Genomic DNA, 70,974 nt, shown 5'->3' on the forward strand with positions numbered 1-70,974 from the left:
TCGAGTTTGAACAAACTAACGAATTATTTAATTGCTTAGATGAGGTATTGCCTTTAATTTTGTTTGAGTCTTTTATTTTCTTTTTCAAAAAAATAAAAAATTTAAAAGTTTTCAAAAACTTTTTCCTTTCTTTATTAATCTTTATCTTTTGTTTGAGTCTTTTGTTCTTGTCCTTGTTAGAGTTCAAACTTTCTTGAGTTTTTTCCAAAAATTTTCAAAAATAGTGTCTTTTGTTTGAGTCTAGTGTCAAATCTTAAGTTTGGTGTCCTTTATGTGTTCTTTGTTTCTTCAAAATTTTCAAATTGTTCTTTGTATTCTTTCTTGGTATTCAAGTTGCTCTTGTTTCTTTTCTTGTTTTGATCTTTAAAAGTTTTAAGTTTAGTGTCTTTTGGTGTTTTTCTTTTTAAGTTTTTGAAAACCTTGTGTTTTAGATCTAAAAATTTTAAGTTTGATGTGATTTAGTTGTTTTTCTCTTTCTTCATTAATTCAAAAAAATAAAAAATATCTTTTCTATCTTTTTACTTTAATTTTCGAAAATTGCAACAAAAATTTCAAATTTTAATTTCAAAATCATTATCTTAGTTTTAAGTTTCAAATTCAAATCTTTTCAAAAAAATCAAATCTTTTTTCAAATTACTATCTTATCTTTTTATCTTTCTTTAAAATTCAAAAATCTTATCTTATCTTATTTCAATTTCAAACTTTAAAATTCAATTTCAAAATCAAATCTTTTTCAAAAATCAAAATCACATCTTATCTCTTTTAAATCTTTTTCAAATCTTTTTAAATTCTTATCTTATCTTTTATAATTTCAATTTTTAAAAAGCAAATCTTTTTCAAATATTTTCAATTTTTATATTATCTTTTCTAATTTTAAATTTTAAATTCAAATATTTTTTAATCTTCTATCTTATCTTAATTTCAAATCTTTCTTAATTAGTTACTTGTTTTCTTTTTCCTCTTTTTCAAAACTTCCTAACTAATTCTTCTCTCTCCTCTTTTTCGAAATTCATCATTCAATTTTCAAATATTTTTAATTAATTAAGCTTCTATTTTCAAATTTCATTAATAAATAAAAATAAAAATAAAAATATCTTAATTCTAGCTTCCTTTCTCTTCTTAATTTTCGAATTCTTCTTCTCTTTTATTTGAATTCTTTCTCTCTTCTTTTATTTTCATTCTTCTTTTCTTTTCTTCTTCACATCTAATTGGAAGTCATATACACTCAAGCATAGAAGCTTTCTTTCTTTCTTTCTTTGCTTTCTTTTCTTGTTTATGAGCAGGAACAGAGATAAAGAACCTCTCTTTAATCTTGATCCTGAACCTGAGAGGACTCTAAGGAGGTGTTTACAATAAGCTAAAGCACAACACTCCAGAAGAAACCTCACAAGGATTTTTGAACAAGAAGCTGAAAGCATGGCAGTCGTGCGTAACAATGAAGGAGATGCATGAAAGGTTCTTGGTAACTACACCATACCAACTTCTGATTTCTTTGAAAGAAGTATCTCCATACCTGCAATTAGAGCGAGCAACTTTGAGCTTAAGCCTCAATTAGTATTTCTAGTGCAACAGAATTGCAAATTCCATGGACTTTCACTAGAAGATCCACATCAGTTTCTAGCTGAATTCTTGTAAATCTGTGACACTGTTAAGACCAATGGAGTAGATCTTGAGGTCTACAGACTTATGCTCTTTCTCTTTGCGATTAGAGACAGAGCTAGGATATGGTTGGACTCTCATCCTAAGGAAAGCCTAGACTCTTGGAAAAAATTGGTCAATGCTTTCTTGGCCAAGTTCTTTCCACCTCAGAAGATGAGCAAAATTAGAATGGAAGTTCAAACCTTCTAATAAAAAAAGGGTGAATCCCTCTATGAAGTTTGGGAAAGATACAAGCAACTAATCAGGAGATGTTCTTCTGACATGCTCTCAGAATGGTTTATCATAGGCATCTTCTATGATGGTCTCTCTGAGATGTCCAAAATACCATTTGGACAGCTCTGCAGGCGGATCACTCCACTTGAAGAAAACACCTGCAGAAACAAGGAAACTCATTGAGATGGTTGTAAACAACCAATTCATGTATACTTCTAAGAGAAACCATGTTAATAATGGGGTAGCTCAGAAGAAAAGAGTTTTTGAAGTAGACACTCTGACTGCTATATTGTCTCAGAACAAGATCTTGACCCAATAGGTCAATATGATCTCTCAGCATTTGACTGGAATGCAAGCTGCAAATGGCAACACTCAAGAAGCTTCCTCTGAAGGAGAAGCTTATGATCCTGACCAACCCATGATGGAGGAAGTGAATTACATGGGAGAACCCTATGGAAACACCTATAATTCTTCATGGAAGAACCATCCTAACCTTTCATGGAATGATCAACAGAAGCCTCAGCAAGGCTTCAATAATAATCAAGGTGTAAGAAACCAGAATAGGTTCAACAACAAGCCACCATTCCCATCTTCTCTGGAACATATGGGGACTCCTAGGCAGAGCCTTTCTGATTTAGTCACTATAGTCTCCAACCTTTCTAAGACCACTCATAGTTTCATAACTGAAATAAGGTCCTCCATCAGAAATTTGAAGGTACAAGTTGGTCAACTGAGCAAGAGAATCCATGAAACTCCTTCTAACACTCTTCCTAGTAACACTGAAGTAAACCCAGGAGAAGAGTGCAAGGCTATCACTACTGAAGCAGAGACCGAATCTGAAGGGAGTAATTTTCCGCTGATCGCCAATGAAGAGCTCCCTAATGGGCATTCAACGCCCAATGCTACACCTTTAATGGCATTGAACGCCAGTAAGGAGATCCCTCCAGGGTGTTCAATGCCCAAACTGGCACTAGAGCTGGCATTGAACGCCAATAAGGAGGACCTTACTGGGAGTTGAGTTCAACGCCCAAATTGGCAGAGAAGCTGGTGTTGAACGCCAGTGAAGATGTCCCCCACTGAGCGCTCAACGCCTAAAAAGCCACAAAAATGGAGTTGAACGCTAGTAAGGGTATCCCTACTGAGTATTCAACAACCACTGATGAAGTCCCTATAGAAAAATTAAAGGAGGCCAAGGCTCATGTAGAGACCATAGAGGTATGCTTGCAAGCACTCTTGCAATTCATGAGTTCTGATGAATACTTATCCTCTGATGAGGATGAAGAAACTAGGGAAGAGCAAGTTGCTCAGTACCTAGGAGCTCTCATGAAGCTAAATGCCAAGTTATTTGGAGTAAAGACATTGGAGGAAGAACCTCCAGTGCTTACCAAAGAACTCAATGCTTTGTTCAGCAGAAGCTGCCTCAGAAGCTTTCAGACCCCAGACGCTTCCTAATTCCTTGCACCATAGGAACCATGACCTTTGAGAAGGTTCTGTGTGACCTAGGGTCAAGTATAAACCTCATGCCACTCTCTGCGATGGAAAAATTGGGAATCTTTGAGGTACAAGTGGCGAACTAATTTCTATCGGTAAAGAAATTTACAAGAATATAATCGCGTTGTAAGTATAGTTTCTAAACCAATAGAGAATCCTTTCGTGCAAAAGTTTGGTTGTCACAAGTACAAACCCCTAATAAATAATAACCGAAGTATTTAAACCTCGGGTTGTCTCTCAAGAAATTGCAGGGAAGTGTTCTTATTATTGGTTATGAGTTGTGTAAATTGGGGTTTTGGGGATGAGAAATAAGAAGAGTCAATTATAGAGAAAATATAATAATAACAATAAAAACTCTTAGCAATGTATGAGAATTAGAAGTCCTATCCTAGTTATCCTTATCAATTGTGATGAGAATTGGCTTTTGCTCCCACTTGGTCAACCTCTAACTATGAAGGTATGTTAAGTGGATAAATCAATTTGATTCCTCAGGTCCTAGTCAATTCCTAAGAAAAAACTAGAGTTATTGGAATTCAAATTAATCAGCAAAGATAACAATTATCAATCACAATGAGTTTGATAACTCAAGTGTCTCCAATTAATCAATTCATTAATTAAAGCCAAGAATATAAAAATCTAAGTAAAAATCATAAATCTGAAATACATCAAATTGCATTAACAAAAGAAATCAAATCTAACATGGAAATTCATAAATTAAATTGGGAAAATAAATAAATGGAACATTGAACTTGGAAATTGAGAAGAAGAAATCCTAATCCTAAAAGAAATTCTAAATCCTAAAACCTAAGAGAGAGGAAAGAGCCTCTCTCTCTCTAAAAACTACATCTAAACCTAAAATTGTTGTTGAATGAATGTTGTCTAATGTTGTCTTGAGTATCTACATGTTCCCTGGCTTTAATCTGTGTTTCTGGAACAAAAACTGGGTCAAAACACAGCTCAAAATTGCCCTAAGTGATTTCTGTTAATTCTGCAGATCGCGCATGTCACGAGTACGCTTTGGTCACGCGTATGCGTCGTTTGACGATTTTTCTCTCCACGCGTGCGCGCCAGACACGCGCTCGTGTCATTTGCACGAAATCCAATCCACGCGTATACGTCAGGCATGTGTACGCGTCGCTGTGATTTTCTCTATTTCGTGCGCACGCGTGAGCCATGCGTGCGCATGGAAGCTCACTAGTCGTCTCCTTGGTTTCTTCTGTTCCTTCCATTTTTGCAAGCTTCCTCTCCATTCTCTAAGCCATTCCTGCCCTATAAAGTCTGAAAACACTTAACAAACGTATCACGGTATTGAATGGTATAAGGGAGAATTTAAAATACACAATTTAAAGGCTTAGGAAGCAGGTTTTCAATCATAGCATAAAACTAGGAAGGAATTGTAAAATCATGCAAATCATATGAATAAGTGGGAAAGAATTTGATAAATCACTCAATTAAACACAATATAAACCATAAAATAGTAGTTTATCAACATCCCCACACTTAAACATTAGCATGTCCTCATGCTTAACTTAAGGAGATAAAATAAATGAGTAGGGAAAAGCAATACTCATGCAATGCAACCTATGAATGTGAATGCAACTATATGCTAAGACGTTTCTATCTACTTGGTTAAAAGCAAACAAGTTCTCCAAGAAAAATATAAACCAAATTCCACTAATTCAAATCGTACAATAAAAAGCAAGTAAACTTGTAAGAAGATAGCTCATGAAAGCAGGGAACATAGAATCAAGTACTGAATTCCTACTGGTAGTGTATATCACTCTAACTCTCAAGTGTTTAAGGTCAATCACTCTACTCTTCCCTAGTCATGATTTCTAAACCTTGTTCTTCATCTAACCAATCAACAAATATTTATCATACAAATGCAAACATTATGAGGTCTTTTCAAGGTTGTAATGGGGCTGAGGTAAAGGTAATGATGCATGTATGGCCAAGTGAGCTATAATATGAAGCTTTGGCTAACCTAAGCTCTTACCTAACACACACACACACTCTATGTAATTCTAAAATCATACTTAGCTACCCATAATTTCCACTTTTGTATCACATACGCATGTACCAAAATTTTGATATGTCTTTACTTTTATCACATATGCATTGATCTTTTATTAAAGCTTAACATTGGGGTAATTTTGTCTCGTTGTTTATTTACTTATTTATTGAATATTTTTAGAATTTTTTTAAATCTGAAAAATAAACATAACTTATCAATGCACATAGACTTTTAATTTTTTTGGTTTTACATGAGTAGGTTTTCAAATTCCCAATATTCAAAATTAGAAACATGATACATTCTCTTATTGACCCATGTTCCCACGGTTTTCCCGCACTTAGTTAATGCACAATCTCTATCTTAAGCTAGCCAAAGATTCAATTTGGGATAATTAATTTGTTTTTCTGCTTAAGGCTAGTGATGTGGTAAAATATTAAACAAATGGGGATAAAAGGCTCAAAGTGGCTAACAAAGGTAAATGAAAGGGTAGGCTTTTTGGGAATAAGTGAGCTAATAATCAAATGATGGCCTCAATCATATGCAAGCATGTAAATACACTAAACAATGGACATATAGAATGGAACAAAATCTAGATTGCAATTATAGAGAAGGAAACACACAAGAATAAAATTCATGGTTAAATAATGTAACCATATAATTAAGCTCAAAGTCTCACAGGTTTTGTGTTCTTAACTCAAAAACCATGTTCCAATTTACAGTCTTCAACAAGTTTAACACAAAAGTTTTAATTTAAATTAGTGAAAATTTTCAAAAATAGGGTCTTAAAAAGAAACTTATTATTTTTCAACCAAGTAGTACATAAATGCAAACAATCAACTACACATGCAATCTATTATGCAATGCAATAATGAACTAACAACAAAAACTAAACATTGGTGTTGAGATAGGAAATAACTAACCTATGAAGATCGGTATCGACCTCCCCACACTTAACGATTGCACCGTCCTCGATGCATGCTAAGATGTGCAAGTGGACGGGCTGCTACAACTGATGCTTTTCTCCAAAGAATGTGCAGATGGACTTGTCTCCCATCCCAATGAGAAGCTTTTCCTTTCCTTTCTTTGGTGGCCATCCTGAAAGAAGAGGAAAAGAGGAAAAGTAACCTAGAAATAAAGATAAGAAAATAAATACAGTATGGGTGGGTTAATGCCAAATAATAAGGGTCTCAATTACATGATAGCTACAACATGCAAGTGAGAAAATAATAGAAGCAAATGACATATCAATAGTGCAAAAAGTGCAAAAATAGGGGAGAGAGTTTGGGTAATGCAAGGTAGTATGAGTGCATATCAATGCAAATGGAATGCAAGTATCATAAAAGAATAGCATTGACTTATGAATAATAATATCCAATCAGAATAAAACAAGTCATGAAGTACCAGAATAATTCAAGAAAAGATGCAACAGTTGAATAAGAGAATTTTAACACCAATGGAAAAATAATAAATTTAGTAAAGAAAATAAAAATATGCACAAAATTAAAATGCAATGAATGAAAGTATGCAAACAAATTAAGTAAAATAGAATGAAAGTGAAGAAGGATGAGAAGTTAAAGAGATGAAGAGGAAGAAAGTAAGAAAAGAGGAAGAAAGAAGAAAGAAGGAAGAAGAAAGAAATAAGAAGGGAGAAGAAAAGATTAGGATTAGGGAAGAAAAAATAAGATTTCTGGCGCTGATCTAGATAAGCTGTGCGGTGGTTGGAGCTATTTTCAAGTGACGCGGATGCGTCGGTCACGCGAACACATGACTTGATTTATGCTAGTGGCGTGAGAGCAGCCTCGCGTTCGCGCAACTCTCTGTCTCAAACGCATATTGCCAAAATTTAGGGTGACGCGCAAGCGTGCATGGCCTATCTTTTAAAATGACGCGAACGCGTGGGGCACGCGTTCGCGTGGTAGGGCTTGTGCTTCTAGCATGGTTCCAACTCCACTCCATCACAACTTGCTACCATACACCCATTTACGTCAATTTCGCGGGGTCACGCATGCGCGTGGGTGACGCGCACGCGTGGAAGGCTGGATTCGTAAAGGATGCAGATGCATCAGGGACGCATTCGCGTGGCGTGTTTGTGCCTGAGGCACGCCTCCAGCCACGCTCCCACATGACTTTCTGTTCAATTCTCTTTTATCACTAATTCTCCTTTGACGCGGACGCGTCAGCGACGCTGGCGCATCGCGTGCTTCCTCTCTTTTTCTTATGCAGAATGCAAATGCAAATGCAAGTGAATATAAGAAATTATGAATGAACACTAAGAAAAAAATAGAATAAAATAAAACTAAGAATAAAACAAAACAAAATAAATGTAAGACTGAAAAAGAACGAGTATATCATGATGGGTTGTCTCCCACCTAGCACTTTTAGTTAAAGTCCTTAAGTTGGACATTTGGTGAGCTCCCTATCATGGTGGCTTATGCTTGAACTCATCTAGGAATCTCCACCAATGTTTGTAATTCTAATGGCCTCTGGGATCCCAAACTAGGCGCAAAGAGCCTTCAAGCAGGTTAAAGCAAGTGACAAGACCCCAAGAGTGTTGATTGCTAGACTGAATTCCGGGGTCCCAAACCTTGCTTTTGCACCCGTCTTCTTGTTGACCATCTTTGTTCCAACCGGGTGGTACGCAATTGAAATTCTCACTGAGACATCCAAACAGCTTCCTAGACCCATTCAATTGAGATTTTTACTAACTTTTGTACTTCAATTTGGAGCACGTAACCATATTGGACCTTGCATGATAACTCTTACCACTAACCATCTCCCGCTTGCTCTTATAGCCACAAAGAGCTCTATGCTGACCATCTGTCTCAAGTAAAGCATATTCAAGTGAGCTAATTAAGCTTAGAGATGAGAGATTTACCCACTTGAATGAAGGGATGGATGGTGATGGCTTTGGGGGAGAGGCCTCCAACAACTTTGGCAAGGTGATTTCCAGCTCCATTCCCTTGGGCTATTCTTTGACAACTTCCACCTCTTTGCAAGCTTCTTCAATATCAACCTCTTTCTCTTGGTAGCTTTCTTCCAATTCGATATCTTCTTCATTGTTCACCAAGAGCATGGGAAGTTGTGCTTCTTCTTCTTTAATCCCCATATCAAGTCCAATGGAAGAGGATTCAAATGTAGATAAGAATTCATCAATGATTGAATCCATCTCTTGATCATCCCCTTCAAAGTCTTCAACCATGATATGCCTTGGAGGTTGTACACCCTCCTGAACATCAAATTCAAACTCCTTAGAAGGGGGCTCTGTGACTTGAGGTTCCCATGGACATTCTTCATCTCCTAAGTCTTCGACCACTTCTTCCTCTTCAATGATTTCGGCTTCCTCCACTTGTTCCAGTACAAAGTCATGCTCCTTACTGTCCACCGAAGTTTCTAGTATCTCCTTCATGCTACGTTCTTCATTATATTGTCCACATGAAGCCATGGGGGTTTCTTGAGTATCCGAACATCGGGAAGGTAATCGATTGATCGCTTGCTCCAGTTGGTGAAGGGTTGCATGAAATTTTTCCACTGTTTCCTTGAGACAATCCTTTGATTCTTGTTGTGCTCAGCTATCATAAGTAGGATCATAGTGTTCTTGGATTGATGGATATGGACATGGTGTATATTGAGGTGGTGGTTCTAAGTATGGCTCATAAGGTGGTTGGTATGGTGGATGTGAGTTAGGGTCATATGGAGGTGGTTGGTTGTAGGGGGCTTGTGAGTATAGTGGTTCAAAGATATGTTGGGGAGGCAGTTCACAAGCATATGGTGGGCCTTGTTGGTAACTACAAAGGGGTCTACTATATTCATCATCTGGGTACGCTCCCTAGAATGGCTCTTGACCATAGTAATTGGGTGGGTGTTGGTTGTCACAAAAGGGTCTACCATAACTATTGTCTTGGTATGCATTGTAGGATGGTCGTTGTCCATGGTACTTTGGAAGGTGTTGTTGCCAAAAGGGTTGATCAGATCCTTGTAGCTTCTTCCATCTCTGATTGTTTTAACCTTGATACATGTTCCTGTTATAATTTTCATTCCTCACAGCAACATTGGAACCAAACTCAAAGCGATAGGGGTGAGAACTCATAGTAGCTAATAAAAATTAAAAAAAATAAAAACAAATAAACAAGTAAAAGAAAATATTTACAATAACCAATAATAAGGCACACATTTGCAATTCCCCGGCAACGGCGCTATTTTGACGAGCGGATTTCTATCGGTAAAGAAATTCACAAGAATATAATCGCGTTGTAAGTATAGTTTCTAAACCAACAGAGAATCCTTTCGTACAAAAGTTTGGTTGTCACAAGTAACAAAACCCAATAAAATTTATAACCGAAGTATTCAAACCTCGGGTCGTCTTCTCAAAGAATTGCAGGAAAGTATGATTTATTATTGGTTATGAAAAACAATATCTTTGGGTTTTTGAAAGGTTGAACAGGGAAAGTAAATTGCAGGAAAAATAAATTAATAACTAGAAAAACACTTGACAAGATATGAAAACTGGACGTCCTATCCTAGTTATCCTTATCAATTATGATGAGAATTGGATTTTGCTCCCACCTTATTAACCTCTAACTATGAAGGTAAGTTAAGTGGATGAATCAATTTGATTCCTCAAATCCTAGTCAATTCCTAAGAAAAAACTAGAGTTATTGGAATTCAAATTAATCAACAAAGATAACAATTATCAATCACAATGAGTTTGATAACTCAAGTGTCTCCAATTAATCAATTCATCAATTAAAGCCAATAATATAAAAAGATAAGTAAAAATCATAAATCTGAAATACCTCAAATTGCATTAATAAAAGAAATCAAATCTAACATGGAAATTCATAAATTAAATTGGAAAAATAAATAAAAGGAACATTGAACCTGGAAATTGAAAAGAAGAAATCCCAATCCTAAAAGAAATCCTAAATCCTAAAACCTAAGAGAGAGGAGAGAGCCTCTCTCTCTAAAAACTACATCTAAACCTAAAATTGTTGTTGAATGAATGTTGTCTAATGTTGTCCTGAGTCTCTGCATGTTTCCTGGCTTTAATATGTGTTTCTGGGCCAAAAACTGGGTCAAAACACGGCCCGAAATCGCCCCCAGCGATTTCTATTAATTCTGCAGATCGCGCATGTCACGCGTACGCGTCGTATGACGATTTTCTTCTCCACGTGTGTGCTCCAGGCACATGCTTGCGTCGTTTCCACGAAATCCAATCCACGCGTACGCGTCGCTGTGATTTTCTCTATTTCGCGTGCACGCGTGAGCCATGCGTGCACGTCGAAGCTCGCTGGTCATCTCCTTGGTTTCTTGTGTTCCTTCTATTTTTGCAAGCTTCCTCTCCATTCTCTAAGCCATTCCTACCCTATAAAGTCTGAAAACACTTATCACACGTATCACGACATTGAATGGTATAAGGAAGAATTTAAAATACACAATTTAAAGGCTTAGGAAGCAGGTTTTCAATCATAGCATAAAACTAGGAAGGAATTGTAAAATCATTCAAATCATATGAATAAGTGGGCAAGAATTTGATAAAAATCACTCAATTAAACACAAGATAAACCATAAAATAGTGGTTTATCAACAAGTTGCAAATATCTCACTGGAGATGGCAGACAAATCAATGAAAAAAGCATATGGCTTAGTAGAGGATGTCTTAGTAAAGGTTGAAGATCTTTACATCCCTGCAAACTTCATAATCTTAGATACTAGGGAAGATGAGGATGAATCCATCATCCTTGGAAGACCTTTCCTAGCTACTACCAATGCTATCATTGATGTAGCAAAGGAAGAATTAATTTTACAACTAGGAGAGGAGCACATCTTGTTCAAGATGCCTCACCCCAACTCTCCCTCTAAGTAAAAAGAGATAACTGTGTAACACTTAGTGTTCCAACCATCTCTCTCAGTGCAGAGCTTTACTAAGCCCCCAGGCACCAATTCTAAGTTTGGTGTTGGGCAGCCATCGCCAAGCACTGAGAACAAAGGTACTAAGAAGAAAGTATGTAAAGGTTAGAGAGACAAAAAGATCCCCACTGAAGGCCTCTCACCTGGCATGAGAGTTGTCTTCACCAAAAAATCAGCCATACCATACACAGTGAGTCGTGTCTTATCTCTAGAGCATTTGGAGCTCATTTATGAAAAGACAGAAAAAAAGTTCACTGTAAGGGGAGAAATTCTGAGCCCATATCATTCTTCGTAGGGAGCTAACCGTCAAGCTAGTGACATTAAAAGAGCGCTTGTTGGGAGGTAACCCAACCATAGTTATTATTTATGCCTTTCTTTAACTTTTTTTTCTTAATTATCTTCTTTAGGTTCATGATCATGTGTATTAGTCAGAACAGAAACAGAAACGTTCAAAAGTGAAAACAGAATACCCTGGAGAATATGTCTTGCTGGCGTTGAACACCAGACAAAAAGGCAAGAGTGGGCATTCAACACCCACAAAGGGTAACATTACAACATGCCAGCCCTGGAGCAGAGGCTGGGCGTTCAACGCCCAACAGAGACAGAAGACTTGGCGTTGAACGCCAGGAAGAAGGTCCCTCCTGGGAGTTCAACGCCCTGAGTGGAGCAGCAAGTTTGGAGCATGAGCTGGGTGTTCAACGCCCAAAAGGAGGGCAAAGAATTTGAATACCCTAGCCTCTCAGGACCAGTAGGTCCAACAGCATCTTCACTTATCCCACCTTCTTCTCTCTTCTTTTCACACTTCCCTACATACTCTTCCCTATAAACCCTCAACCAATCACATCCATATCTCTTTCCCAAAATCATCATAACTCCCACCAACCCCCACCCACTAAAATTCAAATTTTCCCACCCCTATTCCCCCCCATTCATTCGAAACGCTAACCATACCCTCCCTATGAATAACCCCTTCATTCCACTTATCCCACACACTACTCATACACCTTTAGCCCTCACTTGGCCGAATTGCTCTTCTCACTCCATCTCCATCTATTTTTTTCTTTTTCTACTCCTTTCTTCTCTTTTGTTTATTTTTGTTCGAGGACGAACAAAGTTTAAGTTTGTTGTTGGAAAAGCCTTATTTTTTTATTCCCATTCCCCCTTATGGTACCTAAGGTCAGAAAACCCTTTAGAAAGAGGAAAGGAAAGGTCGTAGCCGCCACCTCCGCATCTTGGGAGATAGAGAGATTCATCACCAAAACCCACCAAGACCACTTCTATGAAGTGGTGACAAAGAAAAAAGTGATCCCTGAGGTCCCTTTTAAGCTTAAGAAGAATGAGTATTAGGAGATCCGACATGAAATCCGAAGAAGAGGTTGGAAAGTCCTAACCAATCCCATCCAAGAGGTTGGGATCTTAATGGTGCAAGAGTTCTATGCTAATGCATGGGTCACGAAAAATCATGACATTAGTGTGAACCCTCATCCTAAGAATTGGAGCACCATGGTCCGAGGGAGAATCTTGGACTTTAGTCCAGAAAGTGTGAGGTTGGCGTTCAACTTGCCTTTGATGCAAGGAGACCCACATCCTTACACAAAAAGAGTCAATTTTGATCAAAGGCTGGATCAAGTGCTCTCAGACATCTGTGTGGAAAGAGCAGAGTGGAAAAGGGATTCCCAAGGCAAGCCTATCCAACTAAGAAGGCCTGACCTCAAGCCCATAACTAGAGGATGGTTGGAATTTATCCAACACTTTATCAACCCCATTAGCAACCGGTCCAAGGTGACCATAGATCGAGCCATCATGATCCATTGTATCATGCTCGGAGAGGAGGTGGAAGTACATAAGGTGATACCTCAAGAGTTGTACAAAGTGGCGGACAAGCCCTCCACCCAAGCAAGGTTAGCTTTCCCTCATCTTATCTATCACCTATATGATTCAGTTGGGATTGACATCGAGAGTGACATTCTAATTGAGGAGGACAAGTCCATCACTAAAAGAAGGATGGAGCATACTAGAGAGTCGGCACATGAACCACAACATGAGCATGTAGAGCCACCTCAACATGAGATCCCTGAGATGCCTCAAGGGATATATTTTTCTCCTCAAGCTATTGGGATCAATGGCATACTTTTGTTGGAGAATTAAGCTCTAACATGAATCAGATGAGGATGGAGCATCAAGAGCATTCCACCATCCTCAATGAAATTAGAAAATATCAAAGAGCTATAAGGAAAGAACAACAGAGACAAGGGCGTGACATTGAAGACATCAAGCGCTCTATTGGATTCTCTAAAGGAAGTGGTAATCGCCATCATTAAAGTGGTCCCGTTCCATCACCCCCTTCTCTTATGTTATTTTTCTGTTTTCCATTATGTTTTATTGTCTGTTCTCTTGTTCTTATTGCATGATCTTTTCTATCTATGTCTTAAAGTTATAAAATGTTCCATATATCTCTCACCTTTCTTAAAAGAAAATTTTTTTTGAAAAAGAAAATTAAGATGCATGAATTTCAAGTTTTACCTTAAGAATAGTTCAATTATCTTGAAGTGGTGGCATTGCTTTTATTTTCTAAATGTATGAATGAACAATGCATATTTAAAATTGAAATTAAGAATGTTGGCTCTTGAAAGAATGATGAAAAAGGAGAAGTATTATTGGTGATCTGAAAAATCAAAAGAAATTGATTCTTGAAGCAAGAAAAAGCAGCAAAAAGCAAGATGCAATAAAAAGAAAAAATTGCATGCGAAAAAAAGAAGAAGAAATAAAATGCAGAAAAAGCCAATAGCTCTTTAAACTAAAAGGCAAGAGCAAAAAAAGCCAATAACCCTTTAAACCAAAAGACAAGGGTAAAATGATCCAAGGCTTTGAGCATCAATGGTTAGGAGGGCCTAAAAGAAACAAAAATCTTGGCCTAAACGGCTCAACTAAGCTGTCCCTAACTATATGCTTGTGGTGTGAAGGTGTCAAGTAAAAAAGCTTGAGACTGAGCAGTTAAAGTCGTGATCCAAAGCAAAAAAAAAAGAGTGTGCTTAAGAACTTTGGACAACTCTATCTGGGGATTTTAGCAAAGTTTAATCACAATCCGAAAGGGTTCACCCAGTTAAGTGTCTGTGGCATTTATGTATCTGGTGGTAGTATTGGAAAATAAAGTGCTTAGAGCCATGGCCAAAACTCTAAAAGCTGTGTTCAAGAATAAAAAAGAACTAAACTAGGAGAGTCAATAATATCATCTGAATTCTAAGTTCATAAAGAGTCCAACACTTTTGAGTTTCAATGGACAGTGAGATGCAAAAACTATTCAAAAGCAAAAAGCTACTAAGTACCGCTCATCTAATTAAAACCGAGCTTCGTTGAAAACTCTAAGATTTATTGTATCTTACTCTTCTTTTTATCTTACCTTGTTTTAAGTTGCTTGAGGATAAGCAATAGTTTAAGTTTGGTGTTGTGATGAGCGGATATTTTATACACTTTTTGACATCATTTTCATATAGTTTTTAGCATGTTTTATTTAAGTTTTATTATATTTTCATAGCTTTTAGTGTAAAATTCATATTTTTGTATTCTAATATGAGTTTGTGTGTTTTTACTTTTTATGCAATTTCAGGTATTTTCTGGTGAAATTGAGGAGCTAGAGCAAAAGTTTGATTCAGAGACAGAAAAAGCACCGCAAATGCTGTCAGGATCTGATCTCCGTGCACTCGAAGGAGCATTTCTAGAGCTACACAAGCTCAAAAGACGCGCTCTCAAGAGCTATGAAAAGCTAACATTCAGGCCTTTTCAGAAATATATAATAGTTCATACTTTGCTTCAGAATTGAAGGCTCAAAACTGGCGTTCAACGCCAGCCATCTACCCCAATCTTGGCGTCCAATGCCCACAGAGAGGTGGCCAGCGTTCAACGCCCAAAAAGGGAGCCCCTAGCCAGCGTTCAACGCCCCTAGGGAGTCCTAGCATGTGGGAGACACTCAAGCTCAGCCCAAACACTCTCCAAGTGGGCCCCGGAAGTGGATTTTCACACTACAAGGCTAAGCCTATCATACTTTTGTAATCCTTAGTCATTAGGTTAGTATATATAGGAGAATATCACCCTTGTTTAGGATCTTCCACCACTTTACACATTTTTACATTGTTCTATGTACAGTATGAGCCACTAAACCTCCTAGGTTAAGGTTAGATGCTCTGCTGAGTTTTATGGATTAATAAAAGTATCATTGTTCTATTTCAATTCGTGTTTAATTCTCTCCTAAGATGTATCTTCGTTCTTCAACCTTATGAATGTATTGAACCGTCAAAAGTTATCTCTATTCTACATGGGTTCAGCAAGTGTCTTTCATCGGATATCAATGAACCACTAGCTTGATTATACATCTCTTAGACGGCTAATCCACGACTTCGTTGGGGACTTTTCGAGACATCAGTTCAGCCGAGGTTAAGGGAGATTAGAGTCTTTGTGGTAAAGGCTAGAACCAAGGCGCAGCATTCTCTGATCCGGAAGATTCGACCTTGTCTGTGGCGTTTTGAGTAGAATCACCAAGGGAATAAACTGCAGGAGCTTCACCCTCATTCAGACTGGATGCGCACTAAACCTGGTGTTCAGCCTAGGGGAAGATTGGCGGCCGCTCAAACCGGTGTTGATCACATACAGCCTGCTATAGAAGAAATCATTCACAGTTGGAGCAGAGAATAAGAAAGTATTAATCAAGAAGTACAAAGCATCTTTGAAGCCTTAACCATCTTCTTATCATTAGATTCACAACTCACTGAGTAACGTTATCTTTATTTTACTTTTATGCACTTAAACAACTAAACAACTTCTTTATCCGCCTAACTAAGATTTACAAAATAACCACTGTTTGATCCAAGCCGACAATTCTCGTGGGATCGACCCTGACTCACCTCAGTATTACTTGGACGGCTCAGTGTACTTGTTAGTTCAGTTGTATGGAGTGTGGGAATCCATGTACCATGCCTCTCTTTACCTGCATCATTGAGTGCTTATCCACCAACCCTGTTTGCTTTTCCTATTATCTATAGATGCTAGCCTACATTCCAACTCGCTTATTCTTTTGTCCATCATCCTATTATTAGTGAAGGGTCATTCGAAAATTACAATTTAGAATAGACCTCCTTTGTTGGTAGCTGAACTTGTTTGTGTTTGTTGGACGCTTTGGTTTGAAATTAAGCTATTTTGTCAAATAAATAACTCAACGGTTCAATTAGTAAGTCAACGGTTGAACCATTAATTCAATAATTCAATTCTTTAACCGAAATAATTGTCGATTCGATTTTAATAACTATAACTGTAACGTTTGAAAAAGACATACTTAAAAACCCTAATAAACGAAAATGTGCACTTAGAGTTCTGCACAGCATAAAAAAAAAAAATAAATTCTACGACCTATAAAAAGTTACTCAAAAGTCAAAATTTTAAAATTACACATCACTAAATAAAAATCATATCCCTCTAAATAAGCTAAAATCAGATGTATATACTCCCAAATCTCTAGTCATCAAATGCTATAAATATTGATTAAAATCTCAAACTAAAATCTTAAACTTAAAAATTTTAATAACTCATACGAGGATTACTTAGAAAAAACAGGTGAAGGACTAGGAGAGAGGGAAAAGAAAACACTTTTTATAAAAGACTAAAATGATTTTTTTTTGTTTTTTTGTTTTTTTTTTTTTATTTGTTGTCTTTAATCAATAGCTGTCCATTTGTACAGGTTTTCGTTACCATCTTTCAGTTCCACGTTCGCTCTTTCTCTCTCTCTCTCTCGCCCCTTTTTCGTTTGTTGTTTCCTATGGTGGTTACTCGCTTTCAAGATTGAACCTTTTTGGGCCCTTTGGACCGTGATCTCTGCCAACAGTTACAGTTACAGTACCCCTGGTTTTTTGTTCTTCTTCTCTTTCTACAGCGCTGGTTAAAGATGACCGTGGAGGACCAAATTGACCGGTTCCCCGTGGGTATGCGTGTTCTCGCTGTGGATGATGACCCAACTTGCCTCAAAGTCTTGGAGAATCTCCTTCGCAAATGCCAATACCAAGGTTCCTTACTTTTGTTCTCTTCTGATTCAGCCAAAACTTCAATTATTGTACTCAAAACAATTTCTTCTGCTTCTTCTTTTTATATCTATATATAATTTTGTGATTAACTCGTTAAATTCGCGGTTAAGTTTGTATTTTAGTAGCTTTTTTGTCTGTGGGCATAAATAATATGTTTAAGTTTTGTGTCTTCATCTTGCAATTCAAGATTTTTTGTTTCCTTGCAAGGTGTACTTGTTCTCAATTTTCCCTAAGTTGAAGACTTTAATCTATATTTGAATTGTTTTTATGATTTTATTGGGTTGTTACATTATCTTAGAAGTATTAATGTACCTTGTCGTTGATCTAGTTTGATGGTTTAGGAGTCATTTGGCTTTTAAGAACCTCATATCTTATTTTTGTGGTTGTTGTTGTTGTAGTTACTACAACTAATCAAGCAATTGAGGCGCTGAGAATGTTGAGGGAAAACAGGAACAAGTTTGACCTCGTCATTAGCGATGTGAATATGCCTGACATGGATGGATTTAAGCTCCTTGAGTTGGTGGGGCTTGAAATGGACTTACCTGTGATCAGTAAGCACATTCACCGTTTTGTATTGACTGGAATTTTGCGTCTGCTTAATTTGCAGTTGTTAGTTAATAACGGATCCAGATTGTTGCAATGACACTTTTCTTGTTTAGTTTGTTTTCCTTTAGTTCCTCCCAAAACTGAGGATTAGCTTGAGAAAAGAATTTGTCCGTTTCCCCCATAATTATTGCCAGTGGTCTCGAGTTTGAGTTATTGGTGTGGTGGTGACCAGTATTTGGAGAGTCATGCTTGCTGTGAGATCTCTAATGTTAGAACAGTGTCCTGAGATTGATGGATTCAATCAGTTGGTTGATTTGAACATTTTTCCCCCTTGTTTTTTGTAGTGTTGTCTGGACACAGTGACACAAAGCTGGTGATGAAGGGTGTTACACATGGTGCAGTTGACTATTTGCTGAAACCTGTTCGGATTGAAGAGCTGAAGAACATTTGGCAACATGTTGTCCGAAGGAAGAACTTTGATCCCAGGGATCAGAATAAGGGTTCCAATGACAAAAGGGGTCCCAATGCTGCTGGGGAAGGTAATCAAAGTATTATATCAGAAGACGGCAGTGACCAGAATAAAAATCTTGGCAAAAAACGAAAGGACCAGACTGAAGAAGAGGAAGATGATGGTGAAGACAATGGAGAGGATAATGATGATCCTTCATCACAAAAGAAGCCTCGTGTTGTTTGGTCTGTCGAGCTTCATAGAAAATTTGTTGCAGCAGTTAATCAACTTGGCCTTGATAGTGAGTTTCTTACAAATATAACTTCCCCATTTTCTTTGAATTCAGAATAATTCAATTTGCACAATATGGTGTTCTTGATTCCTAATCCAAGGTTTCTTTCTGTTGTTACAGAGGCTGTCCCTAAGAAAATACTTGATCTGATGAATGTTGAAGGACTTACTAGGGAAAATGTGGCAAGCCATCTGCAGGTAAAAATTCTTGTTTTGTAGTTAATAGTTGTGCTATATAGTTGTCAACAACTAGTTAAATGAAAATAGTTTAGATCTTATGATTATTTAATTAAAGTTGTAGTTAACAAAATGAAAGTTTGCATAATGAATTAACAACTCTGGGAGAGTCTATTTCAACATAAGTTTATAAATGCTTAACATCTAATCTAATTGAATAATCTGCCAAGTATAAGATTGTAGATATATCTTTTAATTATTTACTATCTTAATAAACAGGATCTTTTCTATGCAAAAGAATGGCTTGAAACTAATTAGCCTTTTTAAACTTTAAATACACATATTCAAGTTCCACTACTGCTCATGAGTTGTTTTCTGGATCAACATTTGAGGTTTTTCGATTATTATTTGTCTATTATGGATTAGCAACACTGCACTTCCACTAGTTTGTTAAATTTCTTGGAAATAGTTCTTAGTTTTCCAGGAGAAAATATTATTTGTGATGTTGTGATGATTGTACATAAACTCCCTGTCATTTTTTTTATTTGCAGAAATATAGGCTCTACCTGAAAAAGGCAACCCAGCAAGCTAGCATGGTTGCTGCATTGGGTAATACCGAATCATACCTGAGGATCGGTTCAATAGATGCATATGCAGAGTTTTGCACCTCTTCTGGTCCAGGAAAGATTCCAAACCCTGCATTGCAATCATATGCCTCGAGTGGTATTTTTGGCAGGCTGAATTCCCCAGCTAACTTGAGCATGAGAGGCATTAGTGCTTCCACTCTAATTCAGCCTCCTGTTCAGCCTCAAAACCTGAACAGCACCTTGAGCCCTCTGGGTAACATTCAGGCATCAATATTTCCGGCAAATCAAACCTCAAGTTTATTGCAAGGAATTCCAACATCAATTGAGCTTAATCAGTCTAAGCAAAACAACTGTACAACAGGTATAACACAAGTAAATCAAGTTAGTTGTAGTGGATTTACTGCTGCCTCTGGCTTCCGTGACCGTAGGCTTACAGTTGGTACAGCAAGCAATGCTCTACCTTCAGCCGCCTGTAATTCACCACAAACACATAATTCAGGAGCATTTAGAAATCAGCCTCCTGTTAGACCGGCTTCTTTAGGCACGGATTCCTTTGATGCTGGAATTTGTGGGCCTTCTAATATGTTGGATTATAATCGGTGTAACAAAAACTGGCAGAATGCAGAACAGTTGTCTAAACTTCCTGCCAATCCCTTGCCACTGTGTGAGCCGTTCAATAATGATCCACTCCCTCCCACTGGCATAAATGTTGCCAACACAAGTACTCGTATTGGTAACAGTCCTGTTGATTATTCATCCAGAGTCGCGATTTCTGTTCCTTTGGAGGATACAAGAAATGAGCTGCAGCGCCAAGAAGGCTTAATTGAAAATATTGTACAGCCTTCAAGTTATACAACACCATCACAAAGGTGGGAAGAACATAAACTTGAATACAGCCAAAACATGAGCCGTCCCTTCAACTCTGTAAACTCTCATGTTTCTTCAAGTCGAGTAACAAGTTCTTTGGGGCATAATTTAAACCAAACAAATGCAGCTTGCAGCAACAGTGTTGATGCCTCATTTGTTGGCCAACTGAGTGGAGCTCCCCCATCAATCATCCAGTGCACTAATGTTGACACAAGATTGAAGTCAAATGATGCCTACATGTTGGAGCTAATGAAGTCCCGAGATGGATTTATTCAGAATAATTTTGGCACCTTGGATGACATAATGGTCCCAATGGTCAAAAGGGTATGATTAGATCTTCAAAAAAGAAAAAAAAAACTATTTACTCCCTTCTTTTAGTTGCTTTAAATGTTTATTCACCGTAGTGTTGATTGTTGCATTCTATCAACATGTATATGTGGTTTGTGTAGCCTTGGCTTTCCTGAACCTGTTTTTCTGTTATTTTGGTGAAAATCATCAACCTTTTTTTGTTATTAAAATTTTTTCTGTATGAAACTCAAGTTCTAAATATTTTTAACTTACCATGATTTCCTAAGCGTTGATATAACATGATGAAGTTATATAAGTGCAATTTGCTGTTATATTTTGGTGTTGTCGTTTCTTTGTATTTTTTATTAACATATGACTGTTTCATTTGAAATAGAATGTGAATGTAATGGCCACATCACATTCACCATGGTACTTTACTGGCAAAAGGTATGAGATTTGAGCATTTTGGAACACTTCTCATCTTCCCTAGTTTGTATCTGAAACAAAGAAATTCAAAATATGCAACTACTTTTCTTTATGAAGGTTCCTGATGTTTGTGTTGGAATAAATTAATGATTCAAATCTCATAAGTTTTGTATGCAAAATTGCAAATAATGTCAAGTCAGTAAACAGTACCTGATAAGAATTGAAGCCATCACATGGAATGTTACCAAATATAGACGCTGATTCTTCGGTTATGATTATCTTATAATTTGGTCATAGTTTGATATGGATTATTTGCTTTTACTTTTGTCTTTTATATGATTAATCCCCATATACCACAGTAGAGTGGTTTGTACGAACTTAATGTACAAGGTAGAACGAGTACACAGCATTTTTTCCCCTTAATTTTGGCGTGCAATAAAAGGTAATTTGGCATGATGGTTACTTGAAAGATAGTTTCTGATGCAGGAACAAAATGAACCGACATTTATAGATGGAGAAATGGGATTTGAGGCTTACCCCGTTGGATCATGTATCTGATTTCTTCTGGTTCAGCAAGAATCCCCGAGGAGCATTAAAATCGTGAGACACTTTACTAGTTTACTGTCCGTGGAGCCAGTTTCTTGTGTAGTTTCTATATGATTAATATTCTCCTCTTTCTTAGGTAACTTGTTTCTCTATGGACATAATTGTTAGGCATCTGATTCGTTCCCTCTTGTAGTTTACTACCCACATTGAAAGATTTCTGCTGCTTTCTTAGATTGAGGAATTGTAATATGAATGTGTTCCTTGTTAGTTGTTTACTTGTGCCCCTCCCACAAAGTAAAAATGTTATTGAGCAGGGAAATTTAATGGAATTATGTTTGCACATACTTTATACAAAAATGTTATTAAGCACCGACTGATTCTCTCCAAACTTTATGATGAATACGCTAACTATGGATATGATGCTATGATGCTGGAAATAAACTGATTTATATCCCCTTTAATTCAAATTAGCAAAGCAATATCTCCTTGTATAATATGAATTTTAGGCATTTATAATCTCGATGTGAATGAGTCAAATTGTTTATTCTTCGGTCTATCAGTGAATTATCTCTTTTGAGATTGTCAAAGATATTGCACTAAAAATATTTGTTATTGTTTCGACTCATATTCCCACTCTACCAGCTCTAAATGAATAAAATATATGCATTAAGATACCAAGATTTTTTTACTATTTCACATATTAAGGGATTTTACGTGGAAAAGAGAATGTTATATACTAATAGACTCGGATGCATAACCATAACTATGGTTTCAATATACAAGATTTTGTAGCACTTATCAACAAGACTCTATATTGGGATAAATGCGGATTGAATTGGATATGATCAAAATCTCGATTTGATTCACACTAATCATCGGATCGGATCCAATATCCGTGTTTTTTAAGCTTGAATCTGATCCATACATTGCGCATCGGATCAGATCAGATTTTGGATATATCCGTAAGATATAAAAATATTTTAAAACATTTATTTTTATTAAAAATATCAATAAAATTCCCTTTTTTCACTCTTTTAAACATGTTTACTCTTAAAATATTATTAAACATATTTTTCTTAAATAAAAAATTAAAATAATACAACATATATGATCATTATTAGTTGAAATAAAGCATAAAAAGTATATTTACTTATTTGTTTGTTTATTTTTTGCGGATCTGCAGGTATGCAAATTGAATATGCAGATACCTACTTGAAATCCACAATCCAATCCTATTAGTGTGCAGATCAAATCAGATCCGATAATCTTGTGGATTGGATCAATATCCACAATTTTTTGATCGAATTCGGATAAACACCGCAAATACGCGGATCCGATCCGATCCATGAACACCCCTCTATATTTATGATCTTAGTTAAGATTGGTTCAGAATTATGGAATCCTTTTCTACTAGATAGGAAGGGCTATTTTAAAAAATGTACTTTTAATTAATTGCTCCAAAGATTCTATATCTATTTTTATGAAAAAAAATCTTGTAATGAAGACGATTGTACAAATGGCACTTCAAACTTGGAACGGATATGAAGGAATTAACGATACTTTATTTTTTGAGTTGTTCTACTAGATCAGTCGCTCAAGTCTTTGGTATGTATTTGGAGCTTATGAAAATAATGGGATCACTTCTTATAGACTCATTGAGAATGATTATGATCTAGCTCATTACCTATTAGAAGTAAAAGATGGTGGGAACTTCATGGACAGAAAAATATTGTTGTTAGTTTGATAATGATCGAATGACATTATTTTTTCGGTCTAAACCAAGGAATTCCTTAAATAGGAGGAAGGGGAGGGAGATATTTAATAAAGTAATAAGTAAAATAAAATAATAAAGACAAAGGCTGATAGTGTAACATCCTTACTATTAGAATGTCATACTTCCGGCTGCGTCACTTTGATAGCGAGGATATTATGACGACTTCTATATACTTAATAGCAAAATGGGAGCCTTTAACTTGAAACCATATAAACTTTTATGTGAAAACCGAAAATACTTTTTCTTGAAAACGTACGTACACACATACAAAACCAATCACATCACTTCATATATATAATAATAATAATAGTTCTTTATACAAATAACTTATAAACATGACAAGTCATTACAATCACGACTCCTATCACTCTTTACAAAAACATAATATACATAGCAAGGAAAAATAATAACTAAACTAATACAACAATATCACATAAGCAAAAGCGTAAATATCTCTTCATAAGCTACATCGTCCGTCCTGGAAAGAGAAGTCTGTAAGGGGTGAGAACCTAACCACACGGTCTCACCATAAGAGTTTCAAAATTGTCACAAGAAGATATATAAAAGAAAAATGTTTTCAACCGCAGTGATCATCACTAGTCTTATGAAACTTTTTGAAAACTAACGGTTAATTATTTGAAAATCCAAATTTATATTTCCCTTATGAAAATTTTAAAAGTTACGTAAACTGTATGAACAACCAACCTATTCTAAGTATAGGTTTATTAAGTCTATGCTGAACCAGCTTGATTTTTCATATTTTACTAAACCTTAAACATAAATCAATCACGTCTTCGGCCCAAGTATAATCAATCAGCACTCAATCCACCACAATCCAACTAACCAATCACAATTACAAGTAATGAAGTTCAAATACAATCAAGAGCAATTACAGCAAGTATAGCAATTAGTAATCAAACATAAATATTCATATAAGCAAACCAAATACAATATGCACACCCAAACGATATCACATAGATGCACATGATGCATGCATGTCCTATTAGCCATGAGCTCACGTGTCAGTTAAACTACCAGAATCCGACACATTCGATAGCTAACCCAGACATTGTATCTCTGTTGCGCACTAATATCTCAGCATATCGGCTAGCTGTTAGAGGGAGAGTGTCATGTCACCGTTAGAGGGAGAGTGCCCTGTCACCTTGCAACCAGAGAGAACCACGAGAGTAAGCAGAATTAACCACCATCCTTACTTGGGATCTCAAGCAAGCGGGACTAACCGCTGTACCTGCTCGGAATCGCAAACAAGCGGGATTGATCACCATCCTTGTCCGGAGTAAAACTCAAATCAATATGCAAGAGGGATAACATCCAGACCTTGCCAAAATACATATCAGTTCAGTATGTAAGCAAGATTAACCTCAGCACTTGCCAGCGTAGTGAATCATATCACAATCAGACTCAATTCATAATCATAATCAAAACAAAGTATTTATACTCATCTTTATCCCAATTCAGAATCATTCTTGACCCATTTACTTTCAATATCAATATCCATTTAATTCACATTACGCCAAAAATCACCTTTTTCTCAAATCATTTTTTCTTTAAAACTAATACCACTTTTTGTAACATTTTTCAAAACTTTCAAAGCAACTTCACTTAAAAAAAGATGTAAATTATAGCTTCTCAAAAAAGATTTTTTTTCTAGTATTTTTACTTTTACTACTAGAAATTTACCAAACATACAAAAAAACGAAAAAAAATATTTTTTATTAAAAAAAGATTTTTTCTTTTATCAAAATAATGACACTCAAACAAGCACTTAAAACTAGTTCTTCTTCTATAAAATTCAATTTTCACTTAACCAAAATTTTTCAAGTTAATTTCAAAACCATTTCAAGTTTAAACCTCTTTTAAAAGACTAAAAGAAATCATTTATTCTTAAATCAATCACTTAATTAATTTAAATAAGAATTTATTAATTAAACCCCACAACAAGGTCTCTAGACTTTAAGGGAGCGACAACCAATCTCATTTTAAACCAAACTTACAAAATTTTTCCAAAATAATTTCCTGCTTCACTTTTAAGTTAATACATTTCCAAAAAGTCTCGAAATCAATTTCATTTTCACCAAATCAAATTCAAATATTTTAACTCCTTTAAACTTCTCAAAACAGAATGTATCAGTCAAATTAACCAACTTCAACTTCTTTTCTAAGTTCAAATTTTTTTTTGAAAGACTCGAAAATTGTATATTCTTAAAAACACACTTATATTACTGTTTTTTTTTTTCTCTAAAACTCCTCAAAAACATAATCCTTAAACCAAAATTAATCAAACAAAAACCTTATTTCTTTAGTTCAAGACTCCCCCTCCCCCATAAGAGACTTTAAGATCATTTCATTTCACTAATCAATCCCAATTATTTAAATTCACTTAAATACTTATAAAAATTTCGGCAGCACTTTCCCTAAAATTCGAACGTTACCACCCTTCAAGGATTCTATAAAACCTGAGAAATTAATGAATAATTAGTAAATAAATTAATTATTAATCTAAGAAATTAGAAAATAAAATTTTATAGTTTAGTGAGATAGAATTAATTAAAATATGAAATTTGATACTAATTTCAAAGAATTTAGTCCAAAATCGAACCGAATTGATCAAACCGAACGAATCGGGCCCGTATTGGGCCTAAGGCCTAACCAAGCCTCATTAAACAAAAAGAGCTCAGCATCCACTTCTCCCTATCATAAGCAATCCATGCTCAAATGGGGAAGGAAACAATGTACACAAAACCTAACCCTTGTTCTTACTTCAAATCAAGATAACTTTTGATTCGGAGCTCCGATCGCCAGGGACGGATATAAGGGGGCGAGTGGCGGCCTCGGCCCCCCAACTTTTTTTTATTAGTAATAAGTTATTATGTATAATTTAATTTTTTTTAAAAATTATTTAGTATTTAGTCTAGTATAAATAAAAGTCCAGTTTAATTTAAATATTAATAATTTTTAATATTTAAAAAGTAAGTAGCAATATTAAAGAAATCTGAAAAAGATATTATTACTAATATATTTTAATTAAATAAAAATTTTCAAATCTCATAAAGTGAATTCTTTTTCTTCTTGTGGCCATCTTTTTTTATTCATTTAATATTAATTCTCTCTGTTTCAATTGCTACAATTAAGAGATCTTTTTTAACTATGAATATTGTGAAAAATAACTTAGAAACAAAATAAAAGATGAATTTATTGCTAATTGTCTTTTAATTATATTGAAAAGAAAATTACTAAAAAATTTGACACAAATTCTATTATTGGTGAATTTTATGATACGAAAAATCGACCACTTCGTTAGTAAAAAGTATACACATATTTTTTTATTTTAAAATATATTCTCTATCGGTATATTTTTGTAATACATCTAATATTATATTTTTTTTACATAATTTTTAATATTATATGTATTATTGGCCCCCCATAATATCATTTCTGGATCCGTCCCTGCCGATCACCACACTGTTTGCGGCCATGCGACCAGCGCATCAAGCTCTACAAAGCCTAGTCATTAATTAGATATGGAATCCAATTTCCAGTTTTAGATTCTCTCCTTCCCAATTTCGAAATTCAATGTGCATCCATGTTGAATCTTATTTAATTTCGGTATTTAGATTCGAGTTAGCTTGCGGATTTTGTTGGGTTTAGCTCACTTGAGCTGTGAACAAGGTAAACTTCTTCAATTTTCTTGTGAAATGTTGAGTTAGAGAATTCTATGTTAATTATAGTTGTAATTATGTTGTTAGATTGGAAATTGGTTGAGAAGTGAAATTAATTTGAGGATATGGGAGCTTGAGATCGATTTTGGAAGCTAGGTTCCTCAGTGATGGGCTGTGTTAATAAGCTTGTGGTGTGGAAACGCTTGAAGTATCCCGGGTTTATTGAAAAATCAGCCAAGGTATGGTTTCGGTTTCTCGTATCTAAAATATAATATATTGTAAAAACTTAGGCTAGAGACCCTAAGATAAGAAATGAATCGTTGATGTTGTTGTTGGTTGGGATTGAGTATTATGAATGTGATTATTGAGTTGGAGGTTGTGATTGAGATTCGTATGAATAATGCGTGTGTACCCTTATGTGTTATATTGGTTAATATGCATATTGATTAGTGAATTTGAAGTTGTTGTTGGTACTATGTTGGTAATGAAGTTGACATTGTGTTGATAATGATGAATGATGAGCTATATTTGATATTGTTTGGACTTGAATCATTGAATGGAGATTGATGATAAGGGAGATTTTTGATGCTGTTCTGGTGAGGATGGTTTAGTTTTTGAAATGGTTTGGAAAATGATAGGTTTTTGAAAGTGGAGGTTTGTAATTTAATGAAAGTTATGATTTTTGGTCAATTTTGATAGAGTATAACTTGGCCTCCAAACTCTCAATTTTTACCAAACTTATTTAGAAAGGAAATTAGATTCGAGAGATTTACACTGCTCAAAGAACGGAGAAAAAATATTTTAAAATGAGAAAGTTATGCGCGTTCAAAGTTTGGTGTGCAAAACAGGCATTTTGGGACTTAGCATCTTTTTGCTTTTGCTGCTAAGCCCTCGTACGCAGACCCCCTCTATACGCGGATGGTGGTCTCTGCCCAAATCCTCCGCGTACGCGGCTGAGTGGCGCGTACGCAGAATGGGCGACTTTTTAAATGATGCGTAAGCGGGCATAGTGATGTGTACGCGAGCCCCCTGTTTCGCAATTCTTCAAACTTCAATTTTTTTTATTTTTAATACATTCCTCCAACTTTCAAAACCCTTTTACTATTATTTAAAGGCTAAATGATGAATTATGGGTAGCGAAGTATGGTTAGGCCTATGAGGGAGATGACTTGCTAGTGAACGAAGAACTAAAGTGAGTTGATGACATGTGAGTATATGAGAGAGGGTATAAGGGTGGTAATGAGATATAATGGGTGTGATTGGAGAGTGTGTCAGACACTATATCCCTGATAGACAGTGACTGTGGCTATGGTTGGCTAATTGAGGAAGCATCATGATATTGAATGTATGAATGTGAATGATTATGAATGAATATGATATTGAAGTCTAATTGAAATTGTTGATCATGAGTATGTTGAGTTTTCTCTCTGTTGTAAGGTGTGTCGGGCACTATATCCCATGAGTGTGACGGGCACTATATCTCGAGAGCATGACGGAAGCTATATCTCAAGAGTGTGGGAGCACCTTATCTTGGGAAGTGTATCGGACACTATATCCCATGAGTGTGACGGGTACTATATCCCAAGAGTGTGGAGGCATGTCAGAGAGACAATATCCAAGTTAGCTACCGGGTGTGTTAGGTTCTGGCAAAGTAACCGACACGTGAGCTCATGGCCAGTTGGAAAGGCATGCATCATATGCATTTGTCTGATTGCTTTGGTTTGCTTTCTTGGGATTGCCTACTTGTTATTTCATGCTTAACTGCTATGTGTTCTATTTGCTGTAACTGTGAACTACTTATGTTTTCTTTGTGTGTATTGTTTGTGTGTGTATCGGCTTTTGAAGGATTGGAGGAAAGGTGATGAACATAGGGGTTAAGTTAGAAATTGAGATAGAATTAAGAACCTTAGATAGCATACCCTATTTATGGTTTTAAATTTTAGTTTTATGTCTGAATCTGTTGTTGGGAGTTCTAGAATCGCCTTCGGCTTTTCCGGGACATTATATATTAGAGATGTGGGCACTATTACCATGCTAAAAACCTCTGATTCTCATTCCATACTGTATTGTTATTTTTTAGATGTAGGTCGGGAGGCACCCTTGTGAGCATTTGGGACTCGGGCAAGCGAAGCATATATTTTGGGAATTATGTTTGATATTGTGTCTTTTACTTCTGCCCTAGATTTCTCCTATATGTATATATACTGGTGTGTCCCTCTTAGAGGTTGACGTGGAGAAATAGGCTGTTATAGTTTATCTTTTGGGTTGATATGGGTATGTATATATATGTATATATACTCTGGCCGGTTTTAACTTCGCAAGCCAGGTCAGAAGCTTTGCTATCTGTACCTTAAAACTCTTTTGTATATACCAATGATTAGTATACTCGTATCTTGCTTCGTTTACGTTAACCTTTACGTGAGTGTTGCGCTTTTTGGTTTAACGCTTTTGTTTAATACATTCCTTTAAAAGGCTCCTAGATAGAAATCATTTTCAACTATTACATATATATAATTTTACTTTTAGAGGTCGTAGCACCTCACCACCTCTGTTTTACATCCTAGGTGTAATGTTTTGTGTGGTAGGGTGTTACACTATGGTATCAGAGCAGTTCGTTCTTGTAGAGCCTAGGGAGTGGACTGACTATGCTTCTAAGTATACTCTGGCTGTGTGTACATGCTATTTAGGATGTTTGCTTGACATATATAGCATAAATGTTCATGAGCATTACCTTTGGAGATTCGAAGCACTAGACTTTAGATATTAAGACTGATCACCTTAATATCAATTGTTCAGTGTGGACAAGACCCAAATGGCATCTCGTGGATGCGAGCGAGTTTATCCGGTTGATTCTTATGGACGCTCTGGAGAAAATGGCTACCATTATGTGAGCTACTGCTGAGAGGATGACACATCCGAATTGGGAACGGTGATGAAGGCGGTAATGGACCTAAAGGAGATCGATAGTTTCGAGGGTGAGGTATTCGGAGAGTGCTTCCATCTACTTTTTTTAGTAACCGAAATTTTCGAGGGTGAAAATTTTTGTTAGGGGGTAGGATGTAAAACCCGAGAAATTAATGAATAATTAGCAAATAAATCAATTATTAATATAAGAAATTAAAAAATAAAATTTTATAATTTAATGAGGTAAAATTAATTAAAATAGAAATTTTGACACTAGTTTCAAAGAATTTGGCCAAAGATTAGGTCGAACGGGTTAAATCGAAGGAACTGGACTTGTATTGGGCTCAAGGCCTGGTGCGAAATTTATAACCCATAAACTAACCGGCAAGTGCACCGGGTCGTACCAAGTAATACCTCAGGTGAGTGAGGGTCGATCCCACGAGGATTGATGGACTAAGCAACAATGGTTAAGTGATTTACTTAGTTAGACAAACAGAAAATGGTGTTTGAGAGTTCAAAAAGCATTAAACAGGAAACTCAGAATACCAGAAGACAGGCAATAAATAAGTTAGGAATACAATATGGAGAAGGCAGTTAAGGCTTCAAAGTTATCTATTTTCCGGATTGACTTTTCTTATTAATTTATTTTAATCATGCAAAATTTAATTCCTAGCAAACTATATATGAGTAAACCCTAATTCCTTAGACCTTTTTAGTCTCCTCTAAAATTCATCAACCGCCAATTCCTTGGTTAATTAATTCCAATTAGAGGGTGAAGTTCAATTTTAGTTATATGCCACAGAAATCCTAATTATCCAAAAATAAGAGGATTATATGTCACATATCCCGTTAGATCCAGATTATTAGAACTTAAGAGAATATGTTTTCAAACTGTTGTTCAAGTAAAGAGCTTTTTCAAGTTATACAAGAACTCAATTAGAAAGAGGGTCATACTTCTGTTCCATCCAATTTCATAAAATAAATAACGAAAACAATTCTTGAAATATAAATCAGTACATGAATTAAAATAGAAAAAACAAGAAACAGAATCAATCCATACAATACACATAGCTCCTAACCTTAACAGTGGATGTTTAGTTGTTCATGGAAAAGAGTGAAAACTAGGATTCTGGTAAACTGTGAATTTTTTGGATGAGATGGAAAAATCCTTCCCAGAAGAGAAGTTTCTTTTCTCTTTTATATCTAATCGTAATTAATTTAAAATCTATTTTCTAAAACTAAAATAATATCTTTTCCTATTTTAGAATAAAATACAAATTTAAATCAGAATTAATTAAATCTTCAAATGTTTTTAATTGATGATTGGGGACCATTTGGCTTCACTAGGATATACGCCTAACTTGGGATGGGTTGTGCCTTACTTTCAGTGGCCAGTGAGAATTGGATTTGAGAGCTTTTAATGCTACGCCTTACTTGAGATTGATTGCGCCTTACTTGATCATGGCCGCATGGGTGGGAGTTAAGGTGAGTGATGTTGCGTCTAACTCAAGCTTTAGTGCACCTTACTTGGAGTTACGCTAATTGTTGTGTGTTGTTGATGCTGTCTTGCGCCTAACTTGAGAAATCTCAAGTTAGGCGCAACCTAGGTAGAGCTTCTTGGGCGTTCTTCTTTCATCCTTGCGCCTAACTTGAGAAATCTCAAGTTAGGTGCAACCTTGGCTGTGCTGGTGGAGAAGAAGTATAAACTATTATACATCGTTGGAAAGCTCTGAAAGTTAGCTTTCCAATGCCACTGAAATCACGTCCATTGAACCTCTGTAGCTCGAGTTATTTAGGTTTGAGTGCAGAGAGGTCAGGATTGACAGCATCAGTTGTCTTCTTCTCTTTCTCTGCGAAAACTCCATCAATTCCAGCTGAATGCTACCTAAAATAAACAGAATTGCATAAGACTCAAAGTAGCATCCATAGTGGCTAAAGATAATAAATTCTTAATTAAACTCAACAAATTGAATGCAAATTCACTAGAAAAAGATAGAAAAGATGCTCACGCATTAAGGCCCAACCAAGCCTCATTAAACAAAAAGAGCTCAGCATCCTCTTCTCTTCCTCATAGGCAATTCACGCTGAAATGGGAAAGGGAACAATGAACACAAAACCTAACCCTTGTTCTTACTTCAAATCAAGATAACTTTTGATCCGAGAGCGTGACGAGCATTATATCCCAAGAGCGTGGCGGGCGCTATATCCTAAGAGTGTGGGAACACTTTGTTCCAGAAAATGCGACGGGCACTATATCTCATGAGTGTGACGGATACTATATTCTGAAAGTGTGCCGGCACTATATCCCAAGAGTGTGGAGGCATGTTAGAGAGACAATATCCGAATTAGCTACCGAGTGTGTTAGGTTCTGGCAAAGTAACTGACACGTGAGCTCACGGCCAGTAGAAAAGGCATGCATCATATGCATTTGTCTGTTTGCTTTGGTTTACTTTCTTGGAATTGCCTACTTGTTATTTCATTCTTGACTGCTATGTGTTTCGTTTGCTGTAACTACGAACTACTTGTGTTTTCTTTTTGTGCATTGTTTATCTATGTATCGACATTCGGAGGATTGGAGGAAAGGTGATGAATTTAGGGATTAAGTTAGAAATTGAAGAGTGACTCTCACCATCTCAATTATTTATTTATTTATTATTATAATTTCTTTTGGTTATTATAATTATTATTGATAAAAATCTCTCGTTAAGACCTTATGAACAATTAAACGAATCCCAAGCTTTTTCATATGAAGAAGAAATCAAATTGAATTCGTTGCTAAAATATCGATATTAAATATAAAACTTTCGAGAAATAGCCGGTATCTTATACAAAGAAAGAATTAATTATATTTTTTATATGATCTCATCTTATCTTCTATTATATATAGAATACTTTTTTTTTTGAAATTTTGAATTTGTTTTATTTATATATTAGTGGTCAATCAATTAAATTACAAAATTTTTTTTAAAAAAATCATATATTTTAGAATTCAATACTATTTTTGTTTCAATTGCAAAATTTTATACATTTAATTTTTGTACGAATCGATTCAGATTCTCTCCAATTCTTTTTCAAAAATTATAAATTAAGAGTTTAATATATATTTAAACTATACTATCTAATCATAATTTTTATACTGCTTAAGCTTTGGTTGAGTTAAGCGAAAAAAACTTTTGTAAGTTAACCTAGCTAAGAATCTACTTCTAAAGTTATCACCTCTTTAACACAATTGTTGGTAAACAAAGAAAAAATATTTTAATATTTAGATTCAATGAATCATATGAGAAAATAGTTAGCTGAATACACCTAAGCTTGGATTACTCACCAGGAAAATCTGAATTACGTTTCTATCATTTGAAAATAAAATATTCTCTAATTTTCTCCGTTACAGATCAACTTATTACATTATGTAAACAAACATTAAAACACTGAATACAAGTTTCTGATAAATAAAAGTAAAAGTAAAGAATGAAAATATAAATCATAATTAAATTACACAATAAAAATGCAAAAATCCACAAAATACTATTAGATGCTGCTGCCTAACATTTAGCCTCAGTGAAAAGTAAAGGTTGTTCCATCAGTAATATGCATGTTCTGGATCGCACTTCAGAATTTTGCACATTATTCCGCGGTGGTACTACCCACCTTCAACCCACTGTTGAAACCCTGAAACAGAATTTTTCTACACTTTTTCTCAAGCCTTCAAAGCAATGAAATAGGTTGCTTTTGTAAAATTCCAAGAACCACATAACCAAGCACCTTGCTTAAAATGAGTTGAAAATATCCCACTTTCAAATATTTTAACTCAATTCAACTCAGTGAGCTGTGCTCTCCTTTCAGCAGCTTTTTTCCTGATAAATATGCCCCATCTCAATGCTGCTTTGAGCTTAAGCCATCCAACAACAGCTTTCCCTGATGACTTTCCCTGATCCTCGGCGAACGAATGATACATTTGAGGCTCATACTGCAGGCTGTAGGTGTATGAACCTTCATTAGACTGACTGAAATTGGTCGACATACTAACTCCAGCATTAATAGTCTTCAGCAACCTCTGCATATCATCACTCTCCAACATCTCTGAACTCCTAAGACGGAGTTCTTCGGCAACAATGTCTTCCAGTCCTTGTGAATTTCTCGGCCTAGACCAATCTCCCGAGAAATATGTACCTTCAACTTCAGGATTTTCGCCCGGTAGGTAGTTCATGATGCCAGAAAATGCTAGTTGAGAGTTATTCACTGATGTCCCTACCATGACATTATTGGATCTTTCAAACTGGTAATCAGTTAAATCAGAACTTGAGGAGTAGTTATTCGCTATTTGCAAAGGTTGATTTTGTAAAGAGGGTACATATGGCAGCCTATTCTTCGCAGATGTGGGTGGCTGCTGCCCTGGGACATCATTATGATTAATTATAGAAGATACAGATCTTGATCCCTTTCTGGAATTCATAAGAGAATTTAAGACTTTTCCATCATATTCAATAACTTGGTTCCAATTGTCATATGCTTTCTTCACCAAGGAATCCACAGACATCTGTAATAGAAATTATATATAATTGAGTGAATTTAGTTACCAGTCAGATAAATGATCAAATTAAATGCTTTCAAATTTTAATTAGTACAGAAAACTGACCTTCTGATTTGGAGTAAGTGATTCCAAAGTGCAGAATTGCCCCTCAGCAATGAGGCCTCTCAGCTCATATATATGGTTGAACACAATGCCAGTGCTGTGGGTTTCATCAGTGTAGTAAACGAAAAGCTTACCACCCAAGACACATGTCTTGGCATGCTCCACAGTATTCTCCCACATCCTGTTCGACATTCCGCTTCCGAGTGTCTGTAGCAAAAGGTGCCAAATAAGGAAATTTCTAGAAAGAAGTTTCAGAAGGAGTAAATAAAGGGGAAAAAAACTGTCTAAGAGATGATATGGATGTTTAGAACATATATCATTGAATTCTTACGCTTCTTAACCTCTGTGGATCCCGAACAAGAAGACGCAGGAAATCTTCTACAGTTACTATTTTTGCTTGAATCAATTTTTTGTGAAGTGCACCGTCCTTAGCTATGCGATCCAGTCGCCAAACTTCATCATGCAAAGCAGGCGGATAGTGTTTCTTGTACACTGCAAGTTACAGAAAATGATTTGCTTAGAGAAATTTTAAGGAAACAAGATTTGTCCAAAGCCTAAATACTGAAAATCTTTACCATACCAATCAGAAGTTCAGAAGGTTGTAGTCATACATCAAATCAAAGAAGAAACAGTTTAGAAAAGGAAGAGTTCAATTATGTAGAGTATCTTTGCATCATTTTTCATCTCCAGGTTGTTTTTCTAAAGTTAGATTGTAGGATATTTTGCTTGCTGATTTAATAAAATGCAAAGGATACATGCCAACTACAGATAGAATTTTACATCTTCCATATTCTTATGTCTGTGGTTTGAGATACAGATCGTTTATTATATTTCACATGTTATCTGCTATATGGTGTACACACACACCTGCAAATTTTTCCACATATAATGAAAATCCATTAATTTTAAAACTTCAGAGTAAGATGCAAAAGTCAATTTTTGTTTTCTTTTACGAGTTTCGCAATCCATGCCTTGCAATTGCAGTTTTAATTATCAAATATCTCCAAGCTGGACAGGCACAAAATTTATTTTATCATCAGCAAAAGAACAAAGGAAAAACATTCGAAAAACTCACATTCTCCTCTATGATCTTTAACAGCAAAGGCTTCAGTCTTTCCCTCGCGAACACGGATTCCCTCACAATACCCAGGAGCTACTTTAACACCAAGCCTGAATTTTCTACTTCTAATCCAGCTAGAATTGTCAGTGAAAGTAAGATCACCTAAGGTTCCTACGCCTTCCTTTAGGCTAACTTGCAAATCTCCAGTGAGAAGTGGCCTTTTCCCTTCACGTTCCTTCACTTCGTGGCTTTCAAAGTGCTCTTTTGTCCATTCATCATCACTTTCCTCACTAAAGTCACCCTCAAGAACCACAACATTCAACTTGGCGACTGATTCTGGTCCAACTTGAACCACATTGCCCGTGTTGGGATCTAGCAGCACAACATGGATGGCTGCTCCTTGCTCTCCGTCCACCTTCCCACCTGTGAACAAGTGAGGTGGCATTCTTGTTCGGAAATGAAGCTGCAAATTCTTTGCCTTTGGACCTTCAATTCTTGATGGAAAAGATCTAATGCAAGCTAAATGTAAGTAATTCATGCTTAACAGAAAATTCATGAAAATGAATTGCTTATCATAACCTGCAGAAAAGTATTACAAAGAGTAGAGAAGTTTGACTTAGAAATTTGAATATGAGGCTGGAACACACCTTTCAGCCAGTTTAGCAGGGCCTAGTTTTGCCAAAGCACGCTCCACTTCTTCACTGACCTATATAGTTCATAAGACTTAGAAGAATTAAAACGGTACCTTACAAAACATCATAAGGACTGAAGATCTTGATTACTTCCTTTAAATGATTCTTCCATATATAGCTATGTCCAAATAAAACAATAAATTTAATATTGAATTCTTTAGATCAAACAAAAAACCAATAATGCTTCAAATCAAGTGAAGAGTATTGGCCTCAATTTGTTCTGAAAACTATTATAAACTCAATTCTGTTTTAAACAAGTATTCATGCACAGTGGGAGTGGTCTAGTGGGGAGGGGTTTGGGTAGTATGCAACGCACAACATTAAATATTTTTGTAGGTGTGATTAATTGCAGATTATATATATTGACAAATATGCAAGATTTAATACAAAGGAAGAAACTATAACTCACAATTTTTCTGAGTAGAGGTTCCAGAGATGAGCAAAGTCTCTGCAGACTATCTACCTTCAAAGCTTCCACAATCACACTATAAATTTTAAGTAAATCAATGGAGTTAGTTTGAGGAAGCATGAATTATGGAACATATACGGAATTAAAATTAACATGTTTAAATTGAAATAATCAACCAATGAGATTTATTATCTTGTCAAAATATCCAACATACAGGGTTGTTCCGAAAGTTCAAATTGCTACTTTTGCATTAGATTAGAGAGTTCAACAATCAAGCGTCCCGAAAAAATGATCAGAGAACTGCTTTAGTGTTATCAAGATCCATTAGACACAAGTCAACATCAATAGCAATGTAAATCACACACACAAAAAATGTAATTAGATTGTTAATAAACAACACAAGAAAAATCCGGGTCTATTAACAAGTGGATATAGAAAAGCTTTAAAATTCTGGGAGGAGTTTACAAGCCAACGTGAGATTAGACACCGTATTTGACGGTGCATATCCGATCGTGTAGCCCCCTCCCAAAACATAAAAGGAAAAAAACATAATAAAGTTTGATAATACAGTTTAGGCTCTTAACCAATAATAATTAAATTAATTAACAACTTAGCCAAGAGCAGAGGCTGAAACACTTGAATTTGTATTGCAACATAGAGTACCTTGCTAAACCAGGTAGTTTAGGCTTCTTTGGCTGTGTTAATCGATCATCACCCTCCTCAACCAAGTCATACCCTCTCTTCTCCACTCTATTGTTCTTGGAACTTTCCATTTCTAGAACTTATCCAATTCCGATAATATCTTTGGGTGATTTCTAAATTTGGAAACTTACTAGTCTTTCTTTGTCTTAGTGATCCGTATAGAAGAACATGTGTACCTAAGAAGCTTCCCAGAAGCACAACAGTGGAGGAGGTAAAACTAAAAATCTTGTTAGGGCTAATTGCTAAGCCTTAACACTTTTTGAGTTCTGAAACCCATCCAAAAAAGAAAAGAAACAAGGAGGGGCAAGATTGTTGCCTTGGCAATAGCTTAGTGGGATCTAGGATTAGGACATAAAAGGTAAAATACCTATGGTGGGTCACTGTAGCATGGATCTAACAATGAATAAATCTTTAATCTACACATAGTGCTCGTATTTTAATTAATTAATTAATTTAAAGTGTCTTTCTTTATTGGAATTTCATAATACATTATTCATAATTGATATGATTGCAGGTCACAGCTGGGTTGGGGTCTTGTGTGTGCATGAACGTTGAAAAAAAAAATACTGAAAGCGCGTTTCGCGGTGTCTCACTTGTGTCATTGACTTCGTCATTTGCTAGTGTTAGGTTGAATAGACATAATTACCCACGCATGTTTTCCTTAATTACGTTTGTCTATTCAACGTGGCCTGTCATTTACGTTTTGGTGACCCGAAAAAACAATAATAATAAAATATTATTTTAACCTTTAATCTTTGAGATAAATTATAATTTGGTTATTAAGGTTTTAAATGCCATATTTTAAAAAAAAATTAAGTAGATTTAATATTATTCTATCATTAAATTTGACACAAACAATTCATAAAATAATTAACGTAGACATTAATAACGTTATTGTTAAGTTATATATTTTTTTGTGTATTAAAAAAACATAATCAAAATAATCAAAATATTCTTGTAACATTTTTTTATGTCAATTTTCTTGTAAAAAAAAAAATTTCAAATCCAATCAATTAATCATTACTATTCTAGAATCAAAGAAAAAACAATTATTTTGGTGATCGTTGGTGGATTGATTTACTTATATACCGAAATTAAACGTTATTTGCTCTTTAATATGTTAATTGTTTGTTCAAATTTAATTGTGAAACAACATTAAACACGTTTAAAATTTTTGAGACTAAAATAAAAAATTTAAATTTTTTTAGGATTGAAATAAGACATTTAAAATGTTAAACACCATATTAAGACTTGATCCAAATGCTTGGAACTAAAATAATATTTTACTCTAAAAAATATTGATGTTATTCCTACAATAATTTATTCAAGAAAAAAGAATCAACATCATTCATTGGTTATTCTAAGACCATGGATGATCCATCCAATAATGCCTCTTTTGAGGCACGTTAATCCATAATTTCATATAAGGCGTAGTATGGATCATATATTGGTTGAATCTCGCTTAAATCTAGATGAAATCTATTCAGATTATGTAAGATTTTCTATAACACTGTTAAAAAAAGGCTTATTATATACGTATGTATGCTATCATCTAACTCTAATCTTATACTTGATCCAACGCTCATTTAAGCGTCAAATCCCTTACAAGTAACCCCACCATTGGTTCATTGGATGGTGTCAATTAGAAGTTTGTCATTCTCCTCTTTCAGAATAACCTAGTCAAGATCCAAGTTAACAATGTGCTATTTGTGGAAATTTGCACTAGTGATTCCAAAACCACCACCTACTATAACTAATATGATTATAGATCTCTCATGTCAACTTACACAAGTACGGTAGAACGTGTCAGTGACAAGCCTCAAAACCAAAACCTTAAACCACCTCTAAAGCCTTTAACATTTATATTCTTGATTACTTCTCCAAAGTTTCTAAACCTTCTAATCTCTCATTCACAATCAACAATCTTCTTTACTATTTTTTCTTCTATTTCAAGATTCACAATCCTCTTCCCAAGGTTTGATCGATCTAATTAGAGATTCAATTAGACATTGCTTGATTCAATTCGTTAATGGTCATGGAAACAATATCCACTCACCGTGGTATTACTTAAAGCAATTTGGTGCACTTACCAATATACGAGCGTATCAGTTTTGCCTCATCAAGTTCTTGGCGTCGTTGCCAGAGATTAATTGAGATTGACAACATACTTCCAGTTGAATCACTAACTTAGATCATGTTTTATTTTTTTTGCTTTTATTTTTTTTTTGTGTGTGTAATCCTTCTTTTCTTCTTTATTCTACACGGTATATTTGATTTCTTATTGTTTTTGTGCATGCAAGAAGAAGAGGACTGCATTCTCTTCCATCCGAAAATTGAGAAAATGCTTGCACAAATAAAGAAGAGATCAAGAGCTAGAAGAGAAGATGTAAAAAGAATGAAACAGGAGAATAATAATGTGAGAAGGATCCTTGGTGATTAGACTATACCTACTACTGATAGCTGCAGAAGAAGCATAGTGATGCCCACAGTTCAAACAAATAACTTTGAACTATAGCCATCACTAATCCGATTGGTACAGCGAGACCAATTTGGTGGTAGCCCGCAAGAGGATCCAAATAAACACATAGCTAGTTTTATGCAGCTAGTAACACAATAAAGAGTAATGGAGTTAGCTTCGAAGCCATCTGGCTAAGGCTATTTTCATTCTCTTTAAGAGATAGAGCCACACAATGGCTCCAAGCTCAACCATTGGGCAGTATTACTTCTTGGGAGGATTTAGTTAGCAAATTTCTAACTACGTACTTCCCACCCAAAAGTTAGTCTGGTTTAGAAATGATATTAATTCCTTTTCTCAAATAGAGGGCGAATCGCTCTATGAAGTTTAGAAAAGGTACAAAGAGATGCCTAGAAAATGTCTACACCATGTCTTTCCCAAGTGGCTTCAAATTCAAATCTTTTATGATGGAATTTCTCAAACCTTAAAAACGATAATTGATTTATTGACCGGAGGTTTTCTACATAGAAAGACCCCTGAAGAGGTATTGGAATTGATAGAAACTGATGACACGTTATTTTAAGCAATTTTTAATTTCTTTTTCTTATTTATTTTTTTAGGTTTCAATTAGATTTCTTATGTTTTCTAATATAATTTAATAAATAATCAAATATTTGGATTTGGGATAATATTTTTATGTTTTCAGAAATTTTGGTCTCAAATATTAGCAAAAATCAAGGTTTTTTCATAAGGAAAGCACAAATAAAATAAAAGCATAGCCCAAGCAGTGTAGCCCAAGAAAAACGAAGCTACGGTACAAGAGGCATGCCTGCGTGAACCATTACCATGCAAGCCACGCTCGGCGGAGGTGCCCCACGCCTGGCGAAGGTGCCCCACGCCCGGTGGCCCTCCTAGCACGCCCTGCAGACTCCCCTACAAGCTCCTGCACGCCTAGCGGACCTGATGCTCCTGGAGGATGAAATATTGGGCTTTTGCCCAATTTCTCTTAATACAAGCTTGGTTTGAAGGCAATTACAACTCTTGGATTCAATCATTAAGGCCCAAGACTAACACATCATTAGAAGCCTTAATCACGTTCAGAACATTGAAGACTTTAGAAGATTAGTTATTAATTCTTTCTAGAAACATAAGGAGTTTGGTCGTTTAGATTTCAGTAAGAAGTTTTCTTGTTTTCCTCTCCAAAAGATAAGTGATTATCTTATCCTTTCTATCTGAAGGATAAGATTAGTTTAGTTTTGAATTTGAATTCTAGAATTTAAACTATAAATAAGTGAGCATAACTTACAAAAAAGATCATCAAGTCCTCGGACTACTTCTCTTCTTGTTTTTCTTACTTTTTCATGGGTTACGAATTCCTTGTCAAATGGTTAGGAATTCTGTTTATGTTTTGTATGGATAATTAATCTACGTTTATTTTATTTCAAAATCTTGCATTAATCTATTTCATGATTGAATTATTCGTTCTTCATTTAGATTGGATCGAAAGGTAAGCGAATTCTTCATGGATTCTTTTATTATAATTGGAAAATTTGATATTTAAATCAAAGCTTGAAAACTCTTTCACATAACTATTTGAATTCGGCTAGGAATAATGGTTCAATTAGTGTGTAACATATACATAATTTTCAACCACTCTAATTTTGAATAAGTTACATATAATTCAGATTAGAACAACTTTTGAAAATTATGTTTTTTTTAAGATTTAACAGGACAGGACTAGCTTGAATATGTGACATATAATTCGACCTAACGACTATTTTTAAATCTTATTTGAATCTAAAATCAGTTTTTGTGCTTAATCTCTTGATTAATTAATTGATGTCTAATTAATATTTGAGAAACTCAGAAGTCAACAAATTGAAAATCAGTTACTAAGTTTTGTTGTGAAAGATCTTTATAAACTTCACGATAAATAAACACGATTGGTTTTTCTAAAGTATATGCATCTCCAAAGTCCTTGACTCTCATCATTACTGTCTCCTCTCAATTCATTATTCAAGTTCACTATCTGTGGCATCCAAACATTCAGCACTCAAGATTCTCAATGCTCCCAACAAGACACTCTCTTGTCCTCTTCAATCATCAATCAAGTTTTATTAATCTAATTAGGCTTTTTAATAAAAAATTTGCTTGTTCAATTCTTTAATTCTCGTGGGAACGATATCCACTCACCGTAGTATTACTTGTGCAATCCGGTGTACTTGTCGGTATTCGTGAGCTTTGATTTTCGCTTATCAAAAACAATGGCGGCTAATAATTTCATGTACTCATCTGAAATTGTATTGAAACTCAAGCCTTATGTGATTTGTGTGGAGGATCACATCCGAGCGAGGAGTGTGAATTGAGCAAAGAAGACCATTTATAAGAACCTGAATTAATTAATCTTTTAATTAAAATAAAATAAAAATATAATTTAATTATCCGGAATAGGCTAAAAAATGATAAGAAATATTAAAATAGAATATTTAATGAAGACAATAGAATTTAGCGTAAAAATCTTATTTATCGCGTAAAAGCGCGTACCGGCTCTAATTGGACCGGCACTGTAAGTGAGAAAACAAATTAAATTATGAGTGAATAAATTTAGAAAATTTAATTTATTAATTTGGAAATATAAAAATAATTTATAATTGAAAACCGGACAACAATTTTAATGGTTTTGTCACGAAATTGGGCCAACGAACCTAAAACGCTAACCGGTTGGACTGGGTCCAAGTCGGGCCCAAGCCCAACCTATATATAAGTTCATTAAGAGGCATTCAGCCTCATTATTCAAAAAAAAAAAAGAAAGTGGGAGGCGTTGAAATGGAGAAGGAAGAAGAGAGGAGAAGTTACTATTTACTCTAACGTTAAATCGCTCGTAACTTGAGTTATGGTGCTCCGATTTGCGTGTCATTTGTAGCCATGCAAAGCTCTCTCCAAGTCCATCATTTTTATCTAAGAAAAGTGGTAAGATTCTCGAAATCTATGCTCCAGTTCCCTGCTCTAACAGATTTGGTGTTTTTGGATTTGATTTGAGTGGGTTTTGTGGTTTTGGTTGTTTAGGTGGTGATTAATCTTAGGTGATTAGTGGGTTTCACCTCAAATTTTATTGGATAAGATAAAGTTTCACTAAACCCTTGTATTTAGTTGATTATTGTGAATTCTAAGTTAATTTTAGTGAAATTGCATGATATTAGATTGAGAATTGGTGTTTGTTGGAGTTAAATTGGCTATTTGGAGCATTTGGATTGAGTTTGGTGGCTATTTGGACTTGGAAGCTTGGTTGGAGGTCATTTGGTGATTTGGAGCTTATGCAGAAATCGGCCAAAGTATGGTTTCAGTTAGGTAATATGTAATGTTTCGTGAAACTTAGGCTAGTGGACCTTAGGATAGGATTGAATTGATTGTTGATAATTATTGAATTGATGATGCATGTTGTTGATCATTAATGTGGTGATTAATTTGGATGAAAATGGATGTTAAAGAGTATTAGTGATGATAGATAATTAATGATGTTTATGAAGAGTTGAAATGTGCAAAATTGTTAATATTGTAATCTTGATTTGGAAACTGTAGATTTGGTTGAACTATGAAGAGAATAGATGGAAAATTGAGTAAAATAGGTGTGAAAATTCTTGAGGTGCAATGAAATAGTAAATTGTAGTGTGTGACAGTGATTTGTTGATGATTTTGAGTATGTTTAAGTTTGGTTTGAATTGAAGTTTTGAAAACTAGAGAACTTTGTTAAATTTTGTAAACCCTTGTTTTTTATGAACTTTGACGAGGCATAACTTGGCCTCCAGACATTTGTTTTTTATGAAAGTTGGGTTTGAGGGCTTTAAGAAGTTTGAAAAATAGGCAAAAAATGTTTTAAAACAAAAAAGTTATGCGCGTTTGAAGTTCGACACTAAAATCTATGCGTACGCAGACAGTGCACGCGATGCGGGGATTGGGTGCTGTCAAGCACCCATGTGTACACGGCACTGGCATGCATACGCGGAAGTGTCACTTTTACAGGCATGTGTGTGCGGCATGTTGCACGCGACGTAAGTCTCCCTTACTATTTTGAGGACTCGCGTACGCGAGTGTAGAAGCGTATGCAACTTGGGCGTTTTGACACCCGTGCGTACGCGGACCGGGGCATGGGTACACATGACCCCTGTTTTGTTGAAAATTTATTTTTCTTCATTCCAATAGTTTCTCTAACTTTCTAAACTTCCTTAACTACTATTTAAGACTTATAACTAGTGATTAGGCTTTGAGACTAGTGAGGATGAGTTAGGTAACTAAAATTAGATATTATCTGTTAATAAGATTAGAAGACAGTGACTTAGACTTGAAAAGTTTCTGCGGATGGTATGACTTGAGTGAATTGGTGGAGTGTTGAGTTGTTGATGAAATGAGAAATATAAGAAAACTGAAGTTGTTGAGATTGAGGAAATGAAAGTTATTTTGAACCTGTGATATTTGAGTTGTGATCACTAAGACTGATTATGTATTACTAATATGCGGAGATTTGGTAAGTCGTTATGCACCTGGCAAGGACAGTGGTTAATCCCGCTTGTCGAGGTAGCGGTGCCGGCATAAAGGTCGTGATAGTGTCCCGCCTATGTTTAGATGTGAGGACTGTGGCAGTCTCTCGCTCACATAACCTTCTCTGCCGCAAGAGTGAACTCGGACACTATAACCCGAAAGAGTGACTCGAGTACTATATCCCAAGGATGTGCAGAAAAGTGAGTCAGGTACTATATCTTAGGGAGCGCATAAAAGTGAGCCGGACACTATATCCCAAGGGCAAGAAAGGCTACATCCGAAAGGATGTGTCGAGTTACAAGTAATATCATGAGCCAAATAGGATAGACATTCATCATATGCATCTTTTACATGCTAGCCTACTTTGATTACTTGAGTTATGCTTAATTAAATAACATGCCTACTTATTATTTGCTTTTCTTATTGTATATATATATATTACTTGTGCTTTACTTGCTGTGGGATAATGGTATTTATGTTAGTTAGAAATCCTTAATTAAATACTTCATGGGACATTCCTCAAGACCATTTTAGCCATGTAACATAATTCACAAACACGTTCTTTATTGATGTTAGATGGTAAATTGACATTACATGTTTTCAATACAGAGTGAACAATTTTGGGTGCACAATGCCCAAGCCTATTGTGGCATAAAGTGTAAGAATCAACAGAGGCTATAAAAGTTTTAGGTTGTCCATGAAGAGAATTTAAAGCAAATTGATCTTTTTATTTAGGTAATTTGGGACAGCAATTCCATTAAACTCATATATGCCTTTCTTAGGAGTTTTTTGAAGAAGAATTTCCTTAATAGTGTTGGTCGGTCCCCAACTAAAAAAGACTCAAAAGTTAAATAATAATAATAATAATAATAATAATAAATAAATAAATAAATAAATAAATAAAGAAAAGAAAGTGGCTTTAAACCATCGAGAGAGGGAGAGACAGCGCGTTAAGCTTCATTCACTTTTGAATGAAAGAAAACGAAGCAGCATGGTTTTGACGAAGAGAAGAAGAATTAGAAAAAAATGGTGATACTATTTTGATCTTATTAACCTGGTAAATTCGCTCTATTTTTTATGAAATTTTAGTATGTTATTCCTGGTGTAGAGATGAACATTAGGATATAACTTGCTAGTTGTATTGTCTTCTCTTTTGTCTGATTTGAGATATCCACTTTGTGAAAGGTTTATGTTGGTTCTATCAGTTTTGATGATGTATTTTGTTAATTGTTGAGATGTCCTAGTGTCACTAGGAAGACTGATTGTGTATCCATGCTATCCAACCCCCTCTAAAATAACATGTAAGTTACCCTTCATTATGTGTCACATTGTAATTGGTCCTTATCTTAACCATAGTTGGGTTATTTTATAATTTATTATTCTTAAAATATCAAAACTCCACTCCCGTTAATTGAAGCACATTCCACTCCTCCATTTTTTGTTCATCACTTCATCACCTAGATTCGGTCCTTCCAACCACCCTTGCGTTCGTGACAAGAAGCACCAACGTCATCGCCATCTACTGCCTTCCCACACAACCTCTATTTCTTTAGTGCATCATCCCTTAGTCACGTCGTTGAATTTCGTCGCCCATAACTTGTCCTTCCCAGTATAACCAGCGCTTCTTTTTGCCATGTATCACTGCTTATCCACATAATTAATGGTTAATTTTAGTTATTAAATTTTTTTATTAAAAAAATATATCTTTATTTAATTACTTGACGGAACATATATATTTATATGTAAAATATAATATAATAAAATATAATATAATAAAATAAATCTATTCAAAGTATTTAAAAGTATAATTAAAATTATGAACATACAAATATAATAATAAAATTTGTACTCCAAAAAAATAAACATATTTTTTATCATACATATATTATTTAAAAATAAATATATTATTAAAATTACTAACAATTTATTTTTACATTTAAAAATTTTAATATTAACTTTTTTATTTAAAATATTATTTTTATGTTATTTTTTAAACTGTTATAATGGTCTCTTCTTTAGAATAATACAAAAAATAATTTTTTATGAAAATAATTTGTTTAATTATTAAGTAAACAATGAAATACTAATAAATTAAAATTTAAAAGAATAAAAATACTATAAAAAATACTTGTAAAAAAGTTAGATTTTATCATTTTAAACTTGTGTTATTAATTTTAACAATTTATTCTTTTTTAAAATAATTTATGTACGATAAAAGATATGTTTATTTGTTTAGACTATAAATTTTACTATTATATTTGTATGTTCCTGATTTTAATTATATTTTTAACTATTTTAAATAGATTTATTTTATTATATTATATTTTACATATGAATATATGTTCTATCGTGTAATTAAATAAAAATTTATTTTAATAAAAAAATTTAATAACCAAACTAAACATTACTTAGGTATGTATTTCATATTTATTTCTTAAATATTTATACAATTTATTTTTTAAACTGTTATATTGGTTTCTTCTCTAATATAATATAAAAAATAATTTTTCATAAAAATAATTTGTTTAATTATTAATTAAATAATAAAGTACTAATAAATTAAAAATTAAAAAATAAAAATACTATAAAAATACGGTAAAAAAGTTAAATTTTATCATTTTAAATTTCTGTTATTAATTTTAATAATATATTTATTTTTAAATAATATATGTATGATAAAAGAATATGTTTACTTTTTTGGAGTACAAATTTTATTATTATATTTGTATGTTCATGATTTTAATTATACTTTTAAATACTTTGAATAGATTTATTTTATTATATTATATTTTACATATAAATATATGTTCATCACGTAATTAAATAAAGATATATTTTTTTAATAAAAAAATTTAATAACCAAATTAACCATTAATTATGTGGGTAAGCAGTGATTCACGCTAAAAAGAGGCACTGGCTATACTATACTAAGAAGAGAGGTTGTGTAGGAGGGCATGGCGATGACGTTAGCGCTTCTTGTCACAAACGCGACGGTGCTTGGAAGAGTAACTTTGGTGATGAAGTGATAAACAAAGAATGAATGAGTGAAATGTGCTTCAATTAACGGGAGTGGAACTTTGATATTTTAAGAATAATAAATTATAAAATAACTCAACTATAGTTAAGATAAGGACCAATTACAATGTGACACATAATGAAGAGTAACTTACATGTTATTTTAGAGGGGGTTGAGTAGCATTCACCTATTTTGATAGTAAAAGATTTTATTGGACTAGGTTCCGTGGGTTTTTTATCCCTCTTTTGGAAATTTTTTCACGATAAAATTATGGTGTTTATTTATTTTATTTCTACCATTATATTTGTTGCTTGGAGTATCTTTAGAGTTGTCTATTTAATTGCACAACCAAAAATTTATTTTTGGTGCTTTTGCTATTAGATAGGTTCTTTTTTGAACCTTTGTTGAGCTTTTTCAATAAAGTGGTATCTAGAGCCTTGGTTGTTATTAAATAGAAGAAAATACTCATGAATCAAATATGGTCAAATTGAATTCCCAAAATTATCCGATTTGGAAGACCCTCATGGAAGATATGTTGTATAAAGAACTCTTGTGGATGAAAACATTTCTACAAGAATTAGGCATCAATCAAGAGAAGCTTGTGTTATTTTGTGCAGTCAGAATGCTATCTATTTCAACAAGAATCTGACGTTTCATTCCAGATTGAAGCACATAGAGGTGAGGTATCATTGGATATGTCAAGCGCTTGAGATGAAGTCATATGCATTTGAGAAGATCCATACTGATGATAATGGTTCAGATATGATGACTAAGAGTTTATTTGTAGTGAAATTTGATTCCTACAAAGAGAAGGCAGACTTAGTGGAACAGCCTATCCCACTTCAGTTGGTAAGGGAGAGATATGTTGGTAGGTCCCTAACTAAGTAGGACCCATAAGTTAAAAACACAAAAAAATAATAATAAAACAAAAGAAAGTGGCTTTAAGCCACTGGGAGAGGGAGAGAGCGCGCCTTAAGCTTCATTCACTTTTGAATGAAAGAAAACAAAACAGCGTCGACGAAGAGAAGAAGAATTGAGAAAAAATGGTAGCTCCATTTTTTATAAAATTTTAGTATGTTATTTTTTGTGTAAAGATGAACATTAGGATATAACTTGCTAGTTGTATTGCCTTTTCTTTTGTCTAATTTGAGATACCTACTTTGTGGAGGGTTCATGTTGATTCCATCAGTTTTGATTATGTATTTTATTGATTGTTGAGATGTCCTAGTACTACTAGGAAGACTGATTGTATACCCATTATTTTGATGGTGGAAGATTTTACTGGACTAAGTCCCGTAGATTTTTTTTATCCCTCTTTGGGGGGGTTTCTACAATAAAATTCTGGTGTTTGATTATTTAATTTCTGTCATTATATTTGTAGTTGCCTATTTAATTGCATAGGTTGTGAAAAAATTTATTTTTGGTATTTCTGCTGTTAGACAGGTTCTTATTTAAATTAAACTTTTGTTGAATTTTTCCAACAGGTAGCCTGGGATTTGACAAAGCAAATGTTAGCATGGAATTCAAGAAATAGTTATTATTGTCAGCACAAAACTTTTGAACACTTGTTAAATTTTGAGCAATGTCAGAAGAATGTAAAAGCTGATCAAGAAGAAATTTTTGTTGAGTATCAAGATTCACCAAATAAGAGTAACCAGAATGTGCTATATAAGTACATGTACCATTAGCTAGCATGATCTGTTCAGCCCCGTTGTATTTAGAGCCAGCAATGAAGTTGCTTGGATCAGACGTAACATGGTGGCTTAAAAAGGATCTGAAATCGACGATAGAGCGGCAAGGTAAGCTTTAGATGTGTGATAGAAAGGGGTGGTGGAAGAGCCAAATTACCATTGTGTTGTGATTGAAGCATGGTAGTGGAAGGTTGCTGGAAATTTTGATCGAATCTATAAAAGCAATTAAAAACAATATGGCTTGTGCTTCCAGAGTTGGCAAACTGGTCTTGAATCCATATTATTAAATCTTCCACCTCTATAGAACCTTCCCCCTCTACCTCTTCTTCCATTAGAATTTGTTCTTGATAGTGCACGACCAAGTTGTGATGGAGCTCGAGTAAAATTTGCTTGAAAAGATCCAAAATCTGGCTTATTAAATCTTTCAAACATGTCCTCATGAGCCAGCAAGAGTGCTTCTACCTCAATTAGTATAATGGTGTCTGATTTGGTCATGACAGAAGAGATGTAGATAGCATATTCTTCAAAAAGTCCATCATTTATGGCAGTGATGTGGTCTTCTAAAGACAAAGTGTAACCTATTGCAATTAAAGAATCTACAACTTTCTGATTTTGTTCAAGTACTCAGCAGCAAATGTACCTTCCCTCTTGATGGATTTGAGTTGTGCCTTCGATTGTTGAACTTTGATCTTGGAGATTTTAGAGAAATAATCTTGAATCTTGAAGCAAACTTCATGTGCAAAACCATAATCTAGCATACGGTTCTTAAGCTTGAATCAATTGAAGAAAGTAACCAAGTCGTAAGGTAGTCGTCCTTATTCTTCCATTGCTTGTATGTTTCAAATTCTGTCCATGAAGCTTTGGCTGCATCATCTTCAAACTGTTGTGGAATTTTTTCTGGAATTAAATGATCTACAAGCTGATTCGCATTTATGACATGTAGACCCAATTGTTGCCAAGTCTTGAATGTGTTCACATTCAATTTATCAAGAAGAGGAGCAGTAAAGGTATTGGTGTTAGAAGATGGAGATGATGAAATTGGAACAATCGAAGTCATGGATCGTAACACGTAGCTCATGATACCATGAAAGAATCTTGATATGATTGAGCTAATGCAAAAGCATGATGCAGATACAATACAGTGATGATGAAAATGAGTATAAAAAATTTACTGAATGATTATCAATTGATGAATAGAGAGTGAATAAGAATTAGTTTACTTTACAATGCAGATACATTTTATATAGTGCACCTAGCTGCATTAACTAAAAGAGAGAACTAACTTTAATAAATTTTGTTTCCAACAGAATAACAGAAAATTTTTATTTGTTAGCTCACTTCATTTTCATTATTTATTTTTTTAACTCTATTAACCTGTAACAAATAGTTTTGACAAAATAGTACATTTTCTTCAAACTTGCCTCATATATAAGGTTTGGGATCCCTATAAATATAGGTGTCAAGGCCATATACTGTACAAAGCATCATTCTAACCAATTCTATTTATTGATACATTTCATTTTGTATATATTTACTAATTGTTTGTACACAATTTTAATCCCTCTTTTTTATTGACCTTTATTAATGGTCCTTACTATTGATTCTCCTTTAACTATAATTCTAAGTTTTTTATAATTGATATATCAAAGATATTTTAAGAGTTTTCAACTTAAAGATTTAAATATTTATAGAAATGTACTCACTTTTAAATATATGTCTTTAAATGTGATTTAAAAGAGAAGGAATTCATAATTTTCATTTGTGTCTAATGTCTAAAATATTTCTATAAATCTTTTTTATTCCATACATAATTTCTCTAATTAAATAAATAACTTAATTGTTTATGAATTATGAAATTACTATTAAGATGACACAATAAATTGTAAATGGAAGATATATTTTTTATTTCAAATAAATATTAAATATTCCACATAAATTTAACAAAATAAAATATCAAATAAATGAACAATAAGTTAAATAAATCAAATACATAGTATTCAAAAAACTCATGCCATTCTAATACCATATCATGATACCACTCATCCCAAAAACTTCAGTTGATGGGAAAATGTAACACTAATGCTTATATTTCTAATACTCTCTAAACTTCCATTGTACACATTATACAAATATTCCATTGACTCCTCATACTTTCTCTTTTTTATTTCCTGAAAATTATTTTTGTAGAATGCTTTCAGGTACTTTTTTGGTTAATGCTTATGGGTTACATAACTGCAAGATTACTGAACAAGGTGGCATTGATCAAAATTATAAATACATTAGTCCCTTAACTGGAGGCCTCAAATATGAATCCTGCGAATAAAAAAATTTCCTCCACGGAAAACCTTTACTCCCTTCATGTGACTTCAGTCATATTTTTAGTTATAAGACGTGAATGCCGGTGATTAATTGGGGATAATAAAAATAAATGTAAAAGAAGAAATGCAAAAAACAAAAGTATACATGGAAGGAGAGAGTTCAATGTATAATAGTAATAAAAGTATACATGTTCGATGAATTTTCAGGGTCCACGAGGATATATTGTGCTGTGGTAATAGCGGACGCGTATGCATTGGTATAAGGTAAAAACTGTTTGATACAAGGACATAGGCGATACTGTTACAAAGAGAGTATGAGAACAACTTTAACCTAAATTGGTTGACAACTCAAGCATTTTGCTTGACTTGCATGCTTGTGTAAAACACGATTATGACAATGAAGAATTATAGATTATAATTTTTTATAGCTACTCTCCTTCCCATCCCATTTGCCGCGCTCGCCGCTCCCACACGGCTGTTATCTTCCTCTCCTTGATGAGCTTGGCCTCAGCCAGCTCTCTTGCCTGCTCACATGTTTCAGTTGCAGCAATGCATTTATCTGCCTCTCTCTGGTACTGAGATGCCACTCTTTTCGCTTCTGCCAAAGTTATGTTCATGTGACGTGTGTGCGCTTCAGAAACAGCCTCCTGCAACTTCAGCTCCTCCGTGAGAAGGTCCACAAACTGCTTCTCCATCTCCGCCTTTAGGTCTGGGTCATTACCTCCGCAATCTGTTCATCAGCAGCAAATCAACAAGTTTGAGCATGAAACTGGAAACATCTTTTATTCATCACGACTTTGATTGAAAATAAGACCAAATCCCAAATTTTCTAAAAAATAAGACATCTGACAAGAAGTGATGCTGAATTTCCAGATGGAAAAGCGCTGGCACCTCTTGCACCTCTTTGATATTTTACCTAAGCAGTAGTTAACTAGAGTAAATATATAACTGCAATCATCAAAACAGACAGAGATAGTAACAAGACACAATATCAGTGCTTGAAGTCCAAGTGACTGATTGAACCACAGGGCAAAACTGGCTCATCTGAGTTGTTCATGTTCATAGTAGTAAAAATTTTATAGTTGAAGTTTCATGGTTATCATAGGTGCTTGCACGCTATGATCCGTGACAGAAATTTAATGTGGAACTTGAAATACCTCAAAATGTTATTGTAGAAACTCGGATTTAAAAAACTACCCAATAAGATGACAAAGAACTAGATGATAATACAGAACATTTCATGAAAGCCATGATTGACATAGTTCTCATGATTGCAATGCACAAACAATTAAATATATTTTTAAGAAAACCATGCAGTAGGAGAAAGCCTAACCCGAGACAGAGAGATTGGCCAGCCCTGCATAGGAACATGAATAAGTAAATAGTTAGTTGTGTTAATATCTCCCATTAAAAAATGAATATCAAACATATATGATACAACTAATCATAACATAGTCACAGGGGAAGAAATGAGACATTCATAAAAATATGTAAAACTGAAGGTTACTTCAATAAATAAACCCTCCGATCTTTATTGTATAAGCACCAAGAAATTACATTGTAAACCGTAATTAACAACAAAAGTCATTTCCAGTTTTGATACCAATGATATTTATATTCAAAATTGAACAACGATTATTTCTAAAGGAAAATAAAGCAGCAAGATCAGGCAAAACCATGGCCAGATTTTACAGGGTCTAAAACTCCTTCATTTTAAATCTTGCTTTGTCCCAAAACATTTCAACCTCTCCTTGAACAATATTGTATTGTTAATTCTTCCGCAGTATAGGGTTTTTGTAATTAAGAGGAAAGATTATGAAACTAAGTTCCATCAAGAAACAACCAATATATAATAATGAATTGTAGTAGCAACGCATTGTAAGTTGTAACAATTCAAAAACCCAATTGCAATCGTAGAAAAATATTATTGCATTTCTGTCTCCACCTTTTGATAGAGACTGAAACAAAAGAAAAATATTACTTTTAACAGTACAAAATTCACGTGATGCTTGTTAGATCTAAGCAAATAACAGAGGAAGGAGTAACAAAACCTAAAAAAATGGTTTAAACAGCAATTGTAACAAAAGCTGAGTCGGGATACGAACCAGGAGCAACTTGGAAGAGGGAGAGAGGGGGAGGGCAGTCGCAGATGCAAGGAGGGCAGGAGAGGTTGGAAGTGGAAGTGCCGCGGAGAGAGATTGTCTTCTTGAAACGCCAGTAGAGAGCTGGACCACACACACCCAACGCCGACACAACTGCGAATAACACCAGACACCACCTCAGCCAACCTCCTCCTGGATCAGATCTTCCCCTCGACATCTGATTTCTCTCTCTCTCTCTCTCTGTGATGGCCCAGTTAATACGGAGATCTAATGAGTTCTAAACTGTGCTGTGCTGTGTGCTCTTTGCTATTATGCTATGCACTGCACTGCGATTCACAATGAATGAGGTGGATGTTGTTGTAAGAAGTTAATTACTAAACGGGGTTAAAACTTAAAACCTTTTCGTTACTTCTTTTTTGGTTAATAATTAAATTCATTCTTAAAAGCGTATTAATCGTTAAATTAGTTATTTTATCAATTAAATAATAATGTATTACATTAAATATTATTTAATATAATGATATAATAAATTAATATTATGTATCATTTGACCGTCATAAATTTATTTATAATTTTATTTTAAACTAATATTAATTATATACTAAAAATTTTAATCTTTTAGATCTCACTAAATAAATATAATTATTTTAAATATTTTAATCTTTTGGATTTCATTAAATAAATATAGTATTTATTTTAAAAAAATTATATTAAAATATTAAGATTTAATGAGTAATTCTACGTATCAATTTTTCAATTATTGAGTTGTACCATATAAATTAAACAATAACAAAAATTATAATTTTAAAAAATCTAAAAGATTTAAATTTTAAAATAAGTAATATATTATTTAATGAGATTTAAAATATTATATTTTTAAATATATAATCAATAATAATTTAATAAACTCATTTAAATAAAAAAATTTTACTCCAACAAAACTACAATTTGAAAATATAAATAATTACTTAATAATTTAATTATTTTATTATTTTATGTAATGAAAATTTTATTTATTAAGGTCTAAAAAAATAATATTAAAATTAGTAGTATAAAAAATTAGAATTTAATATTATGAAGAAAAAATAAGAAAATTTCATATAATGACTAATTTGATCAACTTTTAAAATTTTAAGGATGAAAATGACTTACATGTGTATTTTCAAGGAAGATTTTGATTATAAACATATTTACTATATGTCAAATGATATGTGGCATGCTAGATGTCACTAACATGATACGTCAACCGATAATTTTGTGACATGTGTCATTAACCTACCACGTGGCACTTAATGTGACATGACATCATCTAACTGACAAAAGGACCAATTTGACTTACGTTTTATCTTTTAAGGACTAATATGACTTAAAAAATTATTTGAGGACCAATTTGAAAAATGAATGATCTTTCATGGATAAATTTGACTATTAACTCCTTTCTTTTTTGTTTTTTTTATGGAGTACAAAGTCAATTTTTTTAAATAAATATTTTTTTATTTGTAATTTTAAATTATTTATGAATTTGTGTCGCTTTACTTATCTCGTTTAAACTGTAAACGAATTGAGTTTGAATGTATCTCGTTTACAGTATAAACAAGATAAGACATATATACCAAACGTGTTGTGACACGAAATTTATCTCGTTTACAATGTAAATAAGATATGCACAAACTCAACGAATTTATAGTGTAAACGAGATAAGCATCATTGACAGCTCCTTTAAATGTCACTTTCATACCCTTCTACATTTTTCTTCTCCCTCTTAGAGTTTTTTCTTAATATTATTGAGGTATTTGGATATTACGGTGCGTGTAGATATACGAAATGACAATATCAATCGTCTGAATACAATGCGATATATCGCTGGAGTGACCGACTTTCAGGTTAGTATTGTTATTTTTTTTCTTTTAAATAAAGAAACATACAATTATAGTTAGGTACTTTTATAGATTTAATATTGTTATATATGACTACAATAGATGTTGCCCTAGTAACATAAAATAGGTTAGTTGCCAAATTAGTTTTTATTAGGTGTTGGAATATATTATTAGTAACTTGTCTTGTTGAATATTAGTTGCATTTCTGTTAAATAAAATTTTTAAATATTTGATTTAGAAAATAAATTTTTCACAACAGATTTATGGATTTATTTAATTTCAAAAATAATAAATTATTAAATATGACACTATACCTAACTCATCCAACCTTCTTTGTGCCACTAGCACCGATATTCGTCAATATTAGACTCTTTAACTCATATAGAAAACTTAATCGAGTACTCAAAAGAATAGGAAGGATTATCACACTCAAACGCAACTCCATCATCACTGTTTCTCATGTGACAATTAGTATATATACTTATAAAAATACATTCACTACTACTAGACATTTTTACTAAATTTATTGAAAGAACGAAGAAGAAAAAGTGATATGTCTGTAAGGAAGGCTAATACTTGCATATCATTTTTATAGCTGTTTGAAATTTAGCATGCTCTATCTTGTTTATAGTGTAAACGAAATAATTGTGATTGTATCTTGTTTACATTATAAACGAATCGAATTTACGCGTATCAGATACCTATAGTCCGTCGTTTCTCGCATATCATGGTTGTATCTGTCATACTTGTTTAAAAAAACGTGTCTTATCTTGTTCTATAAACGAGATATACTCAAACTTAATTCGTTTATAATATACACGAAATAAGTAAAGTGACACAAATTCGTAAATATTTAAAAAATTATCTTTTTCAGTAAATAAAAGAATTAAATTATTTCTTTAAAAAAATCCTACAAAGTCAGCGTCTCTCCCATTGTAATAAATGTTCTTAATTTTTTTTATTATTTTGTAAAGTATAATTTTTTACTATTTATTATCTTTTTTTATTGTTTTTTTTTATTACACTTAAGAAGTGTACAGTGAAAAATCATATTTTATAAAATAATTGAAATAATAGAGAGATTTTCATTCTTATTCCTATGAGTATAATATTGAGTCATTTGGACCAATGATTCAACTCTCATTTATTTTAAAATAATTATTAAAATTAAATAAACATATAAATAGATAAATTATCAAAATAATATTTAAAAGTTTATATTGCTAGTACAAATAATTTCAAAAACTACAAATGATAATATGCAAAAAAAATAATAAAATAAATTAATATTAAATATCCATTCTCTAAAAGATTTTAAAAGTTAATTTTTAATGTTATTTATATTTTTTTTACAAAGATAAAATATTATTTTATTCTATAAAAAAGTTTGATCCATACTTAGACAACAACGATCACAGTAAAAAAGATATCTCTCAACACAAGTGAATAGTACCCAAAGAAATCAAAGCTAAAGAAAAGAAATAGAAATATGCAAGAATAAAGAAAAAGAACAGTCACGAAAAAAGAAGTGCACGGTTTGTGAATTCCAAAGTTAATCTTTCTGCTTAATCTAGAATTTTCTCAGGTGTTGCATTTGTCTTCAAAGAGTTACAAATTTTGAGCAAGCCAAATTTTCTAAAACATGTATGCAAACTGAGTAAGAAGATTTTTGCTTTGTTATTTTAATTTAATGAAATTGAAGCTTGAACTAAGTCATTACTATGACGGTTGGTCATGTTGGTTGGCAGAAACAAGGTGCTATCCTAGTTTTATCCAGATTGCTGCTGATACTGGACATGTGAAGAAGCAATGGAATATTAATTTAGAATGTTGGTGATATCGTTGGCACTTGGCAGATTGGTGGAATATTGATTATTTTGGAGTGAAGTCTCTCCATCAGAGATAAGTCATTGTGACTTAACTTTCATAGAAATACTATAATTTTTAGAGTGCATTTGATTTTTAAATTGTGTCCTAGAATTTTCTGTCTCTGAATTTTCAATCTAGTTGCTATTCATAAATGTGATAAAAGTAGAATGCAACATCATATCCTGTAACTACTGAATATAAACTATTTCTCTCCTTGCTCCAAATTAATTTATCCTTTCTCTGTGATCTAGTGGTTTGACAAATTATTCTCACCACCTCCAGAGAATAATTACTTTGGATTAGGTTTTGATCCCAGCTTCCATCTTTCTTTAATAGTTGTCTAACTCAGATGAGAGTAGAATTTGTGCCATTGGTTGGAGGAATATTAAAGGGAGAGTTATCACCAAACCAAAGATCTTTCATGATTCTGATAGTTTCATATCTTCCTATTTGCCATTTAATACCCTTCGTAAAAACCTTACGACCTTTTAGGAGACTCCCCCATGCCCATGATGGGTTGGAAGCAATTTCTGCTTTCATAAAGGTCGAATACTTGAAGTATCTATTTCGATAGACCTTGAAAAGCAAAGAGTGCTCCTTAGTGCTCAGTCTCTACCCTTATTTTGCCAACATAGCCAAATTGAAGGCCTTGAGGTCTCTGAATTCTAGTCCTCCTAGTGCTTTCGGTCTACTCATGACATTCCAATTAATCCATTGCATCTTGTTCTCATTATTGCCCTGTCTGCACCAAAATTACATCATCATCTTGTGTAGTTCATCAATTAAAGAGTCTGGTAACTTGAAGCATGGCTAAAGCAATAGCCTTCAATAGAACCTCCCGCCCACTTGTGGATAGTAAAAACCTTTTTAATGCTGTAATTTTTTCATTATTTTCTCTTTAATGTAGTTAAAAGTTTGTGTCTTTGATTTATTAATTACTATTGTCATTCCGAGATACTTATTTTAGGATCCAACATGTTTGATGTTTAGAATATCTATCAGCTGGTCTCGTAGTAATGGAAAAGAATTATTGCTAAAAAACACTGAGAACTTGTCTAAGTTTACTTGGTGTCCACTAATATCATTATAGGTCTCCAATACTTGCAATATGGATTCACAACTCTGGTAACTAGCCTTACTAAACATAATTGAATCATTAACAAATAGTAGATGACTAATTGAGAGACATTTAGTATTCAATCTTAGACCTTGAAACATAGTATTCTGTTCTCCTTGGTGGAGTATATGAGTTAAACTTTCTGCACAGATAAAGAAGAGGTAGGATGAGAGAAGATCTCCTTGTCGAAATCCTCTGCTAAGTCTAAAAAAACTTGTTGGTTAGCCTTCCACCAAAATAGAATATGAACTAAAGTTACACACTCCTTGATTCAGCTGATCCATTTTTTACCAAATCCCAATTTTTCTATCATGAACTATAGGTAGCTCCATTCATTTCTATCATTGCATGTTTATTTATAATTTATATACTATTTTACTGTAATTTATTTCTTTCGATTAAATTACAGTTAAACCGACTGAATCTTTAAATTAATAAAATAATAGATAAAATAATTCGATAACTCGTTTAATTTTTAAAATTTTACAAACAAACTCTCTTATACCTCATAAATTCTCAATTAATTGTCATTGGATTAAATTATTTTTTATACCAAATATAAAGTTAACACCCACAATTAATTTGATCCAAAGTCATATATTCACATAAATAATACCATCATATTTTTTTTCTCAATTTGATCAACACTCGTCAAAAAAGTAGAGAAGACAAAAAGCATTTCTCAAAACTCATAAAATTAATTTCACGGAATGCATAACTTGCACATACTTATAACTTGGAGTTTTTATTTTTGGTGACTACTTATAACTTGGAGTTAATAATTAAATTAGTCTTTGAAAGATGAAGTATTTTTTAAATTCGTTTCTAAAAATTTTTTTAATTAAATTAATTCATCAAAAATTAAAAATTAGTCATATTTATTTTTCAGTCACTCCATTTAATAATTTCTATCAATAACTAATGTTATGAAACGTTAATTAATAAATTGATAAATTTTTATAAATATATTTAGTTAACGTCCAATTAAACATATTAGATAACATGTATAATATCAATTAATATTTCATATTATCAATTATTAATAAAAATTATTAACGAAGTAACTAAAAAACAATTTAATTAATAAAGTTTTTTAAAGACAAATTAAAAAGATGTCTCATCTTTTAGAAATTAATTTGAGGATTAACTCTTTATAACTTTTTATAATCAAATATAAGTATCTAATAGCTAATAAACTTTATGCTTAACAATAGTTATTGGCGGTAAACAGTTTGCATTTAGTTGAATTCATTTTGAATTCTTTTGTTTAAATTCAAATATTTGAGATATTCTTTATAAATTTTATGAATTTTTTAGTTTCACAAAGTTTTTATAATTTTCTAGTAGCAACTCGGTTAATAACGATAAACTTATTTACAAATCTAACAATTATATATAAAAAATGTTGTATATATGATAAAATTAATTATTAAAATTAGTTATTATATATTTATGTATAAATATATATTATATAATTTATTTTAATATATATTTTATATTAATAATTAACTTTAATAATTAATTTTAATATATATTTAATATAATTGATTATAAATAGATGGTCAAAAGAATTTTCTATTAATTAATCAATTGTTATAATCTATTTGTGTTTTAGTAGTTAAAAATTGTCATTAAAGATTTTAGATTTAACTCATTGATAATATAAATTAGATTTACATTAATCATCCATACGGGCTAAACTCAATAGTTTGAGTTGAATCTTGAATAAAATAACTTAAATTTCTGTACATGGATTTTAACTTGATTTTGAACCCGGATAAACTATCTATCTGTTTTCTTCTTTATTTTTTTTCCGAATCTACGGGTTTTTTTTTTTCAAATCCAGGTTATTAAATTATTCTTATACTGCCGAAACTTTGTCTAGTATGAAGACTCAAGTGGCATTTGAACGACTTTAGTTGAGTGAGCATTATCTTAGTGGTGGCACAAAATAAATTGGTTTCTTAATGTTCAATTATGTTAGATTCAATTCAGGTGGATTCTATAGTGGTGTAGAAAGGAAATTGTTTTTATATGTGTAAAAGGATAGGTGTTAATGCATTAGTAGTTTATGTTGATAGTTTTTGGATGGAAAAGAATTAATTAGAGTACAGAATTATTGATTTATTGGACCCAAAAAAAAAGAGAGTGTGTGACATTATATCTGTATTATAGAGACAATTTATTAGGTTTTTTTATTTTTAATAAATTTAATAAATATTTTATTTATTAAAATAAATAATTTAAAAAATTATTACTATGTAGACGAGATATATGTATTTATAAATATAAAACTAAAAATAATAAAAAGATTAATAATTTAAATTAGACCAAATTCTTAAAAATAGAACATTTCAGTTAATATGGAAGGTGGGCGATCTTAACCGTACTACTTTCATCCACCGGCGTTTTTTATTAGAATTTACACTAAATCAATTCAAATAATAATAAGGCGGGATTCGAATCCCAACACTTGCTTAAGCAAACTAGTGAGCTAATCACTAGACCAAGTTCATTAATTAGTTAGTTAAAATCGTCTATTTCTTCTATTATTTTGAAACTGTTCATCTTTTCTATTATTTGAAACTGCTTATCTTTCTTATTATTTGAAATATTCTATTTTTAAGAGTTTGATTTAATTTAAATTATTAATATTTTTTATTATTTTCAAAAATTATATTTTTATATTTACAAATACACATATCTCGTTTACAGGAAGGAGATATATGAAAATTAAAAAAATACATATATCTCGATACGGATAAAATTATCTCATTTACAGTATAAACAAGATAAGAGATGCAGATGTATTTTTCTAATAATTTTGAAAATTATTTATTTCAAAAAATAAAACATTTATTTAATTTATTAAAATAAAAAATTTCCACATATTATTTGATTTATTGTTAATAAATATGTGTATCACTAATCAAATTAGAATTAAGTCCATTAGATGAAAAAAATTTGAAAAAAAATAATATTTTTTAATATTAACCAAAATATTTTTCATAGAATTTAAAAAAGAAAAAAATCTGGAGACTAATTTATTTTCACTCTTAAAATTATTACTATTAAAAACGAAAGAATGTATAATTTAAGTAATAGGTAATTACTATTCATTTACCGTGGTTAACAAATTTAATTTGTTTTTATAATTATATGTCCTAAATATATTACTAATTATTTTTATATTTTTAATATTTTACATGTTTTAATTTTTAAATTGAATTGATAATTTACTATAATTAAAGGTATCCTATTTTTTTAGAAGAAAATATTTAACTTTGAACAAATGACTAAATTAGAATGATATAAAATATTTTAGACAAAAGTAAAATATTTTTTCAATTGTAATTGAATTTATCGAAAACATTAAGGACATTAAGGATATTAAGGACAAAAGTATATTTTATCCTATCATTAAATATTTGAAAATAAATAACAATTTACAATTGAAAAAATATTGTTTTGGTCCATAATATTTAAACTAAGTTCTAATTTTATTCTTAATGTTTAAAATATTTTATTTTTGTCTAAAACATTTTATATCGTTCTAATTTAGTCTTTTGTTCAAAATTAAATATTTTCTTCTAAAAAATGGGATATCTTTAATAATAGTAAATTATCAATTCAATTTATAAATTAAAACATGTAAAATATTAAAAATATAAAAATAATTAGTAATATATTTAGAACATATAATTATAAAAACAAATTAAATTTGTTAACCACAGTAAATGAATAGTAATTACCTATTACTTAAATTATACATTCTTTCGTTTTTAATAGTAATAATTTTAAGAGTGAAAGTAAGTTAGTCTTCAAATCTTTTTTTTTAAATTCTATGAAAAATATTTTGGTTAATATTAAAAAAATATTATTTTTTTTAAATTTTTTTCATCTAATGGACTTAATTTTAATTTAATTAGTGATATACATATTTATTAACAATAAATCAAATAATATGTGGGAATTTTTTATTTTAATAAATTAAATAAATATTTTATTTTCTGAAATAAATAATTTTAAAAATTATTAGGAAAATACATAAGCATCTCTTATCTTGTTTATACTGTAAACGAGATAATTTTATCCGTATCGAGATATGTGTATTTTTTAAATTTTCATATATCTCCTTACTGTAAATGAGATATGTGTATTTGTAAATATAAAAATATAATATTTTAAAAGTAATAACTGGTTAGCTCACTAGTTTGCTTAAGCAAGTGTTGAAGATTCGAATCCCGCCTTGTTATTATTTGAATTGATTTAGTGTAAATTCTAATAAAAAACGCCAGAGAATGGAAGTAGTACGGTTAAGATCCTCCACCTTCCATATTAATTGAAATGTTCTATTTTTAAGAGTTTGGTCTAATTTAAATTATTAATATTTTTATTATTTTTATTTTGTAGGTCCAATGAATCAACAATTGTGTACTCTAATTAATTCTTCCCCATCCAAGAGCCATCAACATAAACTACTAATGCATTGACACCTATCCTTCTACACATGTAGAAACAATTTCCTTTCTACACCATAGAATCCACCATTCAATTATACTAGGTATATATTAAAATTAGTTATTAATAAAAGTGTTAAAATTTAAACTAATCTAAATTAAACTGCTCGTTTAATTCAATTCAAATCGAAAATTAATTAAAATTGTACTAATTTAAATATAATTAAAATTTTAATTTTTACAAACAGTATGAATTGTATCGAATTTTAAATTTATTTTTTCAAAACCGATCCAATCCAATACAAACTATACAATATACTATAATATTATTATTATTTTATCTTTATATTTATAATTTTATTTATAATATGTTCAATTTATTATACCTTCTTATATTATTCATATATGATTATTATTTAATAAATATTTTCCGTTCAAAATAAAATTTATTTATTTATTTTAACTAACATATTTTATTCTTATTGTTATGTTATTGTTAGTCTTTTAAAATATTGTTAAGATTTATTATGTTACTGTTGATTATTTAAAATTTAATGTTGAGACTTGTTATGTATATTTAATTTTTTAATTTGATGTTGAGACTTGCTATGTATATTTAATTTTTTAGTTTACAAAACTGCAAATCCAATCCAATTCAAACCGCACTGTAAGTAAAATTAGTGTCTGTATCAGATGAATTTTTGACTCAAAATTGATCCAAATCGCACCGCAAACACGCCTAGTCGCCAATATAGAATATACATAAAAATATAGAATATATATTTAAAATGAGCTAAACATACATATGTTAGAGTAAAATTAGGATCAATTAAAATTAGTTAGTATCAATTATATTTATTTAGCATATCTGTATGTTTATTGTAGAATATTATGCTTTTATTACTTTGATTCTTTTAGCACCTATATATACCCTTATATATTGTATCATTCATCATATACTGAATAATACACAAAAACACATTCTTTAGATTACTCTCTTATTTTTAACAGGATATCAAGAGTTTAGGTTTTCTTTTTCAATAGAGATTCGTTCATAGTCATTTATATTTTTCTCTTTCGGCAGTGTTTTTCTGCTCCTGTCTCTGATCCTTTTCCGAGGCTGTATTTTGTAGGCGACTATACCATCGTCTTCATCTCACCAGTATGAATCCAATGAGCCCAACCTCGTCGCCGGAGACTACTTGACGCACCGCCGCAACCTTTACTGCCTGTTTTTCCTGTTTTTCCTCCAATGCATCCAGCACCGTTGATCACCATCCATGATCAACGGTCTAGAATCGTATACGTGTCACGGGGCAGCACCTCCCCACAAACCCGCGTGTTAATCCGCCCCTCGACCTGACGCAGACCACTTCGTTGACCTACGTGTCAACCCTTGCTGACTCAACGTTGACATGTCTTCCCTCTCCACTCAGACATCGTCATGTGTCTGCTGATGTGGCACATAGTGGGACCCATCCTAAGATTTTTGGATGGGCTCTTTCTAAATTTGTTCTCCATTTCTTTGATTTTTTTTCGATCTTGTAGTTTCTTTCTTTGTATCTACTATTATTGACAAATCATATATTTTTTAGCATATCCCTGTTATCCTTAATTACTCCAACTATGCTCATTCGGTTGAAGTTATGAGAGAATTTCTTAAAGGGTGCAAATTGTGGCGCTATATTACTGGTGATGTTGTTTGTGCTGTTAAGCCAACTATGACTGAAAAATCAAAAGATGTGACCTCCGCATTCAAGGAGGAAGACTTTGCAAAAAAAATTTAGATGATTAGAACAGTAAAAATCACCAGATTATCACTTGGTTTCGCAACACTTATACTTCAGGTATTCATTTACAGATTGGGCATTTTGAAACTTCTAAAGAAGTATGGAATTATTTGGCAAAATGCTACACTATTTTTTACTTCTCTCATCAGTGCCAACTGCTAAAGGAGCTTCAAAGCTTTAAGAAAATAATTTTGGATCAATTGACCTCTTGTGAGCGTATTATTAAAGATACAATTGATGGTAATGCATATTAGGATTATAACAACCAAACTTGTCTCATACAGTTCCTCATGGCTCTTACTGATAACTACGAGCCGGTTAGGGCTTCTCTTCTTCATCAGAATCCCTTGCCTAGCCTTGAAGATGTGCTTCCTCATTTTAAGTCTAAAGAAACACTCCTGGAGTTGACTCGCTCTAATAGTGAAACTGTCTTTGCTGTCACCAACAGAAAAGGTAAATTTTGTCAAAACTGTAACTGTTCTGAGCACCTCTTCTTAGACTGTCCTTCTATTAAATGTCAAAAATATAAACAGAAAGGTCACATTGGCTCCAATTGTCCAAAACTATTCTACCATTATTGCAAGCTCTTGAGACACTTGATTACTACTTATCCTATTCGCCTATCACGTTCAGATCAAAACAAGTATCAATCTCGTCTCCCAACAAATCTAAGAATGTGGCTTCTTCAATGCTCCTACTGCTGCTACTGAATCCACCAACTCTACTTCTCTCATCCCACCTTTTGTCTCTCCATCTGACATTGAGTCTCTTCTTAAGCAACTTCTCTCCTCTATAAGATTTGGCATTATTTCACTTAGGAAGAAATTTGTTGGCTTCTCTGCAAATTTCTTGGCAATCTACTCTACTTGTACCTCTAAATTTTTTATGGAGGCTTCTTGGTTTTTGAAGTTTCTTCTTGTCTCTTGCATGAAGTTTGGGTTTGTTGAACAAACTCAGTAGTGGATTGAGATAGTTTCTCCAAGGAAAGCTCAAGAGGTGATGATTCTTGAAGGATTTGATATGGAACGTTGAAGTTTTTTTATCCTTGATTCTTCCAACCAAAATTAAGGTGATTCCTCCATCCAGAAAAATATAAGTCATTTCTTGGCCTTGAGAATTGTCCCATGTAATTTAATTGCTCGGTGAGAGACTGAACTTCTTTGAATAGCCTACACCTTTTATTCTTGCGGGCTCCTCCACACAAGTCACACATAGCAACTTGTGTTTTAGTGGCTGAAACTTGCATTTGTTTTGTTTTTTTGTGAGTGAGGATTTGTTGAATCATGAGTTTGTTCATTGCTAGGATTGTATCTATGGTGTCTGACTCTATCACTTCCTTGTAAATACAAACACAAAAGAAATAAAACACATCGTGTGAAATAAAGAAGAAGAACAAAGAAGAAAAGAAGAATAAATAGAAGAAAATAAAATAAAATAAAGATCTAATTTAGTGATTCAATCGGATGTGTTGTTAATCTCAGTTAATTCCCAGCAATTGCACAAAAAACTTGATAAGCCAAAAATTTGATACACTCAAAAATTGGCAAGTGCACCAAATCGCTCCAAGTAATACCACGGTGAGTGAATATCATTTTCACGAGGATTAAAGAATTAAATCAAGCAACTTCTAATTGAAACTTCTAATTAGATCAATTAAACTTTTACAAGAGGAAAGATGTGAATCTTGAAGTAATAAAGAAAAGTAAAAGAGAATGTTTGGTGTTAATGAATGAATCCTTATGAATTTGAAGAAAAAAAAAACAGTAAATAAAGATGTTAAAGGTTTCGGAGATGTTTAACTTTCAAAAAAGAAAATCCTCATGTTTATTTATTTTGTTTCATACAAATACTTTCATGACAAATCATATATAATCAAATTCTAATTCTTTAGCAATTCAATTTCTCTTTAACTTATTTAATCGACAATTTCATGGTCAATTAATTAAGAAAAAGAGGTTAAGTGCAATTTTGATTTAAAATCGCATAATATTCAAAGCTATTCCTAACTGAATTAATGTCACATATTAAAGAGCTAGTCTTAGACAATTGGAAATTATGAGAATGAGTTTCAAGCTAGTTCCGATATTAAATTTCTCAAAGTAATAGCAGAATTCAAAACAGAATTAGAATATTTTTTAATACTAATCTTAAAAACGTATCAATGCGTAAATCAAAATAAAAGAAACAATTAGATTACCAATCCATGAAAAGTCAAATAGAGCTTATAACCCTTAACATAGGAGGTTTAATTATATTCAAGATAAAGAAAACCAACTAAAACTAATGAGATGTTGGATGATGATGGTCGGGATCCGAGGATCCTCGATGCCCTTTTGTGAATTATCGTTCACTTATTTATATCCTAAATCCTATCCTAGATTTTAAATTCAAAAACTAATTCTAATCTTATCTTTAGAAGGATAAGGTAACTAAACTAATAATTCAAACCTAAACTAAACTAATTCTTATCTTTCTATAAAAAGTTAATGATAACTAATTATTCAAATCTTGAATCTTTCGATTGAATTTAGAGCTTCTTGGGAGAGGAGCATGGGCTTGGTGCTGGACTTTCATGAGTGGCGCCAAACTTGGATGCAATTTTGGACGCTTGGGAGTGAAAAATCACTTGAAGTCGGGCTCCTGGATTTGACGTTGGGTGCCTAGTGTATTAAACTATCCTAGCACTGGGTGCCACCTCTGGAAGTTGGCCGCCAACCCTTGTGACTTTGTCGAAGGCTTTGGGCGCCCAAATGGGTGCTAAACTTGGAAATTTTGAATACTAGGCACTGGGCTTGAACTTTGAGCACTGGGCTTGAAGTTTGGGCACTGGGCTTGATGGATTTGGGCACTAGGGGCCCGTTTTGTCAAATTCTAGGCATTCTGGTGCCCGCTTTCCCTTAAAAAATTGATCCTAAATACATAATAATTCTAAAACAATTACAAATATATGATTAGTTATGAAAACTTAATTAAAAATATAAGAAATTCAAATTAAACATATGAAAACTACTTAAAAAAGATATATGAAAATCACTTAAGATGCCAATGCATTATTCTTGTCAAACTACAAAACAACCAGCTTTATTTTTTCATAATAATTCATTTCTTGCTGTTCTCTTTTTGATCTTATTCACTCTGATGTTTGGGGCCTCGTTCCCACCGCTTCTATGGGAGGGGCTCGATACTTTGTAGTATTTATTGATGATCATTCACATTTTACTTGGGTTTATTTGATGATTAATTGTCATGAGCAGCCTAAGCTCTATATTAACTTTGCCATTATGATTAAAACTCAGTTTTTCAAGGTCATTAAAATTTTTCGACGCGAAAATGCTATGAAATATCGTGACTCCAAACTCTTAAATTTTCTCGCTGAACAGGGTACTTTGTTTGAGTTTTTTTGTCCTGGTATCTCTCAACAAAATGGAAGAGATGAACACAAACAGCGTCATATTCTTGACTCTGTTCGTGCAATGCTTATTTTTTCTTCGTGTCTTTACCATATTGGGGTGAAGCTGTTCTCACTGTTGTTCATGTTATCAATAGACTCCTTTCTTCTGTCCTTAGTAACACTACTCCCTTTGAGTGTCTTTATCATACTTCTCCAAATTGTAGCTCTTTTCTTGTTTTTTGTTGTGTTTGTTTTTTCCTTCTTCAGCCTCATGAACATAATAAACTTGAACCTCGGGCTCGCATGTGTTGTTTTTTTTGTTATGGCACTGAACACAAGGGTTATCATTGTTGGGATCCTATCTCTCAACATATTTGTATATCTTGTCATGTTATATTTTGGGAGCATCACATGTTCTCTAGTTTCTCCTCTTTTGAGTCTATTTTTTCTATCCAGTTACCGTTTTTCATTGACCCTAATGTTGTTCTTTTTTCTGGTGATAATACTATAGGTTCTATCTCAAGTCAACCTCTCAAGCCTCCTACTCTTCCGCCTTCTACATCTCCCAATGATTCTAGACTGGATGATGATCCTGCTCCTACTGTCATGCCTCTTCCCTCTACTTGTTCTTCTATGTAAGAAATCCACCTCCTCACCTTCTTGATTATAATTTGTTTTCTATTATTCTTCATTACCATGAACCTAAGTCATTCAGAGAAGCCTCCACAAATTTAAATTGGCATCAAACAATGCAGGAAAAATCCAGGAACTTGAGAAAGCACACACTTGGGACTTGTTTGATCCTCCTTCTGATCAAGAAGTTGTGGGTAGTAGATGGATATACAAGATCAAAACATGTTCTAATGGTTCTATTGACCATTTTAAGGCACGATTGGTTGCTCAAATATGTACGCAAGAGTGTAGTATTGATTGTGAAGAGACTTTTGTTCCCGTTGAACTTCTCACATCTGTTCATGCTCTCCTTGCCATTATTGCAGTTAAAAAGTAGTTTCTCAGTCAGATGGATGTGAATAATGCATTTCTTAATGGGAATTTGAAAAAGAATGTCTATATGAAACCACCCCATGATATCCTTGTCCTTCTAGAAAGTCTATCATCTTCGTAAGGCACTTTATGGTCTTAAGCAAGCTCCTCGTGAATGGTTTGAAAAGTTCAGCACCACTATATGCAATCTCGATTTTGCTTGTACTCTTCATGAGAATGCTCTCTTTATTCGTAAAAGTGAACATGGAGTTGTTCTTCTATTTTTGTATGTTGATGACATAATCATTATTGGAGATAATGTTGATGGTATCTCTGATCTTAAAGCATCCCTTCACCACACCTTTGAGATGAAAGATCTTGGTTCTTTCAGTTATTTTCTTGGCCTTGAAATCACATCCTCAGATGATGGTATCTATCTCTCTCAAGCTAAATATGCTTCTGATCTTCTTGCTTGAGTTGGAATTACAGATAGCCGCATTGAGTCTACTCCTCTTGAGCCTAATGTTCGGTTAACTCCTATGGATGGCACTGTTTTGGATAATCTTAGTCTTTATCGATAGTTAATTAGAGGTCTCATCTACTTGACTGTCACACAACCAGACATCGCCTATCAATTTCATGTTCTTAGCCAGTTCTTGTCAGCTCCTCATACTACTCACTATTCGGTAATTCTTCGCATTCTTCACTACATATATCAAAGGCACTCTGTTTAATTGCCTTCATTTTTCTACCCATTCATCTTTGACCTTTCAAGCGTACTCAGATGCTGATTGGGCTAGGGATCTTACTGATTGTCATTCTACTACTGGTTACTATTTTTTTCTTGGTGACTCTCTCATTTACTAGCAAGCCAAGAAGCAAACATTCAATGCTCGATCAAGCACCAAAGGTGAATATTGTGCTCTCGCTGACACCATTACTGAGGTTGTCTCGATTCATTGGCTTCTCGAAGACTTGGGTGCTCCTCAATCATCCGCAACTGATGTTTTTTGTGACAATCATAGTGCTATTCAGATTGCACTAAACACATTGAGATCGATTGTCATTTTATCCGGCAACACCTCCTTAATGATGTTGTTTGCCTTATAGCTGTTAAGACCTTACATCAGACTGCTGATATCTTCATGAAAGCTCATCATCCTACTCTAAAATTATATACATTAGTTAATGAAAATATTAAATCAGAACCCAAGTCTAATCAAATTCAGGCAACCCCAAGGCATTGTGCATCTCTAATGGTGTAATAGTAGAGAATTTTAAGTCGTCACTGGTTCATTGCCACTAAATGCTTAGTTTAAATTTCCTATATATTTCTTCTACTCCTTCTTTTTTCCTCCTCCTTCTCCATTATCATCATCGTCGTCAATAATCACACAACACAGACACTTTAGTGCATAACACAGAAACTTTAGTGCACAACATAGAATCCAGATCAATGGCAATAAAAGTCATTTTCTAAGTTGTGTAGCAAAATTTTCTGAGCTATGTGCAAAACATTTCTATGTTATATCGATAAGTTTGTGTTGTGTGAAAATATTTGTGTTATGTGCAAAAATTTCTATGCTACATTGACAAGTTAATGCATAGTTATCAGAACCAAACCAGTGATCGAACCGGTCAGACTACTGGGTCATTGGGTTATTGGTTCAACTGGTAGGTCACTGGTTGAACCGATTGATCTGGTACTATATAAATAAAAAATAAAAAATAGTAAAATATTTAAAATACATATTTTTACTCATATTTTATGAATATCTAGCTATTTTAAAATAATATAGAACATGAATAATAAGTATTTTGTTAATTTTATTCCATCATAAATATTTTTATTTTGTGTTTATATTAAAATAACTATTATTTTAAAATTTTGATAATTTATTAATTAGTTTTTATCTATTATACTATTTTATATTACAAGTATTTATTAAAAAATAATATTAATAAATAATATATTAGTATGAAAAG

At 33.1% G+C, this 70,974-nt stretch overlaps 3 protein-coding genes across 4 annotated transcripts; 1 reads left to right on the forward strand and 2 right to left on the reverse strand.

Moving 5' to 3' along the window:
- Positions 1–16,988: 16,988 nt before the first annotated feature.
- LOC107478532 (two-component response regulator ARR12) lies at positions 16,989–21,921 on the forward strand. 2 transcript variants are annotated; one of them, XM_016098667.3, is made up of 6 exons: positions 16,989–17,334; positions 17,751–17,903; positions 18,243–18,647; positions 18,759–18,835; positions 19,366–20,592; positions 21,457–21,921. In XM_016098667.3, exons 1-6 carry the CDS (start codon positions 17,217–17,219, stop codon positions 21,538–21,540), a joined length of 2,064 nt encoding a protein of 687 aa, XP_015954153.1. In that variant the 5' UTR covers positions 16,989–17,216; the 3' UTR covers positions 21,541–21,921. The 2 variants fall into 2 exon arrangements, with proteins under 2 accessions (XP_015954153.1, XP_015954155.1); XM_016098669.3 differs by having other exon boundaries at positions 16,991–17,334; positions 21,469–21,919.
- An 11,295-nt stretch (positions 21,922–33,216) lies between these two features.
- Positions 33,217–37,827, reverse strand: LOC107478533 (calmodulin-binding protein 60 F). The gene is made up of 7 exons (XM_016098670.3): positions 37,344–37,827; positions 36,681–36,756; positions 36,227–36,285; positions 35,595–36,088; positions 34,851–35,011; positions 34,523–34,726; positions 33,217–34,423 (listed from the first exon to the last, which is right to left on the reverse strand). The coding sequence occupies exons 1-7, from the start codon at positions 37,451–37,453 to the stop codon at positions 33,695–33,697; spliced, it is 1,833 nt and encodes a 610-aa protein (XP_015954156.1). The 5' UTR covers positions 37,454–37,827; the 3' UTR covers positions 33,217–33,694.
- A 13,713-nt stretch (positions 37,828–51,540) lies between these two features.
- On the reverse strand, positions 51,541–53,860 carry LOC107478534 (uncharacterized). The gene is made up of 3 exons (XM_016098671.3): positions 53,504–53,860; positions 52,732–52,755; positions 51,541–52,128 (listed from the first exon to the last, which is right to left on the reverse strand). Exons 1-3 carry the CDS (start codon positions 53,715–53,717, stop codon positions 51,827–51,829), a joined length of 540 nt encoding a protein of 179 aa, XP_015954157.1. The 5' UTR covers positions 53,718–53,860; the 3' UTR covers positions 51,541–51,826.
- Between the last annotated feature and the right edge of the window lie 17,114 nt (positions 53,861–70,974).

The sequence above is a fragment of the Arachis duranensis genome, chromosome 3, assembly GCF_000817695.3.
Source record: "Arachis duranensis cultivar V14167 chromosome 3, aradu.V14167.gnm2.J7QH, whole genome shotgun sequence".
Taxonomy (NCBI): domain Eukaryota; kingdom Viridiplantae; phylum Streptophyta; class Magnoliopsida; order Fabales; family Fabaceae; genus Arachis; species Arachis duranensis.

Coding starts and splice junctions, on each gene's coding strand:
- LOC107478533 (XM_016098670.3), bottom strand. CDS start 37,453: ATGGAAAGTTCCAAGAACAATAGAGTGGAGAAGAGAGGGTATGACTTG. Junction 34,727..34,850: donor ATCCACAGAGGTTAAGAAGC/GTAAGAATTCAA, acceptor CTTTTGCTACAG/ACACTCGGAAGCGGAATGTC. Junction 34,424..34,522: donor CACTTACTCCAAATCAGAAG/GTCAGTTTTCTG, acceptor TTTCTATTACAG/ATGTCTGTGGATTCCTTGGT.
- LOC107478534 (XM_016098671.3), bottom strand. CDS start 53,717: ATGTCGAGGGGAAGATCTGATCCAGGAGGAGGTTGGCTGAGGTGGTGT. Junction 52,756..53,503: donor CCTCTTCCAAGTTGCTCCTG/GTTCGTATCCCG, acceptor GTTCCTATGCAG/GGCTGGCCAATCTCTCTGTC. Junction 52,129..52,731: donor GGCCAATCTCTCTGTCTCGG/GTTAGGCTTTCT, acceptor GCTGATGAACAG/ATTGCGGAGGTAATGACCCA.
- LOC107478532 (XM_016098667.3), top strand. CDS start 17,217: ATGACCGTGGAGGACCAAATTGACCGGTTCCCCGTGGGTATGCGTGTT. Junction 18,648..18,758: donor TAATCAACTTGGCCTTGATA/GTGAGTTTCTTA, acceptor CTGTTGTTACAG/AGGCTGTCCCTAAGAAAATA. Junction 20,593..21,456: donor TGGTCCCAATGGTCAAAAGG/GTATGATTAGAT, acceptor CTTGAAAGATAG/TTTCTGATGCAGGAACAAAA.